Genomic DNA, 72,089 nt, shown 5'->3' with positions numbered 1-72,089 from the left:
AGCTTTTTCCAACTCCCCTTCAATGTCAATTTTGGGTAATCATCTAAATTATAAATTCATCTGAAATAAAATTGAAATGTTAAATAAGAAATGTCTTAGCTATTGTAAATAACATCCATTGAATATATTCACATGTCTGACATTATTCAGCGCCGGATATGTTTCTAATACGGCTTCCAAAGAAGTCTTCTCAATCATATTTCGTCTAGCCATGAAGGTTATTTTAGTTTTGAATACTATAGCCATTTAAGGTGAAGCTTTGGACACTTTAAAAAATTGAAATTAAATTATTCGAAAACAACCAAACAATTTTATATGAAATGATTATCACAATAAGTAGTATAAAGCTTTTATACCCGTAAATTAACATATTTTAATACCGAAATAATTTTTCCCTTTAATGAAAAAGAGCTCGGAATTGATACCATAACAATTTCTTGGGTACCTACAACTTTAAAAGATAATGATATTTTATACATCGAAGATAAATTATGTAAAACCATTTAGAGCATTATCAAAGGCCAAAATAACAATTTAACCAGTGTATACACCTACTAAATTTGAAGCTAAAGGAAGTTTTACCGTTTTTAATCACTTTTGTCCAGTTCTTCGTTGGCATCAACAGTGTTAAAACCATGGGATTTTAGACGACCTCCTTCTCTATCTTTTGAGTGTTTAAACCACATTTTCATGGCAGATTCTACATCCATTTCTATGAAAACTTTTAAATAGTCCTATTTTGAAACTCAGTTCAGAGAAGTAAGCAAAAGGGGTAGCTTCCATTAACACAGACAATTTAATGAGTACGGTTAGCAATAGATGGCGCTGTCGCCCCTTTTTTATCATGGCCAAATTATAAAATTGGCCTATGATTGGCTCTATTTCTACAGTGAAAAATTTGAGAGACCAAGACGGTTAATATTGCGTTATCATAAATTAACCGTTAGAAATCGCGTTTCCTAGATTCCAGTGTACCTAAAGTAATTTTATTGTTTGGCGACAGAATTTATGGTATGTATTATATTAAAAGTTCAAGTGTTATAATTTTTTAATAGAAACTTACATTGTAAACAAAAGGGTCCAAAGGATAAAAATGGAAATAAATTAAGTGGAAAATTATAATGATGTTTCAATTAATCATTGTAAACTTCTTTAAAAAAGTCTAATTTTACACCTAATTAGGTTTCGTACCACAAAGTTCCAACAGCAAATCCTATGCGCAAAAAGTGGTTTCAGGCAATTCGTAGACGTGACTATTTATATACTCCTGTGTCAAATGTTTATGTGTGCTCTTCACATTTCATTAATTCGGATTATGTAAGAAACACCGCTAACAATCGTCGAATTCTACATAGTACTTCGATACCATCAAACTTTGAATGGGATTTCACTCCGATGCATACAAATAACCCTCAACAGCCTAATGAAAGCCATTTAACGACATCGGGAGCTAATCCTGAAAATACAACTAATAGAGAATACGAAAATCATCGCAAGAGTGACTCTAAAGTAAGAAGCGAAATGGTCAGCACCGAAGAAACTTAAAATGAGGTCATTTTGGATGATCTTCATCGAAATGTTGAGGATACCCATGGGGCAAAAGTACGTGAAAAATATAGTCCATGTTGTCAACAACTAAAGGAAGAAGTTGAAAATTTAAAGAACCTTGTTAACGACTTAAATATTAAACTTAAATGTAAAAAATTGAATTGAAATTTGCTAATAATAAATTAAGAAAAACCAAATCTCTACTAGATGAAGAAAAATCGCAAAATAGAAGTTTAAAAAGAACAATTTCAGAAAAAGTAATTAACATTAATGCCATTAAGGGTAGTGATGAAGATATTTATTTTTATACCGGGGTTCTAACTTATAAGAGGCTTCAGGCGATATACAAATTTATAAATCCACGTGAAAATGGTGACAATATCATTTGGTGGAATTCAAAAGAAACGGATAACAAAACCCCTCCCTCACCATTTGGACGTCCACGAAAATTGGCAACGGAAGAACAGTTCCTAATGGTCAAAGATCTAGCTCGCCGCTTTGGAGTTTCACCAAGTGTTGTTAGTGTGACCACTATTTCATAGTTGAATTTCATGTATCTCAAGTTAGGGCAAATTAATATTTGGACAACACGAGAACAAGTTGATGCCATGATGCCCGAAGAGTTTAAATGTAAGTATCCCAATACGCGTGTTTTGTTGGATGCTATATACCGAGATTAGGTGCCAAGTTCCACACTCTCACGTATTACAATCTGGAACTTACTCCACATATAAATCGTGTAACAAGTATAAGTCATTGGTTGGTATTAGTCCCTCAGGATGTCTTACTTTTTTGTCAGCTCTTTTTACTGATAATATTTTTGTTAAGAGCTGACATCTAGGAGTGGCTTTCTGGGCCTAGACTTTGCACCAAACGACTCCATAATGGTGGACAAAGGATTCTTAATTGGTGATTGGTTGCAAAAACTCAATGTACCAGTTTCACTGAATATGCCACCTTTTCTACATGATAAAGGCCAATTCACACAAGAAGAAATTGCACAAACTCAGAATATAGCCGCTTTAAGGATACATGTTGAAAGAAGAATAGCCAGAATTAAACAATTCCATATATTAGATAGAGCTATACCAATGACTCTTGCTCCGGTTATTAATCAACTTTGGACTGTTGTGTCTTTATTGACAAACTTTCAAAATCCCATAAGAAAGCCAAAAGCGGTTGAAAGCCTGAATGAAACCTCGGAAATGAATATGACAGATGAAGAAACGCCTCTTGATGTTGACTTGGAAATTAATCCGGATCTGGTAACTCTAGAGAAATCCTTTCTGGAACTTGATTCTGATCTTGAAATTCTTGACTATTCTTTTGAAGGGCCAAACTCTGGATTTGATTCAAGTAATTATGAGCAAAATAAATTTAGAGAAAAAAAGGCCTTTTGATCCGGATTAAATTATGTAATTTACGTTAATGCAATATTTTGTGGATTTACATGACAAACCAAATTTTAGTATTTTACTTAAGAGTAATACACCACAAATAAATGAATATTAAGAAAATTTTCAAAAATTGTAATTTAAAAAAACAGTAACCTAACACCATTTTTCTCACTTATTAATCACTTACATTAACTCTTAACTAAAAAAAAAGTAACCTAACACCATATTTCTCATTTATTAATCATTTCCATTAACTCCAACTAAAAAACAGTAACCTAACACCATTTTTCTCACTTATTAATCACTTACATTAACTCTAACTAAAAAAACAGTCAGTAACCTAACAACATTTTTCTCACTTATTAATCACTTTCATTAACTCGAACTAAAAAACAGTAACCTAACACCATTTTTCTCACTTATTAATCACTTACATTAACTCTAAGTAAAAAAACAGTCAGTAACCTAACACCATTTTTCTCACTTATTAATCACTTCCATTAACTAACTAAAAAAAACAGTAACCTAACACTTATTAATCACTTACATTAACTCGAACTAAAATAAACAGTAACCTAACACCATTTTTCTCACTTAATAATCACATTTGATGCCCAAGCGGCCGCGAGTTCAGAAATAGCCTAACTTTTTTAACAAAATATTGTACCTAGGTACTTAAAAATGTGACGATTTTTACTGGGAGGGCCCCATCCAAAGAATTTGCCACGGGCCTCAGATGGTATAGTTACGCCACTGTTGATGACGTTAACTTCGAAGATCTCATTTCGTTCCATTCCAAACAGCTGGTTTGTTCAGTAGTTTTTCTCCAATAATTTATGTTCTCCGAATGGAAGTATATTTTTCTGAAAAGTGAAGTATGATAAAAAAAAATTAAAGCTACTATTTTTAAATAGGATTATTAAAGTACCTCAAATGATTTCAGAAGATTCAAAGGCAGAGGAAAATAGCAAGCGCTCGCAATGAATGTCTGATTCTGGTCTCCTATTTTAACTACTAAAACAGTTTCATCGTAGTTTTCCTTAAATTTGGGAGTGTATGTTTCTAAATTATGCACAATGTCTTTCCGTCCAGTAATTTGGGTTAAATGAAATGAGAGTGGAGATCCATTTGGTGCGGATCCTAACTTAGTTTCGGTTCAACGTGGTGTACTTTGTATTGGGAAATTGTGCGGGAAATCTAACGCAGATGTTAATTCTTCTACGGCTTGACCTTGACTCAACTCTTCTTTATTTCGAATGATTCTCCGGCCCTCTCTTAGCTTACAATTTTGTGACTTTTCACTCCTGTTCTCTTTCAGAGATTGAAAAATTGGCATCCAAAACGCATAGTGGGGTTATTTTGTCCGCTCTTCGTTGGTTCCAGGTTAGCCTTTTGCTAGTTTTAGAAACTACTTCTCCAGTCTGAAGGTTTTCCTTTTCTTTTACCTGTGACAGTAGCCTAAGCATTGCTATAACATAATTGCAAACACCTTTACCAATCACACACTCGCATTCTGAATCTAGAACAACACCTCCATTTAAATGAACAGCAGCAAATACGTTATGGCTTTTCCCTTGTTCTTTGGCTTCTATAGCATTTCCCTTTAATAAAAACAACTGCGTTTTTCCTAGTAAACAATTTACAGAATTATTATTAATAAAAGTTAGACTTTAGGTTTTAAGTTTTGTATTGTCTGGCAAGGCTTACTTATCAGTGCATGTTTCCAGACTTTTTATATCTATATATTCTTGAACAAAATATAAATAACTTTTTTTGTAGTGTCTGTTCGTGGTCGATATTGTCTTACAGTACTCTTTTATATCATTATTACTTAATATTGGTACAGTTTTCAAACATTTTTCATATCCTTTTACTGGGAAAATTAAACCACCCGAATAAGACTCCCTTGTACTTTTAACAGTTACCAGAAGACGGTTCAGACAACTTCCAGGAAAACTGACAAAAACGCCATCTAGTGATACCGCTTGTCATTATTTTTTCTGTATCCATGGAGTACCCCTTAAACTACTTCTTTCCCTCGAATGAAACCAGTAATTATCTATTGGTTGACACTTTAACAGCATCTGGAAATACATAGAAATTATTCAGATGAATTGATTAAAGTGTAATTTATTCATGCCACTTGATGCATCCTACAGCTTAAGGTCTTTAAATCAAGCTTTTCATTCGTGCTTTCCAATTGCAGCGAAGATAAAGTTTTTTAGAAATCAGCTTTTTCAGAACTTGAACTTGAAAAATAATCTCCTTCATCCGAAGTAGCTTCCGATTCCCTTCCACTATTAGCAATATCATCACCATCTTCTAACCTATTTTTTTTCTGGAAATTCTAACCTCTCATCTTCTATGCCCTCTAACTCATCATCATTTACACCTTCTATACCACCATTACCTACACCTTCGTCATCTTCAACCCTTCTCAATTCGCTTTCTAATAAACCTATATTTTTATCTTCATCCAGTACCACAACAGTATCGCAATCTATATCACTGTCTAAATAAATGACAGTCATAAGCCTCTATTAAAAGGTGGGTAAAAATGTCGACCCTCGCAGCAATATAAGAATTTATATGAAAATGAATTTCCTGTCTTGCGTAGTTTCGTGTTTTCGGTTTAAAATCGTCTGCGTTTCAGTCGTCGTGTAACGAAATAGCAGTTTCTTATTGGTCTTTCACATAAATTCAAATTTTGCTGGGAGGGTCGTCATTTTTACCCACCTTTTAATAATGGCCTATAATACTTTTAAGAAGGTTCTGTTTATATCTGAGCCTTTGCCTCTTAGAAACGTCCAACGAGTGCTTATAGTAATGTAGTTTGGTCTTTTCCTTTTATCATCCATTATATACTAGTACAAGTCTAAGGTAACCCTTAGTAAAGCAGTTTTCAAAAGTAGGCTTAATAAACTTGTAACTTTCTAACAAAAATAAACTTCTAATCTTTGCGATAAACATATTTTACGGCACAATAATTATTAAAAAAATAGTATTACATACCTTTAGGAATATTTTTAGAAATTTTATTTACATTAAAAGCTCGAAAAGAACTTCTAACAAACGGCGCAGATCTCTATAGAGCTCTGACACTGGGCGCGGTCTAGCCAAATTACGTAGGTGTGACGTTATATTCTCAATTTGAAAACGAGAATTGGAGGGCAAACAGGGTTTTGGCGGCATATAGAGCTTACAATAAACTTACTTATTTTCTTATTAATTTCGTGAAATTATCTATTTAACATGTTAAAAATCATTAATTTTTGCGCTTTTTACGATACGCGGAAATCGAGACGGCAATAAGGTATATTTTTATCGCTTTCCATCAATAAATGAAAAGAATAAGAACCAAGGCATAGTAAAACTCGAAAATAAGGAGGCAAAGGTGGATTCAAGCTTTATAAAGGAAAGACCCAAGTAAAGAAAAAATTAAAAGTGCAATAATATGTTCTCTTCATTTCATCACAGGTGAATTTATATGTTTCTTTTAAAATTTAAGTAAATAATGGTAAATTAACAAACATTTGTTTCAGGAGCCCCTGCCTAATTGTTAGACCAAGATAACAGAGATTGGATCCCAAGTTTAAATTTGGGTTACAACAAATCTCAAAATTCCAATAAGCATTTAATGATTATGGATAGAAGAGAAAGATTAGAAATTACTAAATCAAAGACAAACACCCATGATACGCCTAAAGAGCCAAAAGACATCCTTATGGTTTCGGAAGAAGAGGTTGTTCTTGGAGATATCGTTTCTTTACCTGAACACGAAGAGTCTTCGTCTATTGGTGACAATCTTCCAAATTCCATTAATAACACTCCCAGGGGCGTAGGAACGTTCTTGAAGTTGGAGGGGGCAAAGAGAAACGGAAAGGGGTCTGCAGAATGGTTTTGAATTTTTAATGGAGTGTAGCTTCTCCGAATGCGTGTTTACTTTTTACCACTATGTAAATTGGCGGGAAAAGACTGAAATTTAAACACAGTTAAGGTTCTATAAGCTTTATATCCTTTTAAAATGAGAATTTGAGCCTTTTGAAGATTTCAACTGACCAAAAGGTTTGAGGGGGCAATAACATTAGTTGCCCCTCCTAGCAAAATTCTAGGGAGGGGCATTTCCTTCCCTGCCCCTCCCAGTTCCTACGCCCCTGAACACTCCACAAAAATATTACAAGCCAGAAATATTCTGAATCGCTTTAATTTAGTTGTACCTAAATGCATTCAAGTTTGTCCTAACATTCAAGATGCTTCAACTCAATCGGATTTGTGTGAAAAAGATATAGTCTAAATTGAATAAGAAATCTTTAGAAAGCAAAACTTAATTCCAAAAAACTACCGCGAAACTCAAAGCTACAGCAATTACGGAAGAAAACTTTCTAGATGAATTGAAAGTGAAATATTATAATGGCTTATCAAGTTGTGAAACTCTGATGATTGTATTCAACATTGTCAAACCAAATAAATCTGCTCTAGCGAAATTTGAACAAGTTATTATTTTCTAATGAAGTTGAGATTAAATCTGAACTTTTTAGATATAGCGTACAGGTTTAATGTTTCCAATCACACAGCACCAAGAATATTCCATTCAATTTTGGATGTATTTTCCCTTTCGACTTGGGAATCTTGTTATTTGCCCATTTAGAGATCAACTCTACAAAACTATGCCACGTTCATTTTTTAATGTGTTCGGGAATAAAGGAACTGTTAAAATTGACTGTTTCGGGATTTTCATGGAAAAACCGTCTAATTTGTTAGCTAAAGGGCAGCTCCGGTCGCAATACAAACATCATCATACAGAAAAATTCTTAATTGGAGTAACCACTCTATGATCTGTTTCATTTTTGTCCAAAGCATGGGGTGGAAGAGTGTCTGATAAACACTTGACTGAAAATTGTGGTATATTAAAAAATCTGGGGCCTGGACATTTAATACCTGCTGGTAAAACATAAATATTATCCTTCAAAAAAAAATTTAAAACATAATATTTAATTATTCATAGATACGAGGATTCAGTAGGTTTCCATTGTGCTGAGGTGAAATTGCTTGCATTTAAAAATGGGGAAAAAACAGTTGCCCAAATAAAAATTGTATGCTTCTAAACTTTTATAAGCTTTCAATTCATCAAGTGTGTATGCACTTTTACGTAAAATTAAGTATGTAAATAAATCTAAATATGTAATTGGAAGCCACGGTCTGATATCAGTTATGTTGTCATTGGGCTTAACCCCAACTAAATATGTATCTTCACCATCTATTAAAGTAATTTTATTAGCATACCGCTTCCCCGCTGCTACGTCCGTAATACACGGACTTTTAAAATATTCACTTATTAGAAACTTTTGACTTATAACCAATTTTAAAACTGAAATAAATTAAAAATTACTAGCTATCGTCCAGGGTTTTTCCCGCTGTAAAACCGTGCTTGTCCTCCAAGGGTTTGAAAAGTCACCTGCTACAGTGGTTGTCATGGAAACGGAGGCGGAGCTTATGGCCAGTGTCAGAGATACACCTCGTGGCTGGTAAAATAACGTAACGGTCGCAACCGCGCATTTTTCTTACAGCCCAAAGACTGTCGCGAGAAGGATTATATAGTCTTTGCTACAGTTGTAGTTTTGGTTAGCAGGAATGCCAGTCGAGGTTCTCAGCTCAAAGAAAAATTGTACTCTTAGCTTACCCTAAAAATCAAACAGGTGACAAAAATAAATATTAAATAAGGGAAACTAATATTTATAACAAATAGCTAACACACTACAAATTATAGTAGAAGCAGAAATTGAAAAAACTGGCAGCTCTACTACAGTTTTTTGTTACAAATTAAAGAGATTCTTTAGGTTTTTACGGCTAAATAGGAAAATCTTTGTCGGCCCGACGTTATTGATAGTTGGGCCAACCCTAAATTTCATATGCATCTCAAGAATGATGGGCAATGCCTTTTGCCGGATTTAAAATACTATTTTAAGTACCAAAACAAATTGAGCTTATAACTAATTAAGGCCAATTTTGATAACAACTTTTATTCAAGGATAAAATGTTGAATAAATCCTCTAAAAATTAGGTCGGCCCGACTGCTACCGAAATGGAAGAAATAGAGATAGTTGGAAGTGAGTCGGTATGACGCCCAAAATAGGACTCGGACTCTCAACCGACTGTCCGACCCTAATCCGACCAAAAAACGGATTACGTGTGCTACTGGGGACGGCAGATGGAGCTACCGCCGAGCTTTGGTGGGAAGTTTGAAATTATGAAAAATAATTAAAAGAAAAGGAATTAAAAATGTAATAGGATTAGCAGGCTCCCCGCCAGCAGTAGGCACGTGCCTACGTTGAAAAGGTGTAGGCCTACTTGGGGGCCTCCAAATTTTTAAAAAGGTGGCTATGATTGGGCCTCCAAAATCGAAATAAACTTTCAGTTCGTAAGATTTTTACATTTGGGCCTTCTAAAAATGCTTATTTAGAAAGCAGGTTTCTTTGCCAATTTCAAGAGGGTTAGAATGAATGACCGCGATTCCAGATTTTTCCCTTAAAAACTTGATCTTTTGAATCGACTGAAATACTACATGCTAGACAGAAAGGTGCACCTGACACCTGTTTGCCGTGGTGTCAGTGAGAAGCTACAACACACTGTGTTACACCGATAAGCAACAAACACAGCACCCCACAAAAGGATAACGCAACCCGTCAAAAGTCGCGCATTTCCTTTTTCAAGACTACTAAGCTATTACAAACAGTCTTTTTCAAGACACATTGGATTTTGAGGGGTTTAAGGATAAACCGGAATTTTTTGCCAAGATTCAACTTTAGAGAGATCCTGTTGTAACTCGGCGTTAGATGTGTTTGTACTAAGAATTTTGATAAGTTTTGTGTCAGCTGCAAAGAGACTGGGGAAAGAATGGTCTACAGCTGAAGGTAAACTATTGATGTATATTGCAAATAAGAATGGTTAACATTAGGAGCGCTATGAAATTAGATATAAGAAAGGTATAAATCATTCTAACACCAGGGAATGGTGCAAACAAAGCGCTTAGCCAGGAGCAAAATTTGGTGGCCAGAATTGAACACCACTATTGAGGACAGAATTAGAGCACGTTCAAGTTGTCAGCATAATGCAACCATGCCAAAGGCTGAATACTTGAAGTGGCCCGAGGAGATCCAACCGTGGACTCGTGTCCATATAGACTTTGCCGGACCGGTAAATGGGAAATATTTATTAATATTAGTGGACTCTACCTCGAAATGGATGGAAATCGGAGTCACTTCAACAACCAGTTCAGCCGTAGTCATCACATTCTTACGACAAAATTTGGCACGTTATGGAATTATGAAGACCCTGGTGAGTGATAATGCCACTTGTTTCACAAGTAACGAGTTCCAAATTTTCACGCAGAATAACGGCTTCAAGCATTTGACCATTGCACCGTATCACCCTGCTTCAAATGGTCAGGCTGAAAGGGTGGTGCGTACCGTGAAGACATCATTAAAAAAATAGATGGTACTTCTAACTCTGCCATTGATGTCATTGACGAAGGTTTAAAAAAATTATCAAATGGATCTCTAGACGTAAGACTAGCAAGATTTCTCATAAACTATCGCCGCACTCCGCAAATTAGTGGTAAATCTCCAGCGGAAATCATGTTTGGAAGAGAAATCCGCACCAAACTTGACATGGTCCATCCAACGAACGTTAAAGAGGAGAGAGGTAATGAGAATATCAACATCGATAAACCTATAATTGAAATGCTAGAAGTAAATAATAATAGCTAAGGAGTGAGAAGTTATTAAAACCAACCGTTTCTAAGACATCAACAACTGGAGCCAGTAAAATGAATCCAAATCCAGATGCAGGGTACAGATCATTATTACAACCACTGATCCAGAGTCATCAACAACCACCGATCCAGAGTCATCAGCAACCACCAATCCTGAGTCCTGACAATGAATCTCCAAGCTGGAGTAGCAAATCATCACCAAGTCGATCACCGAGTCGCAATCCTATCTTATTACCACGACAAGACTCGAGACCAGAGCAACAGCCTACCACAAGCATCTCTATTCCTAGTGTAGCCACATCATCAGAAGGAGCCCGATCAAGGATACTTATTAGACAAGATTTCGACAAAGAGCCTCAGTCGAGTAGACACAGACCACACGTACGAAGATCCAGTCGAAGACGTAAATCAATTAAAAGACTTAATTTATGAACTGAAATGTTTAATCGTTAATGTAGTTAAAATACACTATAATCAGTCTATTTAAAAAAGAGGTGATGTTATGAACTATAATAGCCAGGGGGCGCCACTGGGTGGGGAAGCTGAGGGAGCTCTAGTTTTATGACCACCTAAGCAGTGGTCTACCGGCTGCCGACATGTTCGGTACTCTTACTTAAAACTTCATATGTAAAAATCATCATCATCATGGAAATAAATCTTATAGCTTCAATAGAGAGTGTTTAATTAACAAGAACAAACACATCAGATTGATTAAAGCTAGATTAGATTTTTTAATCTTGATTACCCTGATTTAATCTTGATTACCCTCATTTAATGACGATCACCCTGATTTAATCACGATTACCCTGATTTAATCACGATTACCCTGATTTAATCACGACTACCCTGATTTAATCACGACTACCCTGATTTAATCATTTTACTATGATTAAGACGCAGCCAAAATGGAAGTGACCTGCCCCTCGGAAAAATCTAATCGACGGATGTCATTCCTTGATTAAAATGCCTTTCAAAAATCCATTGCAGGGGAAACTTTTAGAAATCATGTCAAAATTTAAAAACAATCGTTAAAAGTCAGGAAATTTTTGAAATAAACATTATAGATGGGGCCTCTAAATCAGGCTGAAAAATTCTTGGCGGGTTTACTGAGGATTAGTTTGGCGGGGAGTTTGAATTAGACAATTTCTTTCGATATGCTAGAATAGGATTATAATTGGCGGGATGTTTGAATTAGATAGGATTATAATTGGCGGAAGGTTTGAATTAGATAGGATTATAATTGGCGGCATGTTTGAATTAGATAGGATTATAATTGGCAGAAGGTTTGAATTAGATAGGATTATAATTGGCGGCATGTTTGAATTAGATAGGAATAAGGATAATAATTGGCGGTTGGCGGGAAGTTTGAATTAGACAATTTCTTTCGATATGCTAGAATAGGATTATAATTGGCGGGTGGCGGGAAGTTTTAATTAGACAATTTCTTTCGATATGCTGGAATTGGATTTTAATTGGCGGGTGGCGGGAAGTTTGAATTAGACGATTTCTTTCGATATTTTAGAATAGGATTATAATTGGCGGAATGTTTGAATTTGATAGGATTATAATTGGCGGGTGGCGGGAAGTTTGAATTAGACAATTTCTTTCGATATGTTAGAATAGGGTTATAATTGGCAGGGTGTTTGAATGAGAAAATTTATTTCTATATGTTATGATAGGAATATTTTTCGACGTAAATTAATTATATTGGATTCGTAAGACATCGAATAATAGGAATATTTCTAGACGTTGTAAATTAATTATAATTACTTTTTTCTAAGCTATATCAATAATTTAAAGAGAAAGAATTAAAAATGTAATAGGATTAGTTTGGCGGGATGTTTGAATTAGATCATTTCTTTCGATATATTATAATAGGAATATTTTTCGACGATGTAAGTTAATTATATTGGATTATTATTGCACGTCGTAAGACATCGAAGGTAGCTTAACTATTCAACCTTTGATACTTTGCGTCGATGTGAAACTAATATTTCGGCTGGGCTGACTTGTTTGGCGTCTGTGACCGTTTTACGTCCAAGCTGGGTCGCTGTAGAATTTTGTCCAGGCTGACTAGTGGAAGAATTTGGTCCAGGCGGACTTGGCGTCGTTTTTCGCAGAAGCGGACTAGGCAATAATTTTTCTCCATGCTGACTAGTAGAAAGGTGTTGCCCAAGGCGGATTTGGCGACGATTTTTGCAGAAGCTGACTTGGTGGCCATTTTTGCGGAAGTTGACTTGGCGACGATTTTTGCACAGGCTGACTTGGTGACAAATTTTGTGGATGGTTACTAGAAGCTTTTGAGGTAGTAGATTCTTGGATGGCTTTTAACGCTTCGGTTGAAATACGGTTTCTAGTTGATGACTTTTTCTTATAAGACACTTCACCATGCTTTACTCGTTTCTTGTCAATAGCGGGAATTCCCTTCTGACTAGTTCTGAAGTTTTTGAATCTTGATTGTAGTTTTTTTATACCAGAATACCTAAACAGTAAAACATTTGTTATAATTGTGTAATTCATCGATAATTAATAGTGAATTTAATAACTTACATAAGGTTCATCATCATTATTCTGAGCCAAATGAGGATACGCGCAAATGAGTTTCTTAGATACAGGCATGTGAGAGGGTGGATATCTAAACAAATAATATAAGTTACAGGCTACATTCTAAAATTAATAAATTAAAAAAGTCAACTCACCAAGAATATTTGGTCGTTATATGACTAAACAACATTAAAGACATAGTTTAGGACAGGGTATAATATAAGAGTCAGTGAAATGAGCAGTCGGTCAAATGAATAGTCGGCCAAATGAGCAGTCGGTCAAATGGGCTGCTCATTTGGCCGATCAGAATTTCGGCTAAAATCAGCACAGGCAATCAAACTCGCGAGGAGATAAAAAGGAGACAACAACATCGTTTCATATGGAAAGACTATGCGCGCGATGGAAGACGGAATACTTAATGGAGTTAAGATCCGCGCTCACACCCGACCAACTAAAACGGAAACCAACTTCAAAGTGGGCGATGTCATCTTAGTACACGACGATAAAATTTCAAAACATTTGTGGAAATTGGCCGTAGTGCAACAAACGCAACTCAGTTGCGACGGTAAAAATCGGTCGTGTATCGTGCGCACCGCGAACGGTGTTAAAAAACTCGCGTCATTTATTATATGTTTATTCGTTACACTAAATAAAACCATCTATATTTTAAAAGTAACCGTTAGTATACTGGTTTGTAAACGTATATCAAAATATAAAATTTCAGCTATTTTCGATATAAACAGCCCTATAGCTCGTCTTTTTTAGTTTTTTTTTAACAATCGGGCTAGTTAGGGCTACAGCCCTAGGGAATGATTTTTTTAGGCTTCCGTCTATTATCTTTATAAACCGCCGCGTCTTTTTACTAAAAATTGAAGATTTTTTTCAATTGGGCTAGGTAGGGCTACAGCCCTAGGGCGTGACTTTTAAGTAATATTTATAGTTTATGAAATGAAAAGAGCTTCTAAAACATTGAAGGGGTACCGACCCTGAATGGGAAGAAAGCCGATTATAAACTTTCATACTTTTCAAATGAGCCATTAATTCAAATGACTATAGATTTAATAGTAATAATTGAAAAACACAGTAGTTACAAAAGTTTTAAAATGTCAAGATTAATATATGGTGATAAATTTACACTACATCCCAGCTCCAGTCCGTATTATGGGCTTTCGAGTAGTTATAGATAACAAATTGCTTGTAGGTAATTTACCCAAAACATTCGAAATAAGTATAGATAAGAGGAGGATAAAATGTACGCGAGATAGCGCAACTAGTAAAACCATATGTAGCATAATTACTCATAAGTGTGCCAAAAGGAACGTCTTCTCAATGAGACCTTGTTCACAGGATATGACGTGTTGACGTCACTTTCCAATCGATGACGGCTTTTTCGTCATTAAAACCAGGTCTGGCGGGGAGGGAAGGAAGTTAAAACCGGTTTTGCGCGTAGTTCGATTTCTTTGGTGGCTGACTGCTGTGAAACAAGGTCTCATTGAAATTTTTAATACAGAGGTGTTATATAGAGGCATACTTATGAGTAATTATGTTACATATATGGTAAAACCAAACGTAAACTAAGTAACTTCCAACTCCGCGACGAAAAACGAGTCATCAACAATGGGGAAAAGGAAGTTAGTGAAGCCAATTTTATAAACCTTAAAAATCTAGAGTGTTTCTGGCATTAGAAATTTTATATTTGAATTCCAAATATTGTGTATAATGTAAATTGTAAAATTCACCGAAAGATGGCGATACCAGTTGCATAAGATATAAATGTTAAGGTTAAAGACCCAAAGGCATGTGCACCCCATTGAGTTGGGAATATTAATCTAGAGATCCAATCAAATCTGCTCCCCGCGAAACAAGTTTTTGAAAAATACGAATGTGCCGTCTGCTCTAAAATGACGAGAAAACGTTATCATATGACCCGTGGCGCCATCCATTATTTTTAAGAAAAAAAATATTTTTGCTTGAAAACGCGTCTTATTTGAACGAACCATTGAGAGATAGACGGCGCCACGGGTAGAATGATAACGTTTTCTCGTCATTTGGGACGCCGATGGGAGCAGACGACAGTATTCTTATTTTTAAAAACTTGTTTCGCGAAATACTGAAATCCGACGTTTTGATTGGACCTCTAGATTAATATTCCCAACTCAATGGTTCACCCCTGCCTCCCTCTCTCTCTCCTCCGCGTAAGCCCGAAGTATCTCCAACGAATAATTTAACTCGTACTGTCCAATCAGAATTCAATTTACTTTCATTTTAGCTCTTGCCGTACAATCACCAGATTTGTTTGTATGGTAGCACAAGGTATATTAAAATTATTCCATTTGCGGCCCACAAATTGTATATTCCGTCTCAAACAATATATCATTTAAATTTTTGCTAAGACTTTTTCGCGCGAGTCAAAGTTGATCTTTCTTACTGATTCGCGTAGTTTAAGATTTATTTCGTCAAATTAACGAATCAGCTTTAAAACCAACCAACTAATTTCCAATCAAAGGGATTATAAGATGTTTAAAATGGTGAGCGAAATGTCTTCGTATCCTGGAAACTATAACAATGGAATACAAGCAGACAGCCAATTCTTGTATCAGTCGTTTTTGGAAAGTGAATCGCGGTACGAAGATATTTCCTATTTGGTATTTCAACAAGCGGAGAGTAGCATCGATCCCAAAAGAAAGTAAGTATTCTAATCTATTGAACGATTTATTATTTTATAAGCACGATATGCTAAAGTATGTTTTTAACTGTGTTATTCATGGCGTCATCAGTAACGAATCACATGGTTGACTTATCGTTCGTTTGAGCCAACTCGAATTGAGTTGGTTTATGGCGAAAAAAACCATCCTGCCGACGGTGGCCATTTTACAATTTCCCATCGAATAATAAGATATTCTCTCGTTCTCGCGATTTCTCGTCTACTAAGAGAGATTGCGCGATTTATTCTATATAAAATGTGGTGGAAGTGGTATAGCAACGTTTTGTAAACAATGAATTTTTTATATCGTATCAATTTTAATTTTTAACTTTCTTGGTTTAAACTTATGGGCTATTTTTAACAATAGGTACTTTTGTTTTTTTTTTGTTTTTGGTTTATTATTTGTCAAGGATTACAATAATGCAAAAAATTTAACCGCAATTTATTATTTAGATAGATATGATAAATATAAAATTGTTACTTGACAGCAATTTTGGGTCAAGTGTACAATAGCTGCCCCCACACGATTTTTGTTTTGGATAGAGGGCAAGATGGGGATTATTTTAATGTTAATGTTTTTTGGCGGAAATGAATATTAACAAAGATATGAATTTTTAAACATAGGCCTTTTGCAGTGAATTTTCCCTAGGATGATTCTTTAAATTCCTAGATTTTAATGCGTTTTGGATAACGTGGGGCTGATGACGAAAAATAAAAATGTGGAAATGCAAAACATTACTAACTGATTTTTTTATTTCAGGTATTTTCGCCGTATTTCAATGCATTTTAGGGGTTTTGGCGGGGAAAAGGTACAATTATAGTACAAGGTTTCCGCCGTCATTTGGTTGTTTATTTAATTTTTTTAAACAATCGCTGGATAATACAATTTTATTTAAAATAAACCGCCGCTTTTCGAGAAACATTGAGAATTTAAGTTGTATTTTCAATTTCCAAAAAATACGTTATACTCTCCAATATAGGTAGTATATAGTAGAGTACACGACGTTAGTTTTACTACTTTTGGACCTATCTACTATTTGAAATTTGTGTTATAATGCTATTAGGGGGATTTGGGTGGGGTAAGAAGTCCCATTATAATTATTTTCTTTAAAATAATATTCTTTTCGGCAACAGAGTAGATGCAAACCGAGTAGATGCAAACCGAGTAGATGCAAACCGAGTAGATGCAAACCGAGTAGATGCAAACCGAGTAGATGCAAACCGAGTAGATGCAAACCGAGTAGATGCAAACCGAGTAGATGCAAACCGAGTAGATGCGAAACAGAGTAGATATAAGCCGAATAAAAGCAAACAATTTTACTCGTTTGAGGCTCCTCAATGTGTAGGGAAGTATTAGGCTTATTTCACGAAATATTACGTTTATTTCTGGTTGTTCGTAGTTAGGTTGTGTTGGGTTGGGTTAGGTTAGGTTGGGTTAGGTTAGGTTGGGTTGGGTTGGGTTGGGTTGGGTTAGGTTAGGTTAGGTTAGGTTTATGTACGCGCGCTGAAAGCGCGTAGGCACCATTGTATACGAAGTGGGGATTGGTCCACCCATTGCTGCACCTTTTGCTGGGTTGAGTGGCTTGCGTCAAAGGTGAGACCATCAGTAGTAAGGTTCTGCTACCCATGCTGGATTTGTCACCTGTCCGGGCTAGGTGGACGCTGGCGTAGGGCACTATGATGATAGGCCTCCGGTGGTATGGTCTTTGTTACTAGGTACACCGGGCTATTAAGTCTGACACACTGTATACGAGGGGTGCGATAATGCTAGTTCAATTTAGTTTCTGCCACAACAATAATCTCCCCCGCCCTTAAAACCCCCTAATTCCCCGGGCCCCGTTATAAATTTTTATAATTTTATTTATTCCATTGACGAATATTCGTTGATTTTTTTCATTATCGTCTAAAACGTGTATTTATTAGTCGTATTGCCCACTGCACTAAGAATTTTTGAAATTTCGTACTCTACCTATATTGGAGTGTATAACGTAATTTTTGGAATTGAAAATACAATTTCAATTCTCGATGTTTCTCGAAAAGCGGCGGTTTATTTTAAATAAAATGGTTTTATCAAGTGATTGTTTAAAAAAAATTAAATATAAAACAAAATGGCGGCGGATACCTTATACTATAATTCTACCGGGGAAAATAGGTTAGGTTAGGTTAGGTTATTTATATTATTTGGTAGGTTGTATTAATATCGGGTTGACGATACGTGATGCGTCAGGCTTGGTGCTGTCCTCTAGGTTGCGTTATAGATGGCCCGTAGCTTTTTTAAGTATGGGGTTGGGGAGGCGCCGCATGCCCCCAGCGCTCGAGCGAAATGAGTGCGCGGCGCCGTCAGGCGCCAATACTTAGAATACATTCGACGTTGTATAAGTCAACATCACACAGAAGACATAATATGACATAGTATGGTTAAAAAAAGCCAAAAATGCGTTGAAATATGGGAAAAGTTCCCAACCCTAAAAAGTTATTACTGTTTTGCATTTCAGCCTTATTTTCGTCATCAGTCCTACGTTATCCACAAAGTATTAAAATTAAGGAATTTAAAGAATCGTCCTCGTCATCAGTCCTAGCTCTTCCAACACGTACACAAATCTCGAAATATGTCGTGTTTTCCGTTGTAAAAATTGCTGGCAAGTAGCAATTTTACATTGATCATATCTTTTTAAATAATAACTTTCGGTTAAAACTTTTTGCATTAATGTAATCCTTGACAAATAACAAACAAAAAAAGTACCTATTGTTAAAAAATCCCAAACTTATGTTACTTAAGTAATTTAAAGCGAATTTGGGACTAAATTTTGACGACTTTGTGACTCATAAACTGCTCGATTTCCGTGTGTTTAAAGAGCTTTAAGCGGTTGAAAGTTCCGCATTTAATGAACTTAATTCTCACGTAAAATTATTGAACGCGCTATAGAGCGGCTTCAATTAAACCATTGAGTTGGGAATATTAATCTAGAGGTCCAATCAAAACGTCGGATTTCAGTATTTCGCGAAACAAGTTTTTAAAAATAAGAATACTGTCGTCTGCTCCCATCGGCGCCGTCTATCTCTCAATGGTTCGTTCAAATAAGACGCGTTTTCAAGCAAAAATATTTTTTTTCTTCAAAATAATGGATGGCGCCACGGGTCATATGATAACGTTTGCTCGTCATTTTAGAGCAGACGGCACATCCTTATTTTTCAAAAACTTGTTTCGCGGGGAGCAGATTTGATTGGATCTCTAGATTAATATTCCCAACTCAATGAATTAAACACAGCGCTATAATGAAGCCCAGCGGTTATACATATTCAAGCGCATCTTAAATAATAATAAACACAGCGAAAAATACTTGAGCCCAAACACCTCTACTAAACCTAGTTTAATCAAGTGCATCGTAACTAATAATTAACACAATGAAAAATACTTTAGCCCATTTCCACCCAAAAACCTCTACTAAACCTAGTTTAATCAAGTGCATCGTAAATAATAATAAACACAAGGAAAAATACAAACCTAGTTTCAACTAAATTTGAAATTTCCAATCTGTAAACTGCCACTAAAATGCGATTTAACAACAAAAATAAAAAAATTCTTAACTGAAAGTTCCATTTTCCCTATAGAACACCAAACTTCAGATTTCTGACACTGGGTTTAACAGAAGTTAAAGAGCCACAGCGGGGTTTAAATTTTACCTAATTCCAGGGCGAGCTACGAAAATAGGGCTGAAAAATCCCAGAATGTGACTAGCCAAGTGCGCTATTGTTTATTTCAAAATCTAAAGAAATTCTGATCACGAGGTACAGAATTTCACCCAGATTTATCAAATTTATGCCTTTGTCGCCTGTTAATTATATCCTACGTACTTTTTTCGAGGTAGTCTTGATATTTTTGAAATCCAATTTAGAGCTGAGTTAAATAAAATAAACAAGAAACTAAAGGATCTGGCGGATGATTTTCGAAATGATCCGAAAAGGAAAAGTAACAAGAGAAAGGCGTTTATCGTCGGTCGAGAAGTAAGATATTCGAAATAAAACTTACGGTTCACATTAGAAAAATCTGCGCTATAATTTGCAACAGAAAATTCAATATTTAAACACTTGGAATTCTAAGGAAGATTATGGTGGCTCTGGTGATTCTCATAGAAACGGGCGTGGTTTACAACGGAGATTTTCGATGGGAACGTGCTAAGCTAAACTCAGCGCGTATAGTCGAAATTAAGGGGGAAGACTACAGTGGCCATTGTCTACTTTCGCGCTATTTCAAGCTGAACGCTTTTAATTTTGTATTTTAACTTATAAAATTAATATTTAAGTTTAGAACAGCCTCTTGTTTAGTGCTTAAAATAATTTTTACAATTTTAAATTTATAAGTAATTAAGTTATTACTAAACTACCCTTTAGCTCGTTAAATAGTTATATATCGTTAACTATTAATATTAGAATTATCAAAATTATTTTAAGCATTAGAGGAAAGTTCAGCCTAATAAGAAAAATATAATTCAATTATGTAATTGTTAAAACAGAAACGTTCAGCTTGAACGAAAAAGAGGCCTTTACTATATTCTTCCCCCTTAAGCGTTGCCCAGAAAAGAAGTTAACTTACCTTCTAATTTTTTAAAATACGTTATTTTAGGCGGAAAAAGATAGGTTTCGTGAAGATTTTGACAGATTGTACAAAATATTCAGCTTGAGGACAAATAGGTGTTTCTGGAATCAATTTGCTGCTAAGTCTATTTTCCGATCACCCCCTATTTTTAGAGCCGCTTTCAGAGCACGGTGACAATGGATCCTTAGACATTCCAAGTGTATACACATACAGTTTCCCAGGCCCGTACATGGGGGGATGCCAGGGGATGCTCAGCGCCCCCAAACGAGTACTTGAGCATCCCCAATCCGACCGACCCAAAAAAAATCGATTGCTCAATTACCGAAAGATATGATTTAAAATATTTGTATATTAATCAAAAAGGAAAATTACTCTTACTAGCGAGCTAGTATCAGTAGATATTTGAAACCATTTTACTATAGTTTTTGAAAATTTCTTTCGCGCCTCTCACTGCACCAGAATAACACAATAAACCAAATGTTGGTATATTTACTAATTTCATAGGTGGGGAGATAAAAATGACCCAAGGCATTGTCACCCCTAAAAATAATTTGGGCGCCCCCGAGTTTTTGCGGCTGTGTACGGGCCTGCAGTTTCCTGGTCTCGAGGAAAAATAATGTAAACCTACTACCCAAGATTCAAATTCTCTGCCTTGCACGTGGTCAATGACGTTTACCCACTTTCTGCCGAAATTTAACTCCAAAGTTACCATGGTAGCTATCTATAGATAGCCCCATATGCAACATAATTACTCATAAGTGTGCCTCTGTTTAACATCTCTGTAATAAAAATTTAAATGAGACCTTGTTTCACAGCCACCAAAGAAAATACGGACTAACGTCTTGTAAAACTGGTTTTAACTTCCTTCCCTCCCCGCAAGAACTAGTTTTGATGACGATAAAACCGTCATCGACTGGGAAGTGACGTCAATTACTTCATATCCTTGCAACAAGGTATCATTGTGTTAAAGTTCTTTCTGGCACACTTATGAGTAATTATGTTACATATGATAGCCCCTATAGCAACCGATGGAGGATGATTTTGCCGGAAGTGGGTTTTCGCTTGGATACAAAACCGTGAATCAGAAAGCTCTCTGAATTTTAATCTAGGATACGAAGTTCTATACTTGTATTATTTTTTTCCAAGTAACATTTAAACACGAAAGTATATATTTAGCCGTGCCGTGACCAATACTGCGCAAAAAAGCTGATGTTTATCTTCTCTTTACGGCATTAGCTTTCTCGACATGATAATCCTTCACTCAACACATTTCGACAAGAAATCGAGAAACATTTAAAAGATGATCCGGAAAAAGCTTCCAACGCGGATTATTACGTAGAAAAATTTTTCTTCCTGATGGACCTAGCACTACTCTTTCTCCCAAAACGACACATCATCAGCTTATCTTTCGATTTCGTAAAAATATTTATCTGTCCGCTAGTGGAACTTTATGGTGGTTGGGTAAGTTCTGATATAGCTTTCGAAACCGATTTAATTACATTTTAAGCGCGAGTCATTTTGAAATAAAATATGAGCTAGAGAGAAGATTAATAGGGATGAAACGATTAATACTAATATATTTTCTTCAATGATCTATTACCATAAAATTAAAAAGAAAACGAAACTGCACCAATACTTTCAGCAATTTTCTCTCGACTCAAGGTAACACACGGAATAACTAGGTTGGAAACCAGTGATGGCCAGCATGTTTTTAAAAAATTTGGTCAGTGTGAATAGTCTTTTACAAGCTTCTTTGTTGATAGTTTCAACATTTCGAAACATTTATATTAGTTGTCGCGTATAGATTAAATATTGAATTTCGTTTCCCTTTCGAGAAGCTTGAAATAAAATACGACGAATCTTTATTTAAAAAATCATCGCGATCTCTTTGTCGATGATCCGAAAAGCATAAGTAACAGGAGAGTCATTTATCGTAGGTCGAGAGTAACTTCGTCGTAGAGGACAAAAGTATTGCATTATAAAAATCAATGCATAAAAAAACATTTTACAGAGCAAAGTATTTTCGACTGTTGGAGATTGGATGGAAGAACATCCTATGGGAACCGCGCTTATTGCTGGAGGTGCGATACTTGGATTGGGATGCTTACTAATAAAGGCGTTTTCCGGGAACAATGACAACTCCAGTTCACGGGGAAGTGGTTCCAGTTCAAGGCATGGTGGTTTCAGTTCAATGCGAAAGTTTTCAGACAGGTATACACATGTATATATCGCCGCGCTATTTAATAATGCATTTACGAATGTCAGCTGAGAATCATCTGACCAATAGCTCAAATTAGGACTATAACCAAAGCGAATACTTACCAACGTATTGTTTTCCTCGAAGACTGTTCATTTTAATAGGAAATTGTTAAAGAAATCCGTTTATTTTGATTCAATTTAAATTTTTCACTGTCCATTTTTACAAGGAGTGTTTTTGGCGAAAACTGTGCTTTATAAATAAACTAGCCGAGAAGCCCTCAGCTAGTTGTGTGTTTCGAGGCACTCCACCCCAGAAAGGCCCGCCTGCCCCTTTTCCCCATGCTAGAATTACCGGGGTACCCTCCCCGCAAAAATAACATAAAAACTCGTCTTTCTCTCTCGGCCCAAACCCTCTAATGAGGCACCCCGTCCCCCCTTTTTCCCATGTCTGAATTACCGGGGTACCCTTTTTCCATCGCAAAAATAACTCAAAAACTCGCCTAAATTATCTCTCTTCCAAAACCCCCAGTAAGGCACCCCTCCCCCTTTTCCCCATTCCAGAATTACCGGGGTACCCTTTTTCCCCGCTAAAATAACAAATAACTCGGCTTTCTCTCTCGTCGCAAACCCCCCTGTACCCAATGGCAGATTTGCTCCCCCCCTCATGACGAACACAAACAAATATGATCGCCCCTTAAGTTTTGAAAGGCCAGGAGTGTCGAAAAGCTGGCCGCATTCCTCCTCCCAGCTTGTACAATGTTACCTACTGCTGCCCCGACTGATATAAAGACTCCGAGAAACCGAGCTAATAGGTTTTCTCGACCACAGAATAGCGTGGAAAAATAGGAGCCACTACCCATACGCGCAGATTTTACCACTCGGCCGGCTTAACAGGGTAAGGCAGTCCCGATTTCCTTAGTGACTAATCCAAAGTCCGAAGGGTCGACTATAATTACTTCAGCGCGGAAGGCGGGGGGGGGGGGGGGAGTCGTCACTGGCGCCTCGCTATCTCTACCTATAGCAAAAGTAAATAGGGGGAAAAAATCTATCACTGCCTTCAGATTTTACCTTCCACCATGCTTGACACCCTTTTTAAGGAGCTAGTGATCACGTGATATTTCTAACCAATAAGTATAGCACATTACGCGCGAAGTAGTGCATTTGTGGTATTCCGGTCCGCGCTCAAGATGAAAATTTTGAATTTTATTCCCTGGCAACCATGTCACCGCCTCGCGATTTCAAATAGTCTCTCTGCCAAATGCTGACCATTATTTCCTTAGATAACGGTTGTTTTTAATTAATAATTACTATATCATTACTATATCAATTTTAAAATAAACAAAAAAAGCTCGTAGCTATAGCTATTATTTCAGTTAAACTTGCAAATTGTTAGGCCTTAACATCGTAGATTTACCAATTAGTCCTGATCTCTGCTCTTAGATGGCGCCACGCTCTCCACGATTTAAGTGAGCGTTATTCTAGTTACGGTTTATTTCTTTACAAAAGTCGTGTTACTATTTTTAAAATGTCATGTTTTAGTTTCTATCACATATATACTTTATTTAGGAACTAAATTAACCAAATTATCGAAAGCAAAAGTTTAATATTCACATATTTTATAGAGAACTATTTTCCATCGTGGCGGAGTAAAACCGATACCTTTGTGTCCCTGTAAAGAGGCGAGGGGGAAGTCATTTCCGAAGCCCAAAAATGTTACCCCTCAAATAAGACGTCGTGCGGTTGGACCCAAGTGCCAGACTTTCTCTTCCTATTTACTTTTGCTTATAGGCTAGTCGAACCACCACCGGTGACAAAGCGAAAGGCAATCCCGGTTTCTCTCTGTCCCGTGACGCCTTTGTCTTCGCCCGGTTCGCCTCCCGCCTTTGGTACCCTTGCTGACTAAGCAAAAACACAAAAAAGGCTAGAGTAAAATAATAAGTCCACATACTGTATAATAATTACTTTTATTAAAAGGAGACGGCTAGTTTCGCCATACCCGTTCGGGGGCTTCGTCAGGTCTGATTCGAGCGTACACAATAATTATTACAAGAAACTTCCGTTGGGGGGACAATAGATAAAAATAAAAAATTTAAAAGAATTTACAAATTACTAAAATTTAAAAAAACTTAAAAAAAACATTAAAAAAACGTTTGAACCAGTTATCATAAACAACATAGAAATGCACAACATCAAGTTAGGTTATGCTGTCAAATAGAATTTCAACATGTTCAGCGACAGGGGTTACAATTTTTTGCCCAGAATTTCGCGATAAAATTACAAGGCCCATTATCTCCATTTAAAATAGACCCATAACAAAAGAGGGGCCGCAGACGAGGCTTAAGTGAGACCTTTGGACGGAACATCCTGTTTGTGACGTTTTGAACCACTTGACCGCCATTGAAATATACAGGCGGAAGTAATGAAACGGATGTTCCGTCCAAATGCTGAGTTGCCAGGTAAATATGTTAATTTTCGGCCCCCCAACTTTCAACATGGGTCTATACAGTCGGGGTTATTTTTCCTTTCCAACCATGAAATTCTATTTGACAGCATAAAACGCATATGTAAAATTGACCACTTCCATAAACTTGATCGCGGAATCCTGGGCAAAAAATTGTAACCTAACTTGATGTTGTGCATTTCTACATTGTTTATGATAACTGGTTCAAACGTTTTTTTAATGTTCTTTTTAAGTTTTTTAAATTTTTGTAATTTTTAAATTCTTTAATATTTTTTTATTTTTATCTATTGTCCCCCCAATAATAATTATTGTGTACGCTCGAATCAGACCTGACGAAGCCCCCGAACGGGTATGGCGAAACTAGTCGTCTCCTTTTAATAAAAGTAAGTATTATACAATATGTGGACTTATTATTTTACTCTATTTACATGTATAAGTGCTGTCAATATTTATATTATTATTACAAAAAAGGCTATAGTGGAGTTCCTGAAAATCTGTATTTTACAAATGGACAGGTTTCACCAAATATGTCCATTTTATGTAAGCTGGTATTATACGGCGATAATATTTAAAATGTTTAAATATTTTAGGTCTTAACCCTTACTTTGTTCCAATATGTAAAAATCAAATGCATGATGAATTCGAGATAAACTGAACAAGATCTAGGGTAACTTAATCACCTTGAGATTATTTAACATCGTATATTTGCTGTATATTTGCTTATACATTATTATACAGTCCGCCCCTGTTTCCTATCACTATCTTTTCTAAGAACCATATATTATAATATTAGATATTCTTAATATTTTGTCTCCCTCATGTTAGTTTCCAATTATATGGTAACGGGCAATGCTGTGCCTAAGAAAACCTATTGTAACCAGTCAAATCGGAAACATCTGAACTAAGTTATTTTGATACCTTCTAGCTGAAAAAGAGCGATGAAATATATTTTTTTACTCATGGACGACTATTGGCAAATATAATAATCAGCTAGGCTAATACTTGAATCTAGAGATTTCTCATTCCGTTTACAATTCGTAGGAGGGTGGTGGCCTTCCTGATACGCTAGCCAACAGCTCCCTAGACTAACTATAACAGAGTCGTAGTAGTTCCGAGTTTTCAGACCAGCTGGGATCAAACCCGGCTCCAATGTCTGTAAAATATTTGACTTTTATTGGATTAAAATTCGGGTTGAAGACCATAAACTTTTAAAGCGTTAACAATAATGATCATCTTGTTTTTTAACATTTATATAATTTAATTTACCAGATAATTTGGATACCGCAATATATGGGAACGGCCTGATTCTGGCTCGCTTGCTTACCTAAATTAACGTAGTAGTCTTTTCTTGATTGTTTGAAACAGAAAAGTTTCGTATACTGCTACTATTAATTCTACGAAAAAGTTTTTGTATAATCAATTGTGAAATATTTAATTGGAAATAAATAACATTTTATAAGCTAAACTGTTAACTACTTTAATTTCACAGCATACACAGAGAGACAGCCTAAGTGTCTTTTTTTTCATATTATACTCAATCAGAAAAGGAAACCGAACTTAACCTTTGTAAATAATTCACGAACAGTAACAAAGACGGTAAGTGACTGCTAATCAACTCTGAAGGCTCACAAATTAACTTACACCATCCCAATGTTCATGAGTTTATGAACTTTCTCCTGTTTCTACCCATTGTGTCTTGTGGGGCTGGTGAAACCGTTTAAACGTTAATTTTAGGGATGCACCGATACAGCAGTGCATTTGATAAAATTATTGTAAAAGACAGTTCAGTGCACTTTCATATCATTTTTCATTATAAAAAGTATTGCAAGAGAAAATCCGAATATGTTTCTTTTCATTTTAATTGATACATTACAAAAATTGAATATCGTTGTTCTTTATTATTTTACACTCGTAACCCCCTGTCTGGCGTACGTTGCGCGGCCAATAAAATAAAATATTATCAATAGTTAGTTAATCCATAATTTTCTAATTTTTAAAGGTTTTTCTGAAAATATGTTTCTAATACCAAACGCGACATAAGACCCAAAAGTGTGTCAGTACGGTATAATGTTTAATGAGAGCTTGTCGCGAAGTAAAAAGAGGAAGTGGAAGAGGGGGTTGAAAATACGTCATCAAAATTTGAAATTTCCTCCACTTCAGCGCCGCCGAGTGACGCGTTTTAGAACGTATGTCTACGGGATAATAAATCGAAGAGATGAAATCGCGCCAGACCATAGACTAAATATACCGTTGCTAGTACTATTCCAACTAGTAGGTTATGTAGTCTATTGTGAGACTAGCTCTCAGTAAATATTTTAACGGACGCAAAGGTAGAGTTGACACACTTCTTTGGTCTTATGTCACTTTTGCTAATACCGGTATCGGCTAATATCATAGAAATCTCATAGGTAACTAGAATGCTGCCGTGTAACTGGCAAATGGGCCAAACGCCGTGGCAGACGATAGCCAGATCTCAGCCAATCAGAGCTCAAAGAGTGGTTCTGCCAAGAATTTAATGTCACCAGAGAGAATGACGTCACCTATCTCCCGCTATAGTAGCGGATCCAAGGAGGATTATTATCCTCCTTGGCGGAACCACTCTACGGCCTCTCATTGGCTGAAGGTTCAAGGCGAACTGGCGTCAAGCTCGGCCGTAGGTGGCAGCATTCTAGTTACCTATGAGATTTCTATGGCTATTATCGGCTTCGTTTAAGCCGATATTGGCCGATACCGGTAATCAAAAAAATAGGCCGATAAATCGGTGCATCAAGAGTAAATTTCAAAATTAACTTGCCATAATCATAAAATTTGAGAGAAAACGCGATTTTGACATCGAGTCCTCAAAACTGGTGAAAAAACAGCTCCCAATATGACAAAAAGAGACACATGTATACTTTATTTCGTTAAATCAAGAGCTTGAACTTAGTCTATTAAAAATATGTTAAAGCCATTGGGCCTGAAGTGAGACTTACAAATAATCCAAACGGTTACTAATTCCTCTATTCGCCGCCAGTTGCGCTGCCGCGCGAGGTTTATAACTGATCAACTAGCGCGGACGTTTGTGAGAAAAACGCATTCGACTCTTCGAGTCCTTGTTAGTTCCAGGAACCCGATAGGTTTTATTATTCTTTCTCTTTCCAACCCGAAATACCATTTTCATGGCCGAGATTAGGAACGACTTTCTGGTAAGTAATTTCAGATAGTATCGAAAAATCACAAATTAAAGATTGTTCTATTTACTTCGTCTTGTTAATTCGAATTCCTTAACTTTAATAAGCCTTGCTTCTGACGATCCCCTCATTTTACCTTATAACCAAATTCAATCATGAACAGAGATGGGCGCACTCTCAGCTCAAAAGAGTGGGAGAGCTATTTTTGAGCGCGAGCGCCACTCTCGGATGAAAAAAGAGAAGAGTGCGAGTGCGAGCTCCACTTTCGGATAAAAAAGAGAAGAGCGCGAGCGCGAGCTCACTCTCGCATATAAAAAGAGAAGAGCGCGAGCGCGAGCTCCACTTTTGGATATAAAAAGAGAAGAGCGTGAGCGCGAGCTCCACTTTCGGATATAAAAAGAGAAGAGCGCGAGCGCGAGCTCCACTTTCAGATATAAAAAGAGAAGAGCGCGAGCTCCACTCTAGAGTGTAAAAAGAGAAGAGCGCGAGCGCGAGCTCCACTTTCGGTTATAAAGAGAAGAGCACGAGTGCGAGTTCGGCTCTCAGATAAAAAAGAGAAGAGTACGTGCTCCGTTCTCTTTAAGAAAAAAGAGGGCGAGCTCCAGTCTGCCTTTGATAAAATAAAAAGAGCGCAATCTCCGATGATGGCGGTGTTCCTCTCTCTGACCACGGCCAACTCGCGCAATAGTGGCCAGCCCATTCGTTGAATTTTCTTTGTTAACCTAGGAACAAAACTATCTCTCGGCGTCGAGCGCCCCTAGCGGAAAATTATTTTTAGAATAGTTTTTGCATTAAAGCTTATATAAAAACGAGCGTGGCGCTAAACGCCGAAAGTTTATAACGGGAAAATCCTTGTTCATGGAAATTCGGCGAATGGGTTGGCCGCTATTGCGCGAGTGTCAAAGTTGGCTGTGCTCTGACAAAGAACGATAAAAGTGCGGGTTTGGTTACCAAATTTTAAATTCGTGTGGGTCACGTGGTGGGACCAAAGACTATAATAGGTTTCACCTTTCATAGTCTTTGGTGGGAGACAGAGAGATTTCATTTGTCACGCGACCTTGCAAGTTGCGACTTGCACGCGGCTGCGGCGGGAAAAGCCGGGAAACTACATGATTCGTGAACGATTTATTTCGGGCCTTGTCCTTTTTAAAATCGGCGTTGAGAACTTGAGGCAACGTGCCCTCGACTCCTCGAGGAGGTCTGGATCATTTCAGCCAGCAAGCCTCCACTCCAGCCTAATAATAATTTACTAAATCAAATGAATGAGCTTTTTGTGTAAAAGTTTTATAATGTCCTATTTTTTTTCTTAGCACTTGAATAGTGAATCGAAAGTCACAACTCACAAGTAATAAATTGTAAATCATGGAGAAGTTGGAGAACCCGGAGAAGGATGCAAATCAGCGTAATCAACGTCTGGGAAGTGCCGACAGTGATTTAGATTTAAACCAAGACTCGAGTCAATTGACTGAAAGTCAAAATCCTTGTCCAAGTCCAACTCCTAAACCCAAATGGTCCAAATTGATAGTGCCACCCAATTATAAATTTGCCAAATCTGCATTATTTCAATCTGTTGGAGAATACTTTGATTATGTAGGTCACAGAGATAAAACTATTATTTTATACTGCAAGTTTTGTTCGAAAGAAATAACGGGTTCAGAAGGAAATAATTCCTACAATTTCCGTAGACATTTGGTAAGTTTTTATTCTGAATTTCTATAGTATGGCATGCCGCATTGTTAGTCTTGTAGAACTTACCCAAGCTATGCTTCTAACGTATAATACTATCTTTCATTTAGAAACTTCACGGAATAAAAGGAGTATCTAACCCACGGTAATCTAATAGCTCTCCAACTGCTTTTGCTTCAATTTGTACTACTGACGCTCCAAAAACCATAGAAAATTTTTTCCCAAAAGAGTCTAATCAAATGGGAATTTCTAAGGGTGCTTTAGAGTCACACAAGACCAAAAAGAAGAAATGCACGCCTTGGATCCAAAAGAAATATAGAAAAGCTGTTCTAGTACTCATAGTACTAGAAGGATTACCTTTGCGTTTAGTTGAATGTAATATTTACCTTAGACTTTAACTACTTCACAAAATTCGAATGCATGATGTATCCGATACATTTTCTAATATATAGCACCAGGATTTAAATATTTTATGAAAGAACTAAACCCAGATATCCAGACCTTATCTCGTAGGACGATTGGAAGGGACTTAATGAAAGCAGTGAAAAATAATGTGTTACCTAATGTTATGTTAAAACTTGGCAAAATTGATGAAGGGGCGATACATTTGACCTTAGATATATGGAGTACGAGGGCTCGAGAAGGGATTATTGGTATTAGGGTCCATTACATAGATACTACAGGCGGTAAGCTAGGTTTTTGAATTATCTAACTACATTTTTCTTCTCTTAATTGAACATTTTCCTTAGGAAAATGGAGATTGGAGTCCAAAACCATCTCGATGAGCCATTTTTCAGAGCGCCACACCGGTGAGAATATAAGGGGAAAGGTCGTAGAAGCTCTAAAATCCCTAAATATTCATCCTCAACAGGTAGTACTTTTTTCTATCTTTGGTTAAATCTAAGTAATCTAATGAAAGGATTCTGAAGATAGGAAAGGTAATGGCAGATAATGCGTCGAATATAACGAAGGCTTTCAGTTCACAAGAACAGTTTAACGAGCATTATATGCCGGTTAAACAAAGAGTGCAATTATTGGATAACAGTTCCGAAGATGAAGAATTGGATGCCAACAATGAGTGGATAGATTTAGACAACATTAATATTGATACAGACGATATAGAAGAATTAGACGGTAAGTTAAAGGTAGTTTCGTGATTAAAAGCTAAATTACGTTTTAATTTTTAAGAGCTGGATGAAAAGCAAATCAATAACATCATACTCAGTTGGGAGAGAATTTGGTGCATGGCCCATTCTTTACAACTAGCAGTAAACCATTCTATCGAAGAGGATGAGGCAGCGTCAAGAATCATATCTTATGTCACAAAGATCATAAATTTCTTCAGACGATCGACCTACTACACAAGTCAGCTTAAGAAAAAAGCTGGAAAAGACCTAGTCCTTCCTGTTGTAACCAGATGGAACTCAGTATATTTGGCTTTAAATAGAATCAGAGAAGTAAATTCTTATTGAGACTATCATATAATGCGTGGTTATGATTTATAGTTTAATATTCATATTAGGGAGAGGTTTTTCTTGGATTACAGCAAGTCTTACTAGAAGCGAATAGTCAGAAGGAATTAAAAATAGAAATACCCAAAAATTTAACTAAGTATGTATAAAGGTTTTAATGTGTTGTACTATGGTATTTGGTCATCATTGTACGTGTATTTAGGGGACTAATATCGGAGCTTTTAAATTTGTTACGACCGATTGCAGAAGCGACGGACCTAATTCAAGCAAATAAAAAGGCAACATCACCAATTGCGCTTTCAACAGTGGCCTTTGCTCATCACAGCATAAACGCAGCTGCTGTAGGCACATTTTCAAAATTAAAATCAGCACTGCTTAAAAATCTAAGAAAATATTTTGTAAAATATTTTGAAGACGATAGTTTTGTGGCAGCAACGCTGCTTAATCCTAGAATCAAACTAAACTTGTGCAATAGTAATAGATAAATATACTTTCGAAATTCTGCTATTTCTCGTAACTAACTTTAGAATTTTTTCTAGATCAAAGTGCAAAAGATTTATCAATGCCTAATGAGGAATTTGCCAAACAATGTTTGGAAATGCAAGTAAATAAGTTCTTTCCCGAGGTGGATGAGCTTGAGCTAGAGGAAATGGATTGTAACTTTAATCTAGGCCATGATGAACCACTCTCAGATGGAAATGAAGTTAAGCTAAGTATGTTTTCCATTTTCTGTTGATTTCTCAAGCTAATTATTATATTTGTTTAGCAAATTATGAGAAGTTCCTTCAAAGTGTTATCCCACAATCCACACACAAATGCTCTGAAAGTATAAGTGAAGAAATGGGACGCTACTTTAAGGAAGGGATTTCAAATGATGAATCCTCAATTTCATTCTGGAACAGCAACTCTGAACGGTTTCCAAGATTGAGCCAACTAGCTAAAATTTTACTAGCAATGCCTGCGTCATCAGGCGACGTGGAACGGCTGTTCAGCGTTGCAGGTGCACTGAAAAGAGCCCGAAGAGCTAAGCTAAAACCGGATACCATTGAACAGATAATTTTATGTAGAGAGCATTTTGAGTCAACTATAATTAATTGATTTATTATCTACCTCATTGTTTGTGTTACAAGTACAGTTATATATTTTTTATTTGAAAATTTGTGATAAAAACTAGTTAAAGTACCTAACACTGTAAAAAAACATTGTTAACTATGTTATAGAAATGGGTAATTCCACGGTTTTACTACCTTGGGCACTCTTTATTTTTCGATAACCCTTAAAACTTGTCACTGGAATTTTCGTGGAGATCCGTCCAGTAGTTTGGTACTTACGCCATGGTCATTTTTGGTGAAATTAGTTTGACCCCTTATATCGAGGGAGCGATTTCTTAGCCAAATTTGATTAAAGAAAAGCGTACGGGTATTAAATATTTTTCTCTTAATGTGGATGAACAACGAGTAGTTTATATTTTTACACTCTTTTTTACCGTACGCCTTTTTTTTAATAAAACATTTCGTTATAAAATCGATCCCTCAAAATTAGGGGTGAAGGTAATTTCACAAAAAAAAAATTTCAGGGTTATCTAACAATAAAGGATGCCCAAGGTACTAAATTATCTTTTGGAATTTCCCAAATATGGGAAGAGTCACGCGAATTGTGATCACAAGAGATCTTACATTATACAACGATTCTATTAAAGTTGTGATATTTTCACACACTCCAACCAATTTTTACTACTATCTTCCTCAGATGATTCACCAGAACTTTAACACTTAGCTTTAACCATTTCAGTATTGAAGTTTTTAAATTTGGTATATTAAACCGTTGATAATGGATAAATATGGTCCAAAAGCCTCGTGTGGATAGGTTAAGTTAACCTTTCTTATGTTTTTAGTTAAAGTTCTTTTAATATGTGATAAAAGTTTGTGATAAAAATCGTTAAAGTCTCTAACACTGTTATTTATTTATTTATCCCCATCAGTGGTGCAAGCAATATAAGCAACTGTTGCTAAAAAATTAGAAGAGCGCGAGGTACTGCAAAAAAACGAGAAGAGCGCGAGCTCAAGCTTTCACCATAAAAAGAGAAGAGCGCGAGGTACTGCAAAAAAACGAGAAGAGCGCGAGCTCAAGCTTTCACCATAAAAAGAGAAGAGCGCGAGGTACTGCAAAAAAATGAGAAGAGCGCGAGCTCAAGCTTTCACCATAAAAAGAGAAGAGCGCGAGTGCAAGCTCAAGCTTCCGCCAAAAAAGAGAAGAGAGCGAGCGCGAGCTTCCGCCATAAAAAGAGAAGAGCGCGAGCTCAAACTTCCGCCATATAAAGAGAAGAGCGCGAGCGCGAGCTCAAGCTTCCGCCAAAAAAGAGAAGAGAGCGAGCGCGAGCTCAAGCTTCCACCATAAAAAGAGAAGAGCGCGAGCGTGAGCTCAAGCTTCCGCCATAAAAAGAGAAGAGCGCGAGCGCGAGCTCAAACTTCCGCCATATAAAGAGAAGAGCGCGAGCGCGAGCTCAAGCTTCCGCCAAAAAAAGAGAAGAGTGCGAGCGCGAGCTCAAGCTTCTGAGAGAAAAAAGAGAAGAGCGGGAGTGCGAGCTCCAACATCTGACTCTAAAGAGAGGAGTGTGAGCTCTGAAAATTGGTTTTTGCCCATCTCTGATCATGAAACATCCCTGTTTACATGACACGATTGAATGGAACCTAAATTTGCTTGGGACCAAGTCTAAGTCGAGGTTTATGGCATTTTTCTTTGAGTGCTCTAAAAATCGATACGTGTCAGTGAAAAATTAAAAATTGCCTGGCCTTTAATTAAAATGTTATCCAAAAATTGCCGGTGAAATGCAATTCTTTAAAATAGTGTTTCTCATTGGCCAGCAGAGACAAAGGGGCGAGTTAACGGTTAGGCGACTTCCAATTACTCAATCACTCTACGACAAACTATCATTAACTGAAATCGTTCAGTGTCATACGAATGCGAGTACGAATGTTATTATTAATACTTAAAGGCTATGGCAGCTCTTTGGGGTGTAGAATGAATATAGTAGGGGTAGCTTCGGTTGGGTAATTAAGTAGATTGGCTATGGTTGGCCGAATCTTTAGTTAAATTTATACAATATACACTTTAAAATAAATAACAAAAGAATGAAACAATATAGTTTAAAAGTACTTATCGTTCTTCAAGAAACCGTCCTTAAACCAAGGAACGAACCGCACATAATTATCTTCACCAAGAATTATCACGAAAAACCACGAATCCGACGCGAAATACCCGCACAAATACCGTGCACTTTAACCTTCACGTCGAACCGCGTCACCGGATGCTGTATACCACATCCTGATCAATAAAACCTTGAAGACACAATTGAAACAAAACTAAAGAAAAAACTGAATATTGTCCAAAGCTGACTTGGCTTTATATACTAGATAAATAGATGACCCCTTATATTATCGGGGTGTGTAAATAACTAAAAAAAGCTACGGGGCTGCCAGAATAGGCCAGAGAAACGAAATGAAACAAAAAACATAAATGGTTGGTCCCTAGATGGCTATACTGAGGGGAAAAAGTATGAAAAAGTGGAAAAATAACAAGATGATCACTCCCGAAAGTTAAAGGGTCGTGATAGAACGTTCTAGAAGTTGGAGAGGGCAAAGTGAAAGCAAAAGAAGTCTGGAGAATGGTTTTGAATTTTTAATGGTCTGTAGCTTCCCCGAATGCATTTTTCTACTATATACATTGGCGGGAAAAGATCGAAATTTAAACACAGTTGAGGTTCTATAAGCTTTATATGCTTTCCAAATGATAATTGGAGCCTTGCGAAGATTTCAACTGACCAAAAAGTTGAAGGGGGCAATAACATTATTTGACCCTCCCAGTAAAATTCTAGGGAGGGGCATTGCCCCCTTGCCCCCCCCCCTGGTTCCTACGTCCCTGACCTCCCCAAGTAATTCCATGGAACCTCATTGCAATTCTGATGGTCTATAGAGACTTAAAGGCACTCTATAAGCTTACGACTTTAAGGTAATCTATTTATATTAAGAAATAAGTTATCTATTGAATATGATATTAACTAATTATTGTACTTTATTTCATAACAATACAACTTTTATTCCTGTAAATCTTTATCAGTTTTAATAATAATATTTGGTTGAAATAAAATCGGTTCTACATTTATATTTGAAACTGGTCTTGTAGCTTTTATGAGTGATTGCAAATCCATAGTAGTGGATTCAAAATGGCCTAACTTAGCTTGTTGGGCTAGCTGCTGAAGGATTGCAAGTTGAGCTGGATCTGTTACAAGTAATATTTGCTGGGGTTGCGTAGACAAAACACCCCCTTTTTGAACCTACAAAAAGTGAAAAACATATCATTCTTTCTAATTTACATTTATCATAACTTATATGTTTAAGCTATTACTATGTTTCATATTTATGTAATACTATCAAGTGCCCATACATGCTCATGGAACTTGGTAAAAGGAAGGTTGTGGAGATGTATTTGCTTGGCACCACTCACCACCCAGCTTAAAGCCAAGCATTATAACCGGGTGGCCGGTGAAGGTCTAGCAACTCGGCACCTTTTCTTGGAAAGGAGCCACAGGTGGAGGGGTACTTTTTCATTATGTGCTTTATTCTTAAAGAGAATACTAACTAAATTGAAAAATCATCTTCTAAAACTCGTTATTAGCACTAATCATCCCTACGTTGTTAAACAAGGTTAATATAGTTAATCCACAATAAATATGGAAGTTCATACTCCTATTAATCTTGTGTAATATGAAGTTGAAAGCTGAAACTTGAGAAGAGAAAATACAGCATCACTTAACAATTTTGACTGACACGGTTTGCAAAATCAATTAATTAGTGAACACACTTTTAATTTTAAATACTTCCTTAACTTATAAGTTAGGAGGGTATTTTGAATATTATAAATCAGAGCATTTTTATCACTAAGCTTTGTCTCTAGTAAGCCTTCAGTGCAAATTTCGCAACAGGCATGCATGAAAAGTGTGTGCTCTTGTCTTATGTATCCTGTCATGAAAAATATTTATTACAAGCTTATCAAATTAAAAAAGCATTACCTTTGAGGAAACACCAGCCTCCATCGATGGTTTAATTGTCAAAACAGTAGCATCATTAGGTTTTGAAATAATTGATGACATAAGCATACTGATCTATTAGAAAATTATTTGTATTAATAAAAAACTGTTAAAGAAATTTATAAGGGTCTTATTCGTTCTACAAGCATGATTGTTCACCTTGCATTAATTTTAGTACATTTGAGTCATTCCACGTCAAATGAACACAGACTAAACCAGGCACATGTTACATGTTTTGATAACATTTTGGGAGCAGGTGTACTTTTAATAAAAACTACTGCAAAGCAAAATATTTGGTAGAGTTATAGCAATAACTAAAATTTCGCAATTTTGCCCAAAACCATCTTTGGCTCTAAATGAGAGAAAACAATTCACTATTAGGTCTCTCAATTAATTATAAGAAAAACATTTCCAATTTGAAATTCATTGATTAGCAAGGGTTTTGCCCTTTGTAAATAGCAGTAAATGAGCAGTCAGTTGCAATTTATAGTGAAAGTCTTAACCAATTATTGCGTGGCGGTTGCTATACAGCATACAACTTTACGCTCAGGCGTCCGTTAAAATTCCAACGTTAAGATATTATATCAATAATAAAAAATGTTGACAGAGATTCCAACAGTAGACCGATTTCGCCCTTTGGGGCTCATCAGTACTGGGTAAGAAACAAACGCAATGCTTCCACCGCCCACCTTTTTATCATGAAATTAATTAAGATCTTAAAAACATTCCTTCCTGACTTGCGGAGTCATTTTTTTATCCCATGGTGTTCTTTGCCGGAATAAAAATTACAAAAACATGATTAATTTGGAATAAAATGAAGGTTCACTAAAAATAAGTTATGCGTAGAAGTAGACCAAGTTTAAACCAAAGTAAAACCTCAGTATGAGTGTATTAAGAACTTAAGGAATAAGTACCTTTCATTATCTTCATGGAATAAGTCTGAAACTTACATTTGGGATAAAATCTGAAGAACACATCATACCCTAGGCATCTATTCCCAGTTTAATTGAAGTGAAATCATAACCATAAATGGTGGTTTGCATGTGTTATTCAGAAGTTTAATTTTAATCAGGATCTTGAAGCCTAGAACTGTGCTCCTTCCACCCCAATGGATCTGCTTCTTTCAATATCCAATTAAAGAACACACTGGTCGATTCTCCTAAAGTGATGTTCTATCAATTGCAAACCCTACAATCACAACATGTAGATAGTGGAGGCTATTGGCTTAAGAATCAATCAATGATATAGAATTAATGGTCACACCATAAGCCTAACGTCCCCATAGGCAAAGGTCTACCATAGGGGCCCGTGTTAAAGGCATTGTCCTGGAGATAAGAAAATTAACGTAGGACGATAGGGCAGTAGCGCCATCTTCGTTTTCAAAATTTATACATCTAAAATATTCTCTTACTTGGTAGAGCAGCCACGCTCGGGTTGATAAATGACACACAAAACGTGTCTAAATATCAAATTTGAAAAATAAATTCCTTCAGAAACAACTCTTATATCTAAAAGCCAGTTTTAGGTCTGATGAATCATTTTGCAACGAAAAATGTTAATTTTAAGTTTGAAAGTAATACAATTGTGAATAAGCCTTGGCTACAGTGCTAAGGGCTGGCGGCGAAGATTTATCCTGCATGGTTCTACTTTTAAAAACGTACGCGCACGCCTTCTGCGCATTCATCATGCAACGCGCGAAATTCATTTGGGGAAATGCCTAGTTGAGAACATAACCACTATTAGGTGCAGATTTTGGATACCTACCTCTAAATAACGGGTACGTGATCGTCAAAAATTTGGCCTAGACCTTTGCTTATGGTCACACCAAGTAATGTATTGGAGCTATAGACTATTAAAACTTTCCTTAAGTACAAAAAAAAATTCTAACTGAAGCTAACTTTGTTAATAAATATAATAACTAATTATTCTTATTCTTTAGCCCTAATTTAATTATGAAAATTATTCGTTGGAAATGAGAAATTGTCTTCAATATTTCCCCCGTTTTTCGCGAATGAGGAACACTCACAATTGTCAGTGCCTTTTGGAGTGTTTTAGGTTACGCGGCGGAGGGGAAATAGCTAAGCGCTACTAATTATGATTTCACATCTTTACGATTTCATTGGGTTCAACGCTGGTTTCTAATGCTACAGAACACTCGACCAATGGCAATATTGAAAATAACGTTGTAAAATTCATTACTTTCATTTAAACGCAAACGCCGTCGCGAAACCTACTTCACTCTTAAATTTATCAACAATATTTTTCGTCGAAAACATGATTAAATTACTGGTTTTTTCTTTAATTAATAAATATATTAATTTTCATTTCCGCCAAAACATTTTTCACCACTGGGTTTAAGAATGGACAGCCGGGGCTGTAATGTAATTTTGCCAAATGGTAAAGTAGATTGCCTTTAACTTGGTTAAACCCAAATACACAAAAACATTTCAATTTCCAACAGGTAGTATCAAAATTATTTTTCTCCAAAACAAGGTATTTTGGGTGTCAGTGAATTTGAAATTTCATAAACATATTTTATTTTCAATTAATCGAGAGACCTAATGGTGAAACCTTCAAAATTAGTCATAGAACAGATTTTTATATCATTTATAACAAAAGAAATAGCGAGTTTAGTGATTTAGTGCAAAATAGCAAATTTTTTGTTTCTGCTGTAACTCCATTAAAAAACCCCCCAAATTTTATCTGAATCGGTAACTGTGCTAACAGTTTGTAAATAGAGCGTTAAACTATCATTTGTAATGTGCATGTGCTCACATAGAAAAAAAATCAACAAAAAAAAAGTTTTTTAAATTAATTTTAGAAACCATTTAATTAAACCGAATGTAGGTTCATATTTAAAAAATTGCATATTATTTTTTAAATGTTCTAATTTTTTAACAGTGGTTATAAATTATAAAAGGATTAAAAAAAACCAAGAACTTCCGCTAGATTCTGCCAGCAACAGTGTTATTGCGTAATACTTGAAACACATGTAAATAAACAAAACAAAAAGTGAAAAGAAGATTCACTGTAACTTCAGGGTAAATACAGGGTGGCTCGATTTGCTCTGACCAGGCTTTTTTCTCAAATATTATTGGAGATAATATTGAAATTTTCAGGGTATGCGTATTTAGTTGGGAACGCTTTACATTGTAAATTGCAGGAAACTCTAATATGTTTTCACGTTTTTTTTATTTATTTTTTGACCGCTAGGTGCTAGGGAACAATTTACAATGAGAAAGTTGTAGATCATACTTGAAAACCTACTAATAACATTTGTTCAATCACCAATAAACAATTGGTCACTTAGAAAATGAGGTCAGCAAAAAAACAAGTTCACCATAGTGAATATTGTCGCGGACGGACCACACATTAATCATTCACAATCATAAGACTGTCAGGCAAGCCACAAGCGTCAGACGCTACCACTAGTAGCGCTGTTGTCAACTCCGGCGGGTATAAAAGCCGCGCTTCGGTGAGGTTTTTAGAGTATCTCTCGGCCGCCTGTAGTGGGATCTTAAGACTGAAAAGTCCAGCCTACTACAGGTTTGGTGATCTGGAGGAAAGGCTGCAAAAGCTCGCCCTGGACACCAATTTCCTTCACGGGGATTATATAGCTGTAAAAGCTGCGCCTCGTGAGGAAATTATCCCTAACGAGAGAAACCCCGTTTCACCGCCGCGCTCTTGACTTATTTCAATTAAACCATTCTGTAAATAAAGTGTAAATAAAAACCATTTCTATTTTCAACAAACGTCTCGTAAATTATAAGCGTGACAACTGGTGGAGGCGCCGGTTTCGTTCCCGTATACCGTTACTCTACTGGCTTATGAGCAAAGGCCCTTCACCCTCGCCGACGCACTCATTTTCATCTGCTGATACGGAGTATTACCTCCCGGTCTCGCCGCGGCTGCTCGACGCGTCGACCGGTGCATCTCACGCTCTCCCGGCTACGCCGCTTCCGCGCGACCCAAAGCCCCGTCGTTTTTCTCGTCGGGCTCTTCATTTGGAACCAGAATTTTTGGGTCTCGTCCTACCAACTCGCAATCGTCGATCACCATCTTCTCCAGCCATGGCCACAGCTGCCGACATCGCCGCGGCAGTTTCAGCCGCCCTCTCTGCGTTAAACCTCCACCAAAACACTCCAAAATTCGATCCAGCTACGCAGGACGTCCACGATTTCATTACGGTTTTTGAAGAAAGGACTGTAGGAAAAACCGATGCTGACCGTTTAGCTCTTTTGCCATCCATTCAAATCGGTACCGCTTTGCCTTGGTATTCTGCACAGATTCGTAGCCACACCGCTGCACCTCGCACTACCTGGACTCAATGGAAAGACGCTTTAGTCAGTGAATTTGGTCGATCATCCCGCGCCGTTTTCACCGACTTATTGGCTCACCGTCAGTTGCCAGGCGGTGATCCCGTACAGTATTATCGGCAAGCTATCAGCTTATGTTCTCTAGCCAACCCTACCATGCCCGAGTCGGAAAAAGTCAATTTCCTTCTTAACGGCCTTCTTCCCGACTTGAAAGATAAACTCATCCTGATGAATCCCACGTCCGCGTCTGACTTCCTGGATAAACTCCGTACCGTCAGTTCCCTCCCGTCACAAGCTTCACCTAGCCCGACCGAGGGTAAAATACTGGAAATACTGACCACGCTTGCCACCAGGACTGCCAAACTCGAATCATCACCCATTGCAACTACGCTTCTTCAACCATCTACGGGAAGTGACTTCGATGCCCTTCGTCGAGAAGTTCGAGAACTCCGTCGTGACATGAAACGTCTTCAACTCGGTCGCCATCAGCGAGAGCCTAGTCCCCAAACCCAGCGCCGAGACAGTACTATATCCTGTTACAACTGCGGTCGGCGTGACCATTTTGCCTCTTACTGCCGCGAGACCACTCAAAATCGGGATACCCGACAAACGAGGTCGAAATCAGTTTCCGTACCCGCTCTGTCATCATCGGGAACGAGGACTTTCCACTTCCTGATGTCATCTTCGAACACTCTCATCTCGTTCGAAACACTCGGGACGTCACTGTTCCCGCCCATTCCGAAATGTCGCTCGAAGTCTCGGTTGCTGTTGCATCTGGAACGCTGATGGTTGAGCCTTTATCAACTACTTTTAATCGCTACGGCCTCTTAGTTTGCAAGACTCTCGCTAACTTTCGCAATGGGCGTGCTTTAGTTCGTGTCGCTAACCCACATCACCGGCCCATTATTCTCAACCGAAATGCCACACTCGCTCGAGCCCATGATATCATCGACCTCCGTTATCTGGATTCCTCCGATTCTACCAACGAAACTTGCGACCTTCCTCCTCATCTGGACATTGGCACAGAATTACCTGAAACTCACCGCCAGCAATTAATAAACCTTCTTCGTACACACTCCACTGTTTTTTCAAAGTTCGAAGGCGACTTAGGCCGTACGTCTCTGATTCGCCATCAAATTCACACTGGTGATGCGTCCCCAGTTCGCTCACATCCGTACCGAAAGTCATTAAAGGAACGTGAAGTCTTGCAGGGAGAGGTCGACAAATTGCTCGCCAACGGAACTATCCGTGAATCTTGTAGTCCATGGGCTTCACCAGTTGTCCTTATCAAGAAGCGTGATGGCTCTTGGCGTTTTTGCGTCGACTGGAGAAAATTAAACCTGGTGACCAAAAAGGACGTTCACCCTCTTCCACGGATCGATGACACCCTGGATCGCCTGGCCGGGGCATCCCTATTCACAACATTAGATTTGGCCTCTGGTTACTTCCAGGTCGAAATCGACGAAGCTGACAGAGAGAAAACCGCCTTTGTAACACCCGACGGCCAATATGAGTTCAATGTCCTTGGTATGGGGCTCTGCAATGCGCCCGCAACATTCCAGCGCCTCATGTATAAAACTCTTGGTAGCCTCATGTGGAAAATCACCATGGCCTACCTTGACGACATTGTAGTGTTTTCTCGAGATTTTACATCCCATCTGTCTCATCTCGATCAAGTCCTCACTTGCCTCCGCACGGCGAATCTCAAGATAAAACCTACAAAATGTTCATTTGCAAAACCGCGCATTGTTTACCTTGGACACGTCATCGACGGCAATGGAATTTCCCCAGATCCCCGCAATCTCGAAGCCGTAGCCAAGTTCCCAACGCCAAAAACCGTCAAACAAGTTCAGCAGTTTCTTGGCCTTTCAGGGTACTACCGGCGATTCATCAAAGACTTCGCCCAGATAGCTCAACCACTCACCGAACTTACCAAAAAAGACAAAGTATTCGAATGGGGTACAGCCGAAGACGATTCCTTCCAGCTGCTGCGTAATCATTTAATCTCCTTCCCCATTGTTCAACATCCTCGTTGGGAAGAACCGTTTGAAATCCACACTGACGCCTCAGCTTATGGTATTTCGGCTATTCTTAAGCAGCGAATAAACGGACAAGAAAGGGTTGTTGCGTACACAAGTCGCCTTCTCAATTCCGCTGAACGTAATTATAGCCCAACCGAAAGAGAATGCCTCGCAATTATCTTTGGGGTTAAAAAATTTCGTCCATACGTTTACGGCCGTTCACTCTCAGTCGTCACCGATCACCACGGTCTTTGTTGGCTTACTTCGGTCAAAAATCCAAACGGTCGTTTGGCCCGTTGGTCGCTCACATTGCAAGAATACAATCCAGTTATAAAGTACAAAGATGGACGTAAACATCTCGACGCTGACGCTCTATCACGGGCACCGTTTGAACCAGCGCCACAAATACACGCTACCTTGCTCACTTCATCCGCAACGACCCCCGATAATCTGGACCTCAACCAGTTTGACATTGCTGCACTACAGCGCAAAGATCAGTACACGGCGGCTATCATTGAGTTCTTGGAAAGCCACCCTGTGAGAGCTCCGAAACCACTCATACGCGCCGCACGTTGTTTCGAGATGATGGACGATCTCCTGTACCGCAAGATCAGAACAGAAAACGAAATCAAATTGGTTCTAGTTGCCCCTAAGGAAATTCGGACCACAGTTCTCTTCGCCCTTCACGACGATGTCACCTGTGGTCACTTGGGGCTCCAACGTACCTGGGAGCGTGTTCGAAATCGTTTTTTCTGGCCGAAAATGTTGGCTCACGTCACCAGCTATGTCCAGTCGTGTGACTCTTGCCAAAAACAAAAAACCTACCCCTTCAAACCAGCCGGACTTCTACAACCGATACCGCCAACCAGCAAACCCTTCGCGCGCGTTGGACTTGACAAACTGGGGCCCTTCCCACAATCCCACGATGGTAACGTTCACGTTTTGGTATGCACAGACTATTGCACTCGAACCGTGGTCGCCAAGGCAATCCCACGAGGTACCGCAGAAGAAACTGCTCAATTTCTCACTAAAGATGTAATTCTGCACTACGGCGCCCCACGGGAACTAATCACGGATAGAGGGACAGAAAATGTAAATAAACTTGTGGAAGAAATCAACAAGCTTTTTACCATCGAACACCGACGAACTACCGCGTACCACCCCCGTACGAACGGCCAGACAGAACGATTCAACAAAACTCTGGCTGACATGATGGCCCAATACGTTTCCAGCAATCATCGCGATTGGGACCGTTTCCTGCCATTTTTAGTGTTCGCTTATAACACCTCTGTACATGCCGTGACGAAATACACTCCATTTTTTCTTCTTCATGGTTACGAAGCCGACCTTCGCCTCGATGCTACTTTGCAGTTACCAGCCACCACCGTTAAAAGCCAGTTTGGATTTGAGAACATCCTGTACGCTCAACGCGCTCGGGATTTAGCAGCCTCTCGTCACGCCATAGCTCAACAAAAGGACAAGGAACGCTTTGATAAGACACGCCGAGAATACACGTATCAACAGGGTGACTTGGTCTATCTCAAATCTCCTCGCCGAGTTCCAGGACTTTGCGAAAAATTGCTGAGTCCATATGCCGGACCATATCAAATAATTCGCCAAACTGCCACCAATAATTACGAAATACGCAACTCCGAAGGAACAAAAACTGACCTTGTGTCTGTGGAGCGCCTAAAACCATATTTCCCGCGAAAAGATTTTTTAAAGCTCCAAACACCTTCTGCCACCTTACGGGTTTCTTTTCAACCAAACCCCAAGATCATCCGTTACTCATTCGACGATCCCCCGACTGAGCTCAACAAATCCCCTCGATCTAATTCCTATTGTACACGTACACCCCCGAAACTACCTTCTCAGATGGACTCGCCCGCGTCTAGCCAAAAGGAACTTCGTCGCTCGAGTCGCCAACGAGTAAGCCCCGATCGCTTTACGTTTTGACCAATGGAAGTTCACGGCTGCCACGCATTTGTTGTTGTAACGAGAAAATTGGCGCCAAATCTATTTTTCACTTCTCGCTCCTTCAGTCCGGAACCACAGACACGCTCACTACAAATAAACAAAAACAAAAAAGACGAAACTAAACAAAACTGTTTACGATGAAACCATCCCATCAACAACGCCGCCATCGATATCAGGCTAAGACAAAGGCTCTCAAAGTACAGGATCCTCTTCATCCATCCGTTCTTCGCCTTGTGGAGAAACAGAATCGACGGAATGAACGCCGTCCGTCGCCATTAGCGTTGCCGCCACCTTCACCGTCGGCGGCCGCCGTCGTTCATCACATTTCCCGCCAGAACTCTACTCAAACTCTGGGTCAGGAGAAATTCGGAATTTCTCTTACGCCAAGCGATTTGGCCTGCCTAAAGATACCACCCATGGACTCCCACGATCTGTCGGCATACGCTCAAACAGCATCGGTGATGAATTTTTTCATGCAGAATCGTCTTTCCGTCGAACCAGCCAACACAGCTTTCTCCTATCCCGTGTCGTTTTCTACCTTTTTAACCACAAATCCACCTTCTGAGGCGGTGCATTTCACTTCCTCGGAACCGGAGCTCTTTGGGTACCAATTTTTGATCATACCTTATTATGACCACCACCACTGGGCTCTAGTGCTTGTCGATTTTTCCCGCTCCACCATAATCTATTGGGACTCTACGATCGCACCTAATCACCAAACGCTGGATTTACTCAAACAGTATCTGACCACCGAGGCTGCTCTCCGTGGAATTTTGGATTTCGATGCAGACTCTTTCTCTCTACGGCTCTCATCCTTAGTTGTGCCGCAACACAGTGCGGACAGTGGAATTTACGTTTGCACTTGGGTTGACCGCTACCTTCGGGGATTCACGAGTATCGACGCTCCTATCGATGTTCAGACTACTCGTCGCCGCATTCTGAAGGAGATCACCTCGGGCTCCATCATTAACCATTAATTTTCTTTCAGTTTCCATCATCTACGCCGGGACGGCTTTTTCCTTAAGGGGGAGCTGTCGCGGACGGACCACACATTAATCATTCACAATCATAAGACTGTCAGGCAAGCCACAAGCGTCAGACGCTACCACTAGTAGCGCTGTTGTCAACTCCGGCGGGTATAAAAGCCGCGCTTCGGTGAGGTTTTTAGAGTATCTCTCGGCCGCCTGTAGTGGGATCTTAAGACTGAAAAGTCCAGCCTACTACAGGTTTGGTGATCTGGAGGAAAGGCTGCAAAAGCTCGCCCTGGACACCAATTTCCTTCACGGGGATTATATAGCTGTAAAAGCTGCGCCTCGTGAGGAAATTATCCCTAACGAGAGAAACCCCGTTTCACCGCCGCGCTCTTGACTTATTTCAATTAAACCATTCTGTAAATAAAGTGTAAATAAAAACCATTTCTATTTTCAACAAACGTCTCGTAAATTATAAGCGTGACAATATATACACATTATTAACCCATCAAAACGCTCTAAACACCTCTATGGCTAGTACAAAAAACGCGTTTTTTTATTCATTTAAATTTTTTAAGGTAATATATTACTTTAAACTACACCCGAGAGTAGATAGTTTAACTTAAACTTATTAAACCTTGTTTTTTCTATAAAGAGAAAGTGGAAAACCGAAAGAAAAAAACATTTTACTGCGATTTTGCTTGAATTCCCCGCCTATGGCGATAGTAGGTTTTTGGTCGTACGTAGCGCCCCTAACATTAGATGCGAGGCGATTTACACGTCCGTCAAAGCGGGGTTACGCGTGTTTGAAGTTGGCCGTGGTCTTAAGAAACACATACCATGTGCAATGACCCGAAATGGAAAATTCTATAATTTTATAAAATGCAGTTTACTCGAGCATGCATAAAAACCCCTATTCTTCGTTATACTTCACTTTTTCATTGATTCATGGCCAGTAGCGGCCCTAGCAAGTTTTCCAGGTGGTTCGAGATCTTCCTAGGGCCGGTACTGGTCATGGCTCACTTATTTAAATTACCTCAGGATTCGAGCGGGTGTGAAAATTGCGCAACCTTCTCACATGGTATTAGCCTAGCTGATTATTATTATAAACAAATAGTTATTTTATATTACCTGAGACTGCGTCAAGACTAGATTAGAAGGTAATTGAAGAGTGGAGCAAATGGAGTCGCCTTGACTTTCTTTGGGTTCTAGTTCATCTTGGGTTTCACTGTTTACAATAGCTATAAAAAAATTACGAACTGGTTGTAATTCAAAGAGTTTGGCAATGTTATGAAAAATTAATTACACCTTATAACATAAGTAACATAATAAACATAAGCATGACAATTACCGAGATTTACAAGGAAACTGATTTTCATAGTTATTGCGTAATTAAGATGTTTACCCAGCACAGAGCCCTCTAGTGTCTAAAATATACGAGACTTCCGCTAAGCAGAAATATCTGGTTTCCGATAGATAAGCGGAATATTAGGCTAAAATGATAAAAATTAAAAACGTTTTTCTCGGCGCCACAAGCTCACTCCAGAACACTTACATTTTTATCAAAAAGTCATCATCCAAAACAGTAAGTCACGAGTCCAAGTGACAGCTTGAAGAGAGTATCAGCGCCGAAAATGGTTCGGTTAGAAAATTAGCAAATAGGAAGTGTCATACTTATTTTTATTATGTTACTTATGATTATAACAAAAAGGAATTTTATTTTTATTTGAAACAGGATTCATTAAAAATTATATTTTAATAAATAAATATCAGCTTTATATGGGTTTTAATTTTTACAGATATATATATATATATATATATATATATATATATATATATATATATATATATATATATATATATATATATATATATATATATATATATATATATATATATATATATATTCAAAGTTTAATATAATTACTAACACTAAAATTATCATATTAACTTTTGTAAACATATAGAAGCACCCTGTTCAGTTGTGTGGGTGAACCCATAGACGTACTAAGAACACGTAATCATAGCTTTAGCCCATCGTGGAGCCTCCTAATCTATATTTTCAAAAAAATAAGCGGTCTAAGAACTACTTAAACTAACTAAAAACCTACTTAAAAACCACTTAAAACGAACTCTAATTTCACTTAATGGAGGACACTTAAAGCCAACTTGAAACTTAATAACGACAACTTAAAGAAATCTTGAAACCAACTTAAAAATAATATGTAATTTTCTGCATATGTAAGGGTTCGCGCCTACTTCTTAGAAGTAACAATAGTGGAAGAAGACTCAATAGCTCCGCCTCTTTAAAAAAATCGATTAGGAGGCAATCCAGCAAAATTTCCTATCCTATGTTCGTGGTACGTCTATGGGTTCTTTGTAACAGCCTTTTATTTTTTATTTATATTATTTGATTTCCACAGGTGTTTTACAAAAAAATGCTAAAATTCCAAATCATTATTTTTTTATAAAATTACTAACCAGAAGAAATATTTTTGTTAGCATATGCCAAATTCTTTAAAACCAGTTTAGTTATTCTTAAATCTAAGCAATACTTAAAAAGATATCTTGCCAAGTTTAGGGATCAAGTAAATTTTTATCATTTTCTTAAATCTTTCAATGACTAATATCAATCTCAGTAAAGTTCTTTGTAATTTTTCTATAATTGGCTTTCCTTTTATCTAACAAATGTGATAAACATTCCATATTCAGTCACTGCTTTCATCTTTTAAGTGACTGAATTTTGGAAGGAAAAAAATAATAATAGCAGTGCAGTAAATCTGAGGAAACATGCATCAAAAACTTAATTGCTATCGCTGCCACAAAAATGCCATCACCCATAATTTGGGTCACACAAAGATCAATATTTGAGTGCATCACCAAATCAATTTTAGTGTATTTTAGACAGGGTTGTCTGATTTAAACTAAGTGATTTTTTAAAATTAACTATGTAATTATGAAAATGTACAAAAGTAGGTTCTCTAAGCAATGTCAATTCAGAGAAAACCCAATAAAATTTAACAAAGATCAATTTAATTTTGGTTTACATTACCACTGCACTCAAATTAATAATGAATTTGTCGAGAAAAACAAGCATAAAATCTTTCTGAAATCAATAAATTGAAATAAATAGATGATTTCCAATTTATTTAGGTAATAATTTTCTATTATACTTTAATACTCAAATAACTGTCTGCTTTATTAGATTATTATAAATAGTTATGATTGTCATACTTAACTATTGTCAAACTGTATGTAAGGCATTAGAATATTTTACCAGTTATTGTTTCTGAACTGGCATCTGCTTCATCAACTTCATCTACTTGAGACATAGATGATTCTATTAAACTTGACTCATCAGTTAAAGAACTTTCAGTATCCACAACCCCATGAGAAGATCTTTTATGCATAGCTAAAGTTGATGTTTGACGGTAATGCTTGCCACATAAATTACATGTGTATGGTTTGGCAACTGTGTGAACCACATGGTGCTTGTATAGACTAGAATATTCAGTAAACCTCCTTCGGCATCCAGGAACAGAGCACATGTAGGGCTTCTCGCCTGAGTAAAAACACATTATATCTTGGACTTAAATTCAGAGAAGACTGGATACGTTTACCTGTGTGAATTCGTTGATGATTCTTATAGTTAGTCGCACTTGCAAAGGCACGCCCACAGCCTTCATGTTTACAAATGTAAGGGCGTTCACCGGTATGTGTTCGAACATGTACTTTCCTAATGTTAGAAGTTGTGAAGGATCGGTCACAGCCTTCAAAGGGGCATATAAATGGTCTCTCTCCTAAATGTAATAAATATACATAGAATTAAAACCATCTAAAAAATTAATAAATGTGAAACAACCAATCTAAGTCTCTAACAAGTGAACCAGTACCTGTATGTGTTCTAATGTGTTTCTGAAGGTCTCCAGATGTTTTAAATGCTTTTGAGCATAGCTCTTCAGGACAATGATAAGGTGTTTCACCGGTATGCACTCTTATATGACTCTTCAAACTGTAGCTTGTTGTAAACGTCTTCCCGCAACCAGATTCTGGGCACTGATATGGTCTATCTCCAGTGTGAGATCTTCTATGAACCTTAAATAAACCATAAATTAAGTTCTAAACAAAATTTAAAAATAAACTACTTTCTAATGATTTCTTGTTAAAAAATAAGTATATAAATGATGTACACAATTTTTAAGGATAATTAATCTTTGGTCAAGAAAAACATTGAAGCATCGACTGTATTAACAACACAAGTGATACATGTTTCCACCCATCTCTTAAGTATTAACGCATGGATCTTGACCAAACAATTTACACTTTAACATTTAAAAAATATATTATTTAAACTCTTTAATTATATAAAATAATTTAAGTTTTATCAATTGTATAAAGATGTTTTACAGTAAAAACTGTTTGGTCCAGTGCTGTAATAACTTCATATAAAATACATACTGCCGACAAGGGTGAAGTGCACTACAGCGGCCTCATCAAATTTTATATTAATTTAGGTTGCGCCAGATAGACCTTGTCACGTAGATGACGAGGGTATTTTTTATTTTGGCCGCAAATGATTATTTAATTTTTTAATGTAATTTTAAATTTCTAATTTTTGTACTTATTTCCGTCGTGTGTTCGCCGACACCACAGTTTCGGTGTCCTAATGAATTCCACGTGATATTCCCTTTTTTTATTAAATCAATTACAGTTTTTGTTCATTTTATCGGTGTTTTGTATTTTTGGGCCACAAAGTGATATTCCCGTACTTTATCAAATCTATTACAGTTTTTGTTCATTTTCTAGGTGTTTTCTATTTTTGGGCCACTTTTTTTCTGGTTGAGATTAAAAGTATATACTTGATGCGTAAGGCTTGGTACTGTCTTCTAGGTCGCGTTATAGATGGCCCATCGCTTTTTTTTAGTATGGGGTTGTGGAGGCGCTGCGCGCCCCCAGCGCTTGAGCGAAGTGAGTGCGCGGCGCCGTCAGGCGCCAATACGGGGAGTTTACACGACGAAAATATTTTTTAGAAAAACGTTACTAAACTCCTAAAATGACGCCTTTTTTAAAAGTTAAGTTGATTATAAAATTATCATTTGCGGCCGCAAAAAAATTGGTTTAGTAATCTAGGCGTCAAGTGCTACATTATCCGCCACTAAAAATACAAAAACACGGTAATTCCGTAAAATAACAAAATTTAGTTAATTAATTAAATTATCATTTGCGGCCCAAAAAAATTAAGTTTCGTAATCTACGCGTCAAGTGCTACATTCTCCGCCACAAAAAATACCAAAACACGGTAATTCCCTAAAATTACTAAATTTTTAAAAATAAGTTAATTATCATTTGCGGCCCAAAAAATTCGTTTCGTAATCTACGCGTCAAGTGCTACATTCTCCGCCACAAAAAAATACAAAAACACGGTAATTCCCTAAAATTACTAAATTTTTAAAATTAAGTTAATTAATTTAATTACATGAGGCCGCTGTAGTGCAATTTTGCCGACAATTCAGCCAGTTAGCAATTGTTTTATTTTAATCAGGTATATAAAGTCATCTATACATTATTTAAAATAGCTCTTATACTTCTAACTTGTAAGTTTGCACTGAGCAGTTTACTTTCAGATCATGAAAGTCAGCCTACCACATTGTGACTTACTTTTTTGAGATTATGATTTATCGAATATTTAGCCTGTGTTTAAGAAAAATAAGGCATTACCTAAAACTTAAGAATTAATTGTAATATTTATTGAAAGGAAATACACTTCGAAGTTTTGGTTACTTAAAAACATTAATTCATAAATATTAATTTAAAAAAACTTCAACAGCAATCTAAAATTACCTTAAGATGATGTTGAGTTGTATAGACTTTTAAGCATGAAGGAAAGTCACATTTGAAAGCTTTACCTCCTGCTGCTTGAGATTTATTACTGCTTTTGATCACATTTTCTGAAGCCTAAATAAAACATAAGTTCAAAATATTCTACAACCATTTTCTGTTCCATGAAAGAATCATAACCTTTTTTGGATATGTTCAATTTTTTAGTACATTAATTACAACAAATATTTCTTGATAATTAAAAATTTTACCCTCAATCAAAACTCTAACAAACTGTTTTAAAAACCTAAGAGCTCTGGTATAACTGATAAGTGCACTTACGACGTTAGTCTCATATGGGATAATGGGGAGATTCATTTCTGGGGACTTGACAGAGACTTAATTAAGAGTTGCTTAGAGGTTACAATTTGATGTTAAAATAAAAGAAATTGTAAATTTTATGTTGAAATTTCGACTGCATCCTCTTATCTAGCTATTTTTGTAGTGTTCTTTAAAATGAATTTCGCTCTTGTGCGGCGCCAATTATTTATATATATGAAGTTTTGTCCAAACAATACACCAAATCTTTAACATTTATAGTTTTAAAAGTCATGGATTTGTATAACATTAAAAATAACTTAGAGACATGATACTTCATGACTAATTTTTTTTCCTTCTATTGTAAATTTTAACGTGGCTTGAAAAGGGTACGGCCCGAAAGTTCGCCGAAATAATTTTAAATTTCTTTTCATAAAAGGAAAAAATTTTTAGTCATGAAATATTGTCTCTTTGAGTTACTTTAAATGTAATACACCAAATATTTCATCTGTTCTACTGTACTATACTTCTGAATTATACTATTATAATTATATTGTAGTATAGTCCAACAACTGAACTAATCTTCATGAGTTTTACTATAACGGCCCCTTGAGTTTAAAATTAAACAGGTAATGGATTACAACTTGAATCTTGAAGCTAGGTTACAAAATGGTCATGAGGGATTGGCTGGCTAATTTTGGTTAAACTCAACTCACTTGGAATTAAAATTTTGGTATTAAAATAACAGTTTAAAAATTTTAAGTATACTAAATGATATACTTGAAATTTCATTTCAAGTAAAATTAAATCTAAGTATGAGTGTGTAAATAAACTGAACCTGGTCGTAAATAGTCCATATTTGAGAAGCCAACTAGATGTTCATTATATTTATAAGATTAAAATTTAATTTAGTACTTAAAATGAATAAGAGTAATACTGCTGATAAAAACTCATGTTGGTGAAACATTAAGTATCTCCTTTACCAGATTTCCATTTAAAGATATAAAAATGTAATTACGAGTAACCCTGGAAATGAAAATGTAAATTTGGTGTAACTCTGGAAAAAGTAAACGTGGCGGCCTTGTTGGCAGGACGAAGCGAAGTCCGAAACTTCTTTTTGGCTTTGCATGGAGGGGTCTTTGGCGGTGGCTTAGGGGAATGGAGTTTGAGGGGTTGTTGTCGTCTGGAATGGGAAATCTTAGGCACTTGGAATGGGTACCCGCTGATCTTGGGGACGGAACTGATGGGCCGAAGCGGTTTGGACAGCGACGTGACATCTTGATGGGCATCCTCAAACTGGGGGTTGGAAGTTGATGCCGGGGGAACGTCGGGCTGCAGGCCTTCGAAGGAATCGGGGAGTCCAAGGAGTAGGGCTGGGGTTATTTGTCCCGCTGGTAGTTTATTTACTGGTGTTATGTCATGATCTCGATTTCCCGACGTTGTATGACTTTGTTTCTCTTTGTCTTGCTTTTTACCGTTCTGGGATACTGGGTGGAATGCTATGAAGATTCAGGGTTTTTTGGGCCTTGGTTTTGGGGGTCCATTAGTCACGAACTATGGCGACAGGTGGAGGTTGCTGGGTGATGGAGGGCCTTCGTTTTGACAGTATCCTGGGGATAGATTTCATAGGCGATTTGCGGGCGAAGATCGACTATGCAAATAATGCGCTGAGCTGTGCCAATGGATCGGTTCCCTTGCTGGGACTTTATCGGAAGGTGGGTCCTCGGCGGGATGTCTATTATTTGGCCCCAGGATCGGTTGGTGGAAATGAAGCCCGTGTACTTTTGCTACGGTTTTCTGGGGTGTTTCAAATTTGGCTCTTCCGGCTACCCTGCCGGTGTCATTGTATCGGTTGGTGGCGAATTCTCGGGTTTGGGTGGTGGTTCGTTGGACAGAGGACTGGGGGCTTTTTCGTCTACCATTGAGGGCATAGTCGGGTTGTGGGGATCGGGACTTGCGGCCTGGATCTGAGCCAAAGACTATATATACGCTTACTAGACAGGCGTGTTCTATGGCTCAACTTGCATACCGATTGTGGCTCCATCTCGACGCTGGTCAAAATTTTCCCCTAGCTTGAGCTGTGTTACTAGTGGCGCGTCTAGTCGCGGGTCAAAATATTACCCCAGCTTTTACAGTGCTTCAGAGGTGTTAACAGGTTTTTCCTATGAACACGCCTGTCTAGAAAGCGAAGCTTATATATAGTCTTTGATCTGAGCATAAGTGGGTGGCATACCGTATGTGGCCCAGAAGGAGGTTTTTGTTATGCAGCTCGGGTTGGCACGGATATGGGTATCCAGTGGTGGTGCAGTTTGGGGGGGCATACTCTGGGGTGATTCGGTTGTTGACGGAACAAGTCTCTCAATCCCATCATGTTCTCCTTCACAATTTTTCGGGGTTTCGGTGGGATGCGGACCAGTTTCTGGAGTACTTTTTGAACCTTTGGTTAGGGTATTCTCCTATAGCAACGTTCCCATCGTTGGGGCCAGCTAGGGAAGTTTTTCGGGGGGGGGGGGGGTTGTGGTTGGCTGGATTATTGTGGAGTCAGCGACACTGTTGTTTGTTCCTGGGGGTCTTCCAGCTGACTATTTGGTGGATATTTCGGTAAAAATAGTCCCTTACAATTGTAGGGGTGCTTGTTGGTCAGTTGGCATATTTGAGGGGATGCGAGGTGGATCCTTTGGCAGCGGTTTTGTTGCAGAATGTACAAAAATTTTATAAGATTTATCTGCCAAATTAAAATTTGTTTGGGTGGAGGTTTTTTATTAAATAAAATTGGTTTTTCCCGTTGTTTCTTTGTACGGGTGGTTTTTCCCCTCTGGTATGTTTTTCCCAAGGGGAGGGGGAAGATGTAACGGGGAGCTGTGTCGGGAAGCCTCGGTGGGTTTGTTTACATTTGCAGTACATCCTGGAGTGGAGAGGTGGCGCCACCGGTCGGGCGGCGGGCTCTTTCAGTTGCTATATATAGAACATGCTGGAGAGGCCGCGGGTCATTACGAATCTGGGGACCGATCAACGATTGACTTACCCCTAGTGTTTGATGAGTTTATGTACATGCATTAATCGGCTGGCTAAATAAAGAGTTTTTGAAAGTTAATCATTTGAAGAGTGCAGTTTCTTGACCCGGTCTGACTGACAGAGCTCAACGGTCAAACCCTGTACCCCTGCTCTACCCATTATTTTATATTGGGCAAATTTACTAGAGCTGCTCAACCATTGAACTTAAAAAGGAATCAGGACTTCCAAATTTTAATATTAGGGGTTTTAAAAAAATCTTTTTTTCACTAAAAGTCCAGGCCACTATGTTTAATTGGGTTAAAACAGATTTTTGGGTTTATGATGTTTTGGTCCAATAGTAAAAGTTGTCTTAACTCCTAGTTTTCAGTTATTTTATTGTGTCTTATACCATAAGCCTATCATAAGGTCCTACTAAGTAAAGGTCAAGCATAGGGCCCCATGTTAACGCCATTGTCCAATACAGAATAAAACTAACATCATAAACGCAAAATCTGGGTTGAAAAGGAGCGAGTGGGCTCGAAAAGCTTCCCCAATATTCTATTTAATAAAAGTTTATTTTAAACCATGGAGTATCTGACTCTATAGTATATTACTTACTATTTACTAGATAAAACTAACATATTATAAAACACAATTAAAATATTATCTTGGTAGAGCAACCACGCTCTGTCTCATAAATGCCACACCAAACGCAACTAAGCCTCAAATTGTAAAAATAAATACCTTCAGAAACATAACTCATATTTCTAATAGCCATTTTTACGTTCTGATGAATTATTTTGCCAAGACAACTTTTTATTTTAACATTGAAAGCGATAAAATTTTGAATAAGCCTTGACTATGATGCAAACTGGCAATACTAAGATTAAAAACGTTTGTACATGCCATTTCACTAAATACTTTTCAAAAATGTGTAGATGAGGACATAGTCACTAGGTGCTGGTTTAAAATGCCTACCACTTAATAACGGGTGTGTACTCATACTTAGGGGGACCTTAAGCTCATATTCATTACGGAAAAAAAATATTATTCTTCTCCAGCAGATATTTGAGTCAACTGATAATTTTGCAGGGTGGCAGAATCTTTTGGATTAATCTACATTACAAAACTAAGAAACTAAATTTAATTTGCTCTGAATAATTATTGCTTCACACTATTTTTGTACATTTTATTAAAGAGATTGAATTATCATGAGAGAAAAAACTCATTTCATTCAAATCATAAATTAAAAATGGAAAAACAATGACTTTGTGCAAGAATTTAGTTAGGGAATTTTTATTTGATTTTGAACCTTATATACCGAGGTTTCCAGCTGATGCATACCAAGATGCTAGAACCTTTGCGCTACGTAATATTCGCAACTACAAATTACATGATAGGAGGTTTCCTGCTCAACCTGACAAGCCCTACAGATTGGATCATCATTGTTTCCAATCCAGTAAAGATGTGTGTTAAGTAGGCAGTGGTCTGTAAGTAGGCCAACGACCAACCTGAGTGAGAGCAAGTGTTTTGCTCTCTGCCTGGAGGGGCCCCGAGATGAACTCTTTAGCCTGCCTTTGGCCATCCATCTCAAGTCAAAGCTTGAGTTAATTGTCAGTCATTCATAGAATTTGAGATATGGTTCTGCACTATGCTAGTGGGGATAGGTATGGAAGGTTCAAGACCAATGAACCCAACCTCTGCCCCCTTCTTGGCCAAGACAGCAGCCTTCTCATTCCCATAGAACCCCCAATGGCTACTAAACCAATATAGCTGAACTTTATTGTTGGTGCCTAGCTCTGTGAGGAGATTCAAACAGCTGTAAACCAAATGAAAAGAGACTTAAAACCGTTTTAAGTCTCTTTTCATTTAGTTTTTCACAATGTGCTTCTCTTCACAGCTGTAAACCAGTTTAGAGGAAATATTAAACTGATTGAGAGCCTTTAGCGGCATACGTTGTAGCTAAGCTCGGCCTCTAAATGGACCCCATGACATTATTTCACACTATATATCATTGTTGTATAGGGTCTTGGAACTCGTAGGTTATTTTTAAAAATCCTTACCTCTTTAGCTGCGTCACAACCATCAGCAAGAGAAAAACCTTCAAACATATTGTCTGGAGGAGAAAGTGAAATATATGCAGTGGTCCCATCTTCCAACTGCACTGCTTGTAACCCCTCTATGAAAGAAAAAGGAAATTAAATGAGATTTTGTGGAATTACTACTAATAATTAGTAGCAAAATTTTAACCAACCATAATTGGGAGTTAAGATTGAGAGTCAAAATAACCAGGACAAAAGAATTCTCAAAACAATAAGTTAACACTTCATACATAGAACACTAAAATTTGTATGCAACTCTCAAGAATTAATTTCATGACTTTGAAGGTATTCATGGGTGACTAAGGCAAAGCTATATTTTTGCGGAGGCATGACTCGTCATAAAGAGAGTTGTTTATATTTATGAATTGGTGAACAATTTTTGAAATACTTGATTTCAGAATTTACACACATGCTCTCATACCTTTGGGTGACATGTGAAGAAAAGCTGTTGACCCATCTTCAAGTTGAACTGCTTGACCACTAAAAAATTTGGGCTGTGGATCATCAATATCTCTATCATCCTTTGGTGATAGTGACTGAACAAATGTGGCAGAGCCATCATCATGAAGTTGAATTTCTTGACCCTCTATAGAAGAAGCAGCATCAAGGTCAACCTCTTCCACCAGTGACATTTCAGCATCATCCAATTCTATATCTGCGGTTATTACAGTGCTTAAGGAGGATCTGGAGGATTTAGATCTTGCTGGTTTTTCATGAGGCTGTCGATAATTCAAACTGAATTATTAATTCACAGTTCAAGCAAAAGACACTATGATTAAAATTCTTTACTCGAGATTTTCTCTATGCATCTACAGACTTCATGATTATTGGTTTAGAGTGGTGGCATCAGCAATCTTATAATTTTATCAGTAATATATTCACCATATTGTTACTCCCATTTCACTGATCAATTTCTATGTGATCTTTAAATCTTGTTGCAAACTACCTCAAAAGCTTCCAAACAATCTTGCAATATTTCCAGTTTGAAAAGCTTCAAGTTCTTAAGAATTCAATCTTGCTATGCTTGGAAGGAATCATACCAAATTAATATATACCCAGATTATTGGTGAACAAAATGGCAACCCCAATAAAGGCAAATCAGTAAGTCTTTAGATTTTGGGATTTTACTGAGCAATTCTACATAAAACCCTTTTCTTTCTTAACCGATTTGACCTACAATTTTTAGATAATTTAAATTGCACCAAGAGTGGGTTTAGTCAATTATTAGACTGGCATGAATGTATTAATTTCAATCATTGATATCAAACTCTATTATTAACCGTTCTACCACACCAGTATGGACTGTGCGAGTAGTGGTTTTAGGCAATCGAGTCGGGTATCGAGTACGAAAATTTTTTTAATCGAGTAATCGAGTACTTGATTAAGGGGAAATTTACTCTTTTTTCGAGTCAAGTCTTTAAGAAAAAACCTCTAGTAATATATTTAACGAGTCGTGTTGTTGAGTACTTTATTAGGAGCTGGTTTTATTAAAGTAATTAGGAAATTGAATTTAACATGAGTATTAAGTAACTTTCTTAATGCTGAAAAATATTCTTTTAATTTAAATGAACCAGTTTCCACAACTTTAGTAACCTTAGAGTTACTAGCTAGTGGGATATAAATAACTAGTATACTAGGCTTCTAGCCTAATTATAGTAATTAATAGTAAAATAACAATACAATATACATTTTTTTAAATTATTAATGTAGCATCTATCTGTATATTGCTAAGGAAGTTAAGACTCCTGAGTCCTAATGCCAGCCGACATCCAAACTCATGACACTCCAAACCAAAACTTAATAATATGGTTTGGAGAAAAACCACTCAGGCACATTACTTATTTAAAAACCCTGATCTATCCCCAGTGTCTATCAAAGTATTTGTTGTTTGTACGTCTTGTAGGTACCGTTTATTATTGCCAAGATAGGTGACTCGATCCACAAAACTTCTTGGATCCATTGTCCAAGAAAATTACTTGAATTCTTTGAAAAAAACCCTCTACTGCTACTTCAAAATCTATCTGTTAATAATCAGCAGGTATTTGCTGTTAATATTTTTAACAATTTTCTATGAATAAAAAAGTTCTATAGTAAAATTTTCAAAATAAATTTATTGTTGAGCCTTGGTAATGAAGCTAACAAAGTTTTAATAAGTTGTTGATCAAAACAATTCTTGGGCAGCAGTCATAATAATGAAGCCCCTAGCGACTGAGTGCAAACTACCTAATGCAGTTCGATATTCATGGTTGAAATTAATACATTAATGTTTTCAGTTGGAAAAATAAAGAATAATACCGGATGGTCTTCCATAATGAGCTCAAGAACCTCTTGTACATTGTTATTGTGGATTGGCGAAGAACTTAGAGATTCCATTAGAGACTTAGTAAAAGTATCAGTATCACTCCTTTACGCATGGTGCACCTTCAAATAGTCTAGAAACGCCCCTAAATTAAAGGAAAACATAACCATATAAATAATGCAGTTTAAATGTTATTGCTTCAATATAATGAGAGGTATACCGAAAGGGGGCAGTGGGGGAGCAGCCAGAACCAGGTACCATTCTTACACTCAAATTATTTTATTTATGATTTTTTATTTTAAATTGCATTTGTTGGTATTCTTTACCTTAAAAAAGGCAGTTTCCAAAATCTTTCCTAGGTGGCACACATCCTTGGAGCACCACCATAATAACAAAAATATACCCCCCCCCCCCCTTTTACAAAAATTTCTTACCCCTTATAAACCAAATAAAACCATAAATTCAGATGAACTTGCATTAAATTAAATTGTTTTGAACATTCTTCACTATGAGTTGAGGGAGACTAATCAGTTTCATCTAGAAATTATAAATATTATAAATTATTGAACGTAGGCCTATTCACACCAAATTTTTTTCTGGGTCTCTGCTAATTAAGTGGATCATATTATTTTCTGTAAATGAATTGTATTCAACCCTCCGGCCATTTAACACAAGATAAGCAAGCAGCTTCCCTTTCTCTAACTCTCTATTCGGGAATGTCAAATGTCAATCAGACTGTCGTCTGTGTTATTTAGAGTTATGCTTGCTGTCAAGCCTGTCAGGCAGTGCAACCACTTAACAAGTTGAAAGTTAACAAGAATCAGATTGAAAAGGAATTACGAAAGTTGGGTTAGTGGTACTAATACCAAAAAGAAGCTATGTTTTCCGTGGATTCAGAAGAAGTACAGAGCGGCTGTCCTAGTCCTTATTGTAGTGTAAAGTCTACCCTTACGTTTAATTGAGTTTAAGATTTGTCTTGAAACTAATTACTTCAAAATAATTATCTAATACCAGGATTTAAGTATTTCACGAAGCAGTTAAACCCAGATATAATCACCTTATCTCGTAGAACCATTAGGAGGGACTTAACGAAAGTAAAAACTTGAGTTTTGCCTAATATTACTGGTGAGCTTGGAGAAATCGATGCACAGGCGATCGATTTAACCCTGGATATTTGGAGTACTAGAGAAGGGGTAATTGGGTTTAGGTTACATAAATACTGAAGGAGGTATGTAATAACAACGACGGTATCAACATTAAACTTGATAATAATTTATTTGTAAAGGATTAAAACGTTAAAGAAATTGTATACATGCATTGTCAATGATAGTTGAGAGATTAGTGAGTAATATTCATGGCGGCAAAAACAAAGATGGCCGCCCATAAAAAAACGATTCAGAATGACGTCATTATTACATAAGTCCATATGGCAAAAAAAACAATACAGGGTTGCTTACCATGTTTTTTATCACTCCCCCTTTTTTGGCATAGTTAGGGTACACTTATATCAGTCATTTTAAATAAAATTAAACTTCAATTTTTAACAATGATCGAAACTTCTGAAAACGAGTTTTGTTTATGGGTTTAGTAAAAATATCTGCAATATTATCTGAAGTATTAACATATTTCAATTCAAAATTACCCTGATCAATATGCTCCCAGACAAAACGGAATTTTATATCAATGTTTGGTACGCTGGTTTTCGACATTATTTCTATTTTAAACAATGGCTGATTGATTATCACATAAGATCAACGGCTTATTAAAGCGAACATTAAACAATTTTAAGTCATTCATTATTGGATATAACCACAACAGTTCCTTTATAGCTTCTGTCAATGCGACGTACTCGGCTTCTGCGGTTGAGCACGCAACTGATTTTTGTTTCACTGAGCGCCATGTTACAGGTGAGGATCCAAGATAAACTATATACCCGCTATGGGAACATCTCGTGTCTCTATTTGCCGCCCAGTCACTGTCACTGTAGATCACAAGTGGGGATTATTGACTTTCTGATATAAAAGTCCATAATTTGCTGTAGAGATAACGTAATGCAGCAACTGTTGCAAATAAAACCAGTGCTTCTGACCGTGATTACTGTTATACTGCAATAACATGATAACAGCATATAGGATGTTTGGACGGGTACGTTGGGCCAGAAATAATAAACTGCCAATTGCTTGTCGATATGGGATATCCTTCATTAGTTCTCGATCTTCCTCTGTTACCGGACAATCCTGTTTTGACTAATCTTGTTTACATATGTCATTTGATGCATCTTCAGCGTTCCGTCTTGTCTAAAATCAAAAACCACACCCAATAGGTTACGAATTGGACCCAACAATTTCAGTGTATATTTCGAAGATATGGTTTGAAAAGCTTCTTGAGCCAAAACTTGATTTCAAAACCACCAGGTCATCAACGTAAACAAGTATTATTATGTTAAACGATTTATGGTATATACAGTTCGTGCCAATAACCTTAGAGAAACCCAGTTCTCTAAAACTTTTATCCAACTCGAGGAACCACTGCCTTCCACTTTGTGGTAACCCGTACAGTGATTTTTGTATACTTAGACAGTATTTGTCTTGATCTGCCTTCTCATAGTCAGGGATTTGTTTCATCAGGACCTTTTTGTCAAGTGTTCCGTACAAATAAGCATTCGTGATGTCCATATGCGTATGGACCCATCCCAAACAAATGACAAATAATGATACAAATAATCTTATTAGTGAAAAATTAACCACAGGGGAAAACGCATCCTCATAGTCTATGCCTTCCACCTGCCCGTACCCTTGAGCTACTATTCTGGCTTTGTATCGTACTATGTCACCTTCATGATTTCTTTTTAACGCATACACCCATCTGCAGCCCATAATCTTTCCCGGTGGTTTCAGCGTTAAAGTAGCCACTTGTCTTTCTTCCAAAACGTTCATCTCTAGGTCCATAGCTTTCCTCCATTCCATGTGTTGTGGTGACGTAATGGCTTCTTGATAATTCAATGGGATTTTAACCTCTGTACAACATGCGACAATGACGTCTGCATTTTTATCTTTTTCTGCAGAGTTTTCAGGTTCATTGTTCGTGGTCGTGAATTCAAAACAACTCAAATCACAATTCAATTGGTTTTCCCTCATGTATCTTATAACATCTTTCATCGACCTTAATTTGATATCTTCAGGATCATAGTAGTAAACATCACGTCGACCAGCTGTAGCCCCCGTTTGCCTTATTTTGACCTGTTTTAGCCATCCATTTGGTAATCCAATAACAGGTATACATCCTTCTTTTCTTACCCGCGGGGCAACCACTGTTTGGACGATTACTGATTCTTCTTCTTCACTCTGCTCTTCAAGATCGGATTCAACCCCATCTTCAGTTTCTTCTTGCTCTGATGTAGGTGTACTTGTGCTAAGCGTTGTTCCCTTATCTTCATTTTGGATGGCCCAGAAAGTAATGTGTTCTTGTTCATAGTCAACTTCAGGGTTAACGTAACCATCTTCCTCTTCTATAAATGTGACATGCTTTGATTCCATGACCGTCCCATCTTCTGGGTACCATACCCGATACCCCATCGTATTGACTGCATAGCCAACATGGACTCCTTTCCTTGCCCTCATCTGCAACTTATGTTGTCGCTTTGGTCCCGGTATATGTGTGAATACTTGACACCCAATACGCCGCAAAAATCGTCCACTTGGCTTTTTATTACGCCAGATTTCCAACGGAACTTTATCTGCCATCTTTGAATGTCTTGACCGATTTTTCACATGAACTGCGGCGCTAACCAACTCAGCCCATAGATTGTACGGCAAATGTGCATCCTCCATAATGGCTCTAACCGTATCCAGAATGGTGCGGTTAACCCGCTCTGCCACATCATTCATTTGTGGTGAGTAGGTATTGGTACGTTCATGTTTCGGTCCTCCTTCTCTACAATATTTGGTTAGATCATTAGCTAGATACTCCATCCCATTGTCCGTTCGTAATGTTTTGATCTTTTGTCCAGTCTGATTTTCCACCAATGCTTTATATTCTTTAAAACAAGCAAAAGCTTCATTCTTCCGTTTCATAAAATAAACTTTCATATACCGGCTCTTGTCATCTATAAATGTGACATAATATTTCGCCCCCCTAATGAGGGGATAGAAATTGGACCCCATACATCAGAATGTACTAGTTCTAAAATTTCATTACTCCTGATATTCGGATTCGATGGATGTGTACTTCTATTGCTCTTCGCCATTCGGCAGGCAGTACAAGCTGCTAGATTCCCACGTGGGAATTCTAGTCCTTCCAACATGTTTCTTGACGCCATAAATTTTAAATCTTCTTCGATTATGTGGCATAAACGCTTGTGCCACAGCTCAATTCCTTTCAATTGTCCAGGATAAAGACTTGTTTTATACACAGTGATCGTCACCGTGACCATTGTCGGGTGCATCATCAAGCACTTCAGCCTTGGGTGAGTAAAAATTATCATCAGATAATGATGCCGTAAACCCAAAATCGCCATTCGGGAAAAATGTTGTGTAGCTAGAATGTTCTATAACCGACCTATAGCCTGCTTGATCGATTAATCGCCCAGATATGAGGTTTCTGTTCATTCTTGGAGCATGCATTACATCTCGGAGCTGAAAAATGTTCTTTCCAATATAGAGCCATATGTCACCGCAACCAACCACATCTGACTTGCCTTCTACTACGTAGGCCTCCAATTCAACCTCTGTATATGTACAGAACCACTCCTTACGATAGCAAAAATGATGTGTTGCAGCAGTGTCAAGTGTCCACTCATCTGAACGGGTGGTATTCATAACCAGTGCTGAAGCTATGAATGCTCCTGTACGCCCCTTGTTTTCTTTTTGTCCCTCATTTTCCTTCTTATTGTTCTCTTTCTTATCCACCTCTTTATTACGACAGTCAGCCCCTCGATGACCCCATACGTTGCAGTAATTACATCGTCCTTGGAAACGACTTTTTAGAGAATTGGAGGTCTTCTTTACTTGTGTTGCAAAAGCCTTTGACTTTGGTTCAGGCTCTACCTCTTTTAACTGTTGTCGCCCATATTCAGCGATAAGTTGATCCTTAATAATACCAGGAGTGAAATCGGTATCTGGAGCATTATATATGACTGACACCAAACTTTGATAAGTCTCCGGTAATGATCCTATTAATTGATACACAACATCCGTATCAGTTACCGCCTGCCCAGCTTCATCCAGTTGTCGTCGAGCATAGTAAACTCGGCCAATGAAAACAGGCATGCTTTCCCCTTCTTCATATTCAAGGTTATAAAACTGTTTTCTCAACATACCGATACGTGCTCTCGATTGTGGTTCAAATGCGGTCTTCAACGCTGTCCAAATCCCATCAGCTGTTGTTTGACCCTCGATCAAACTCCTAAAATCTTCTGATAGTCCCAGGGCTATTGTTGAATAAGCCCTTGACTCTCGGTTGATATACAACTGCTTCACCTCAGCTGATGCTGTTTGGGCTGGAAGAGTTTCTGTGTTGGCGACTATCTCCCATAAACCATGACTCCTTAATATCATCTGCATATCGAAACTCCATGTCCTGTAATTATGGGAATGTAGTTTTTCCACTTGCCCTATCATTAGGTTGGTTCCTATTGTCGCCATTTATATCAATGTTGACAAACTGTTTTAAGCCTTGGTCTGTTGTCCTTTACCGCCTTCACAAACGTCGTCCCCAGCAGAGATGCCAATTGAAGGAGGTATGTAATAACAACGACGGTATCAACATTAAACTTGATAATAATTTATTTGTAAAGGATTAAAACGTTAAAGAAATTGTATACATGCATTGTCAATGATAGTTGAGAGATTAGTGAGTAATATTCATGGCGGCAAAAACAAAAATGGCCGCCCATAAAAAAACGATTCAGAATGACGTCATTATTACATAAGTCCATATGGCAAAAAAAGCAATACAGGGTTGCTTACCATGTTTTTTATCAAATACGGCTTCTGGTGAGCGAAAGTTTTGAAATATTACGTGTTTTCCTGTTTTCAACTAAACATTTCGTTAGGGAATTCTAAATTGGAATTATAAGAGTTTCGAACCTCTTTGCAGATCATCATCAGAGCAGTTCGAAACATGTCAGATCCCTAGTTCTACTAGTTATTTTAAAACTTATACATGCAAATTAAACAAAAAAAATTTCTTTTGATTCACAAATTACAACCACCATATAGACTGCAACAACCACACTTCCTTCAACTGAAATATAGTCAGTAATTAGCTTTTTAGTTTATGTGGAGCCATGTAACAGCCAAAGCGAAAAGCTAATAAACTGGTGGATTTTTGTACTGTGCTAAATAGATGTTTAATTTTTGATATTGACAAATTGAGGGAATGAAAATATAGCAGTTTATGAGCCTTTCGCGTTTGACACTACATAGTAAACTTAAATGACCGGGTAATTATATTTTGTAAGTTAGTTCCCTAAAATGTAAAAAAGCACATAATGTGATAATAACTTTATACAAAATATGGCTTTATTTGAAATTCTCATTATTTTAAAGGCTGACTAAATGGTTTATTATCTTTTCACTACTATCACTGGAAGTTAATTTCAATTAATGCCCATATGCTATGCAAGCAACCAAAATCTAGTGAAAAGATGGTATTATTTGAATCGGTGATTAAAACTAGTCAGCTAAATGCTCAAAAATATACGTATGTGGTTAACAAAATGATTCAGTATTTGCATAAAGACGAATTTTTTATTTTGATTGACTATACAAAAACTCCATAGCCATAGCTCGTGGTATTTTAGAGCACTAGCTTTGACAACAATAGAGCATGAGATTGCTTCTGAGGATAAGCGAGAAGAGCGCGAGGTTCAACCTCTTTTTAGATCTAATGTGAATAGGCAAGGTAATTTAAGACTAGTTCCATATAAAACTCAATTTATTAAGTAGTTATGTTACATTATTTCTCGTGAATGAAAAAACATACACACCTGAACAGCTCAAAAACGAAAGTAAAACTAAATCTATATCTTTAGCAGAAAGAGAATTTCTACACAGGAGTAGACATAAGAATTTTTCCTATGCAAAGTATAAAACTATTTCTAGCACCTCTCACTTTAAAAGAGAAAAGTGCAAGCCCGAGCCTCTCATTTTTAAAGAGGAGAGCGCGAGCGCAAGCTCCAACCTTAAACTGAAAATCTGAAGAGGGTGAGCAGGAACTCGAGCTTTTCACTCGAAAAATAAGAGTGCAAGCCGCAACTCTAGCTTTTCACTGTATAGCTCAATATTAAAGATCGCAAACTCGAAAAATTTAGTTTTTGCCCATCTTTAACTCATGTCCACTCTGTTCCCCAACCGCATCTGTTGTATGCTTATACGTGAGAAATGCCTTGGTTATAAATAGAAGTCTTTCTTCAAAATTTGGTCAACAAAACCGTTTGTGAAAAAAAAAGCACTGTGAAATATTTTCTCCATTAACACTGAGCAGATTAGTTTGTAACCGGTTTTGGCCAAAAATAGGCCAGTGTTCTATTGCCACCATGCTGCCTAAGCAACTCCAGAGACAAAGCTCCATCAATTTTATGTAAGATGCAAGATGTATTTTCAAATTGAATGTACGTTTACAGTTCAGAGAAGCTAACACAACCATGTAGTAATTTCAACATGGAAATCTCCATTCTGATTGGACTTGGCAATGTATATTTTGGTGAAAAAATTTCTATTGAAAAATTAATTATCATTTTTAATTATGAGGCCGGAAAGTATCTTACAACCTCAAGTATACTTATGAACAGAATTATGTCTTCGCTCTGACGTGATATGTTACATTTTCCTTGATGCATGTTACAAATAAATTTGATTTTCTACCAATAATATGTTTGGTTTACAGTTTGAGTTAGAATTTTCATTTTAAACAAAATATGAAATTTTAAAAAAAATTGCAAAAATAAATTATCTTGTCATTGTTCCCAGCATAATTTTACTTCCATTTAGCAACAGAGAACAAAAAACCTTGAAACCTGAACAAATTGGATCACTACTATGCTGGTGAGAAGTGAAAATTAACACTTACTGTTGGACGAAGAAAAGGATATTAAATTTTTTTTATTCTGAAATTCACTATTAAAAACTAGAATAGTTGTCAGTGCCGTAACTAGGAACTCCAGGGCCCCCCCACGAAAAACCACTCGGGGCCCTTTTAAATAGCATTGATTTTAATCATTAACGTTTGGGGGCCCCTTAGTTCTCGGGGGCCCCCCCACGCCGCAGGGTCTGCGGGGGCACTATTTACGCCACTGATAGTTGTATAAACCAGAGTTTTTTTTCCAAAAAACCCAACCCAGTGGGTTTTTACACTGGGGTGGGTTTTCTATTTTAGTGTATACTATTTCCATATTTGTATTAGACAATATGTAAAAATATACAGATACTACAAAGCTAAACCAAAGGACTGGTAGAAGTACCAAGTTATAAGTTTCAAGTTAAAAGCCAGTTAACTTCGTAAGGTTTCTATCACATTCACATTACAATTCATTCTAAGATATACAGGGTGTTTACTAAAAAATGGATCAGGGCAGAATATCTCAAAATGTGTTTTAGCTACGATTTTGAAATTTTAGGGTGTTATAGAGCGCTCAGGGGGTCAACCAACTATGAAAATGTCAATGACCTTGAAGACATGTCTTCAAGGTCGTTTGAAAATTAACTTGAGAACCGTAAGAGCAACGAAGTTGGTTCCAATTAGAAAGGTGTTCCCTGTCACATTTTAAGGCTAACTAGCTTGGACTCTATCTGATTTGCGAAATAGGAAGTTGAGCAATTTTAGGCCAAAATCAAGAAGGTTGTTAAGTTGATAACGTGTTAAAGACGATGTTCAACTGATAACTTTAAAAGTACTCTTGTTAGAGTACTGAAATTTGTTAAAAAACCTCAACGTTGTTGAGGGTCTTTAGTTTGAAAATTTCAGCTCCCAAAACTCATCTTCCACACGTTATCAAATTAACGACCTTCTTGTTTATGGCCTAACATTTCTCGACTTCCTTTTTCGCAAATCAGATCGAGTCAAAGCTAGTTAGCCATAAAAGGAGACGGGGAACACTTTTGTAATTGGAACCAACTTGGTAACTCTTACGGTTCTCAAGTTAATTTTCAAACGACCTTGAAGACATGGTTCAAGGTCATTGAAATTTTCATAGTTGGTTGACCCCCTGAGCGCTCTATAACAACCTAAAATTTCAAAATCTAGCTAAAACATATTTTGAGATATTCGCCCTGGTCCATATTTTAGTTAACACCCTGTATATTAAAGTGGTCATTGCACATCGAAGTTAGTTTTTCATTTAAAATCTGAGATTTGAAAGTGGGTTTTTTTAGGTGGGTGGGTCGTTTTTTTTGTTTCGAACCCTGCATATTGGATACCAATTTCTGCAGTTATTGAGTCGGAAACAATTTAATAAGCCCCCTCCTCTTGATGGTTTGTCTGGATGTGTGCCTGAAAATAATCTTAGTAGAAAATGGGTTCAAGAAACCTTCATTCATTCTCTCACTGAACTTCTTGGTTATAATGAGGTGTTTGTTCTTCAAGAAACAAGTCTAATTACTCATAAATTTATGTATTTAAATGGTTAAAAAAAGCAAATGAAGTATTGGGTATCCTCTTATTCCTGGCAATGATAATCTCAAATCACTGCAGAGTTAATAAAAGTAAACCCAACCCATTTGTATGACGATCACAACAGCCACCCTTGTTCTCAGTTTTAACTTAGATATTCGAGGTGTATACATCTTTAATTTGTTGGTAACACTCTAAAGCAGGCCATTGCTTAACAAAGATGAGTTACATCTAAGCAATAGCTATCTCAAATATAGCCACTTTTATTTGCTAAAACTTCACATTCTTGTGTTATTTTCAGTTATCCTATTTTTGTTTTTCAAAATAAAAATGTTTTGTGCACTAATTTCTCTGTCATTGCTACAGCCAAAAATGACTATAATAATAATTTCATAAATTCTTATATTCCTCCCCTTGGTATCATCAGAACTACGCTTTGTAAGCATTTAATTTTCAGAACTAAACCCATGGCATAAAATGATAGATGTCATAAATATCACCAAAGTAGCAATACTAAATTTGTCTAAAATGCAAGGAGCTATTCCATTGTTTATGATTAGTATTAACAAAATTCAATCCAATTTAATACACTTGGAAGGATTTTGGGAAAAAATATTTTCAAGAACGCTATTCAAAAACAGCTTCATAAATAATTTTTTGTAGCATTTGGGTAACTAATTCGTCTAAAACACCCAATAGTAAATGATGTGTTATTATAAGTATTGACATCTGCATTTGTAAAACCGCATTTCATATGTAGGCCTAATTAAAAAATTCGTATTCTTCTGGTTGCTGTGTTGTAGGAAAGTCAATACTAACAAAAACCCAAAGAATTCACCTAGGCTTATGTTTCAGAGAAACTTATGGCTGCTAAAAACAATATTCAAACAACATTTAGCAGCCACCAAAGGGTATCATGAATTGGTAGACCTACTTCGAATCAAATATAAAATAATTAACATGCAGTGTCATGTTATTGCATAGTAATTTTCATTGGCAACCAATTGCGGGAAGAACATTTATTGTTATTCCAAAATTTAGAATATTGCTAAGGATCTTGGGAAAAACAAAGACTTATGGGTACTTACCTTCATTTACGAGTTTGCAAAAAGGCCTTAGCTCCATTATAATGATAGCTGGGCTGCCACTTTATCAGGTCAAAAAATCCCTCAACCACGTTCCATTTTGCAATCGAAATTTTCGTAATCTTTAAAATAGGTAATTTACCGTAGAAGTTTATTAATAAATTACATAAAATAGAAATGCTAAGTTTTATTCATAAATTACATACTATAGATTATCTGCCGAACTTATCAAAAACTTTTATTCTTATTAACTACTATTTATTACTACTGAAACATTTTTTAAGGACGTAATAATGTAAATTAATTTGTATGTAATTCTGGACATCAATTATTTTATCAAATATAAGAGTTTGTGACCTCATATTCTCACGTTACCCAGGTCCCGAAGGGACGTGACCCGACTGACCCGACCGAGTACCGGCCAATTGCCTTACTCTCCCAGGCAAAAGTGACATAATTACCAAAAGTGTCACAATCCCACTACTTTCATATGCCAGTGGCGTAGCCAGGATTTTGTTTCGGGGAGGGGGGGGGGGCACGCCATTGAAAAAAAAGTAAAAAAATAAAAAATATTTGTACGTACGACCATACGCTTCGGGGGGCATGTGCCCCCTGTGCCCCCTCTGGCTACACCACTGTCATATGCTATAGGTTTAATCATATGTAACATAATCACTTATAAGTATGCCATAAAAGCATTTTCGTGAATGAAACCTTGTTCACGGGATATGACGTAAATTACGTCACTTACAATTCCGTGACGGAAAATGCGTCATCAACTTTACTGATGGGAAACGGAAGTTAGTGAGAATTCCTCGCGCGGTTCTGACTTTGCTCATGTCAAGTTTAGCTCGTGCCTCGCGATCACATGATTTCATTTCCATGGTAACCTTTTCAATAGCGCAAGGATTATAAGCATTTTTGCATTTTTGGGTCCGCTCAATGTATGTTCCGCATGAAACAAGGTCTCATAGAATTTTTTTCAATGGAAATATTATTCAGAGGCATACTTATAAGTAATTATGTTACATATGGTTTAATGAATGCTCGAGTCGAGATCGACCACATAACAGACTATTTATTGTCGCCTTTCTGGATATTTTTTATATTTTTTCTATGATATTATATCGTAGGTAGATGGCGATAGCATCTCCACAGAACGACGAAAAATCAAAAAAATACACTAACTTTGACCAGTGCTACTTACTTCCTCCGTTCATCACTACGAGGCCTTATTTGTTGGTTTTAAGTTCCTTCCCTCCCCAAGGCCATAGATGGACACTTTCTGTTCACTCACGTTCTAAAACCCATATTTTTTCACGATAATATCAGATACAGGGGAAGATATATGTTTATCGTCAAAACCATGTGGTACAGTTTTAAATGAATGCCACCAGAGTTTGATTGCACTATTTGGTTTTCGACAATTTTTTCGTAACATGACCTTCAAGTTTAAATCTTAAAAAGAATGGGATTTCTACGGAATCCAATAGGAACAAAAATATTCACGATAGAGTAGAAGTTTCTGCCGTGAACTAATATCGCTTTAACTTGTGAACGACGTTCACGCCGTGAACATTTCAAATGGATTCAAAGTCGGAAAATACCGTTGTTATCTGTCAAACTAGTATTTGCGTAGATAGAAAGATAATAAAATATAGATGACTTTTCATGTATACTAATATTTTTTCCCCATAACTAATCACCAAATAAATTCCGCTTAAAAAAAAACAATTCACAAAATATTCGTTATCGGTCGATAAATTAGTTCCACTTTCTAAAAAAAATAAATGTCTACAATTTTATTAAAATAAGCGTACGAATTGGGTAGCGGTTATTTGATAACCTCACATTCGTAGTATTCCTCGATGGAAATAGAAGACGCATTAAATCGCCCTAGTACGAGTACGAGCATGGAAAGCGACAATTCAGTTACCCCACCAGA

The 72,089-nt window shown here is 37.1% G+C and overlaps 3 protein-coding genes across 7 annotated transcripts; 2 read left to right on the top strand and 1 right to left on the bottom strand.

Annotated features, from left to right (window-relative positions):
- The first annotated feature begins 14,862 nt into the window (after positions 1 to 14,862).
- On the top strand, positions 14,863 to 26,686 carry LOC149933930 (uncharacterized). The gene is made up of 6 exons (XM_090181668.1): positions 14,863 to 14,891; positions 15,767 to 15,946; positions 19,861 to 19,969; positions 21,798 to 22,022; positions 22,573 to 22,772; positions 26,491 to 26,686. The coding sequence occupies exons 1-6, from the start codon at positions 14,878 to 14,880 to the stop codon at positions 26,492 to 26,494; spliced, it is 732 nt and encodes a 243-aa protein (XP_090037794.1). The 5' UTR covers positions 14,863 to 14,877; the 3' UTR covers positions 26,495 to 26,686.
- Positions 26,687 to 30,648: 3,962 nt separating this feature from the next.
- LOC149933929 (uncharacterized) lies at positions 30,649 to 32,647 on the top strand. The gene is made up of 7 exons (XM_090153365.1): positions 30,649 to 30,948; positions 31,007 to 31,211; positions 31,266 to 31,534; positions 31,600 to 31,688; positions 31,752 to 32,023; positions 32,089 to 32,262; positions 32,316 to 32,647. The coding sequence occupies exons 1-7, from the start codon at positions 30,859 to 30,861 to the stop codon at positions 32,645 to 32,647; spliced, it is 1,431 nt and encodes a 476-aa protein (XP_090009491.1). The 5' UTR covers positions 30,649 to 30,858.
- Positions 32,648 to 35,583: 2,936 nt separating this feature from the next.
- On the bottom strand, positions 35,584 to 70,207 carry LOC149933928 (uncharacterized). 5 transcript variants are annotated; one of them, XM_090180996.1, is made up of 12 exons: positions 65,417 to 65,659; positions 60,508 to 60,632; positions 59,447 to 59,595; positions 57,573 to 57,870; positions 57,113 to 57,228; positions 51,762 to 51,875; positions 49,814 to 50,015; positions 49,541 to 49,720; positions 49,198 to 49,482; positions 47,052 to 47,161; positions 36,618 to 36,710; positions 35,584 to 35,882 (listed from the first exon to the last, which is right to left on the bottom strand). In XM_090180996.1, exons 3-12 carry the CDS (start codon positions 59,522 to 59,524, stop codon positions 35,643 to 35,645), a joined length of 1,716 nt encoding a protein of 571 aa, XP_090037122.1. In that variant the 5' UTR covers positions 59,525 to 59,595; positions 60,508 to 60,632; positions 65,417 to 65,659; the 3' UTR covers positions 35,584 to 35,642. The 5 variants fall into 5 exon arrangements, with proteins under 5 accessions (XP_090037122.1, XP_090037123.1, XP_090037124.1 ...); XM_090180997.1 differs by lacking the exons at positions 60,508 to 60,632; positions 65,417 to 65,659 and adding an exon at positions 70,148 to 70,207; XM_090180998.1 differs by lacking the exons at positions 60,508 to 60,632; positions 65,417 to 65,659 and adding an exon at positions 68,977 to 69,228.
- Between the last annotated feature and the right edge of the window lie 1,882 nt (positions 70,208 to 72,089).

The sequence above is a fragment of the Leiobunum rupestre genome, chromosome 7, assembly GCF_980474605.1.
Source record: "Leiobunum rupestre chromosome 7, qqLeiRupe1.1.hap1, whole genome shotgun sequence".
Lineage (NCBI taxonomy): Eukaryota > Metazoa > Arthropoda > Arachnida > Opiliones > Sclerosomatidae > Leiobunum > Leiobunum rupestre.
Note: the sequence above shows the minus strand (reverse complement) of the source record. Positions and strands in the feature narration are given on the sequence as shown.

What these genes read in the sequence shown, in the direction of transcription:
- LOC149933930 (XM_090181668.1), top strand. An exon ending in CGTTTATCGTCGGTCGAGAA is followed by an intron (nt 19,970 to 21,797) that starts GTAAGATATTCG and finishes TTACGGCATTAG; the next exon opens with CTTTCTCGACATGATAATCC. An exon ending in TGGAACTTTATGGTGGTTGG is followed by an intron (nt 22,023 to 22,572) that starts GTAAGTTCTGAT and finishes AACATTTTACAG; the next exon opens with AGCAAAGTATTTTCGACTGT.
- LOC149933928 (XM_090180997.1), bottom strand. Translation starts at nt 59,524, where the DNA reads ATGGAATCTCTAAGTTCTTCGCCAATCCACAATAACAATGTACAAGAG. An exon ending in TAGTCTTGACGCAGTCTCAG is followed by an intron (nt 36,711 to 47,051) that starts GTAATATAAAAT and finishes ATTTTCTAATAG; the next exon opens with ATCAGTATGCTTATGTCATC. An exon ending in AGGCTGGTGTTTCCTCAAAG is followed by an intron (nt 35,883 to 36,617) that starts GTAATGCTTTTT and finishes CACTTTTTGTAG; the next exon opens with GTTCAAAAAGGGGGTGTTTT.
- LOC149933929 (XM_090153365.1), top strand. Translation starts at nt 30,859, where the DNA reads ATGAGCCATTTTTCAGAGCGCCACACCGGTGAGAATATAAGGGGAAAG. An exon ending in CTTTAAATAGAATCAGAGAA is followed by an intron (nt 31,535 to 31,599) that starts GTAAATTCTTAT and finishes TATTCATATTAG; the next exon opens with GGAGAGGTTTTTCTTGGATT. An exon ending in CAAACTAAACTTGTGCAATA is followed by an intron (nt 32,024 to 32,088) that starts GTAATAGATAAA and finishes AATTTTTTCTAG; the next exon opens with ATCAAAGTGCAAAAGATTTA.